The sequence below is a fragment of the Osmerus mordax genome, chromosome 11, assembly GCF_038355195.1.
Source record: "Osmerus mordax isolate fOsmMor3 chromosome 11, fOsmMor3.pri, whole genome shotgun sequence".
Classification (NCBI taxonomy): Eukaryota; Metazoa; Chordata; class Actinopteri; order Osmeriformes; family Osmeridae; genus Osmerus; species Osmerus mordax.
The window spans coordinates 17,239,964-17,297,463 of record NC_090060.1 but is presented as its reverse complement, the minus strand read 5'-3'; the positions used below and the strand labels follow the sequence as shown (position 1 = coordinate 17,297,463).

Sequence of the window (57,500 nt, the reverse complement as noted above, 5' to 3'; positions counted from 1 at the left end):
GTTGTATTTGTTGGTGGAGAGGTGGAGATATAGATAGACACTGTTGTTGTGAAGGTGTGTCCTTCTGGGAAAAAGAGAATCTGAACTAAAACCAGAACTAGAACCAGGACCAGCGTCAATCTGTAGCCCAGACCCAAATCTCTTTGGGGTGTAGGGTGTAGGGTGGAGGGTGTAGGGGCGGTCTATAAATACCCTGTTCAGCTGGGGCTGTTCAGCTTGGGCTGTCCTGCAGTCAGAAACATGAGGACACGCTTGCTGCTGCTCCTGGCCCGGAGGCTGATAGACAGAGCTTTGGGAGACTCCCTGCACAGTCACACGCCGCACGGTACACATCACACGGTACACGGTCCAGCACTGGGACTGGATTGGTCAGATATTAGGTTGACTGGGTGTTTTGACTGGGTGTTTCTTTACCTTCTGGTTATCTGTTATTCAAGCTGTGTTTGGACGCTGACGACTGGTCAGTTGGGTTCTTGGGTTCTCCTCTGGGTTGTGTGTCCAGGCGGTCTGAAGACAGGGCTGGGTTGTGTGTGAGCGTGTGTCACTTTAATGTCGACAAGTGTACCTACCGGTTCTAACACTCTCCCCTTCCTTTCCCCCTCTCCCCCCCCCTCTTCCCTGTCTCCCTCGCTCTACCCTCTACCCCCCCCCCCTCCCCTCTCCCCCGTTGTTCCCCCCTGCCACCCACAGACGGTGTGACGAGCGCAACCATGGCGAAGAATTGCCACAATGACTACAAGATGAAGTTCTCCCTGGACGAGGAGTTCCCAGACTTGTCACTCCACAACAACCACATGGCCAAGGTGGTGAACAAGGAGCTGTACGACAAACTGAGGGGCAAGTCCACGCCCAGCGGCTTCACCCTGGATGACTGCATCCAGACTGGAGTGGACAACCCTGGTAGGAGAAGGGAGGAAGGGGGAGGTGGAGGGACGAGGAGGGGGAGGTGGAGGGGGAGGTGGAGGGGGGACGAGGGGTGATTTAAAGATGTTTCCACACAAAACATCCGCCACAACATTTACATTCCAGCGGCTATTTTCCCTGAGCGAAATAATAAAATAACGAGATTCCAAGCGGTTGGTAACATGACGGCTGTAGTTGCTTACCCATGATACCTTGCGTGTCCAGGCCACCCCTTCATCATGACCGTCGGCTGTGTGGCTGGTGACGAGGAGTCCTACGAGGTCTTCAAGGATCTGTTCGACCCCATCATCTCCGACCGTCACGGCGGCTACAAGCCCACCGACAAGCACCAGACCGACCTGAACTTCGAGAACCTGAAGGTAGGACACACACACACGTATACACACTTACTCAGATACACACACACATATACACACACATATACACACACACACACACATACAGGCCCTACACACACTCACAGCACCAACCACTGCACAGCCAACATGGCCGACAGCACCGGCTGTCCCAGCGTTGACCCTCTGTGCTCCCTCAGGGAGGAGACGACCTGGACCCCGCCTACGTGCTGAGCAGCCGTGTGCGTACCGGCCGCAGCATCAAGGGCTACACCCTGCCCCCCCACAACAGCCGTGGCGAGCGCAGGATGGTGGAGAAGCTCTCCATCGAGGGTGAGTGTGACGTTACAAAGCCGTCATGACGACGTGATTAAGCGCCTCACTTGGGACGGGCTCATTTGAAAAAAGAATCGCATTCTAGCGGTGAGACGGAACGTTGACAGGAAGCGAGGGTCGGAGTGTTTTGAGGCGTCTGGGTTGAGTTTTCACTTTTCCTCCTTCCCTCCTCCCTCCGTCCTCCCCATCCTCTCCTTCTCCTCTCCTCCCCTGTCATCCTCTCTTCCTCCTCCTCCCCCTCTCCTTCTCCTCTCCTCCCCTCACCTGTCATCCTCTCTTCCTCCTCCTCCCCTTCTCCTCTCCTCCCCTCCCCTGTCATCCTCTCTTCCTCCTCCTCCCCCATCCTCTCCTTCTCCTCCCCCAGCCCTGGCCACCCTGGAGGGTGAGTTCAAGGGGAAGTACTACCCCCTGTCAGGCATGACAGATGCTGAGCAGGATCAGCTGATCAATGACCACTTCCTGTTCGACAAGCCCGTCTCCCCCCTGCTGCTGTCTGCTGGCATGGCCCGTGACTGGCCCGACGGCAGAGGCATCTGGTGAGCACACACACACGCACGAACGCACGCATGCCCTCACACACGCACACACACTCCCCTTCCTCCCACACACACTCCTCATCCTCACACACACACACACACTTAAGTATTTAACTGCAAGTACAGTTATGTCCTGTGTTATCAAGTATATCAGAGGTGTAACAGTTTTGCAGTCTGTATGTTTGTTAATATATAACTGTTTGTATTTATATATATATATCTGTTTGTACACATGCGGTACGTGTGTGTGCCCAGAGTGTTGGGTGACTGTGTAACCCTCCTGCCCTCTCCCCTCTCAGGCACAACGACCAGAAGAGCTTCCTGGTGTGGGTGAACGAGGAGGATCACCTCCGCGTCATCTCCATGGAGAAAGGCGGCAACATGAAGGAGGTCTTCAGACGATTCTGCGTGGGCCTGCAGAAGGTCAGCTGCCCCCTCGTCTGAAAACAAACGCACCCTGCACAACTCGTCTGAAAACAAATGCACCCTGCACACAGCTTTGCTTTCCAAACATGAACATTGTCGTGTATCTTATGTCTCACTTGTGGTTCCTCTCTACATAAGTGGTTAATAACCCAATCAGGGGCAAAGAGTGTGATGAAGTCTAATTTAAATGTGTTCAATTATATTTGTATGTTTCTACTACGTATGATACATGATTTTGTCTTGGGAAGAGTTTCAGAAATGCACATTTTATCTCCCCCCTTTTCTTCCTCATCTCTCCTGTCCTCATCCCTCCACCCCTCATCCCCCCTCAGATTGAGGAGGTCTTCAAGAAGCACAACCACGGCTTCATGTGGAACGAGCACCTGGGCTACGTGCTCACCTGCCCCTCCAACCTGGGAACTGGCCTGCGTGGCGGAGTCCACGTCAAGCTGCCCAAGCTCAGCACACACGCCAAGTTTAACGAGATCCTTGGCAGGCTGCGTCTGCAGAAGCGCGGAACAGGTAGGACACACACACACACACGCTTACCCACACACGCCTACCCACACCCACACACACATGAAGGACACACACACACACGAAGGACACACACACACAGATCGTGTACTGGGTGACATGTGAGCATGACTATGGAGAGACTCATCTATGCCTGTATCCTCCCTCCCTCCTTCCCCAGGTGGTGTGGACACAGCCTCCGTGGGTGGAGTGTTCGACATCTCCAACGCCGATCGTCTGGGGTCCTCCGAGGTGGCCCAGGTCCAGATGGTGGTTGATGGTGTGAAGCTGATGGTGGAGATGGAGAAGAAGCTGGAGAAGGGCGAGGCCATCGACGGCATGATCCCCGCCCAGAAGTAGAGCGGACATGACGCCGACGCCATCTTTCCTTTTTGTACGATAAAAGACGAGCAGCCTTAGACTAAAGTACCTTCTCTACGGCCTTTTCGAGGAAAAACGCAACAAAAAAAAGACACTTAACTTCTCTCAGATCTCAGCAACTCTTCTTCTCTTCTGACATCTTGAAAACGACTTTCCCATCCGATCTGTAACACCCTGGGATCAAACCTTCACGCTGTAGGCCCCGCGCCTGGACAGTGTGCATGCACCGAAACGTTCAAACACCTTTTTTTGGTTGTATCACATAACTGAGCAAATAAAAGCCTCAATGTACCAATCAACCCCTGCCGTCTGAAGTTGCTGTTCACACACACATGCACACACACACTCTTGCATGCTCACACACACACACACACACACTCTTGCATGCTTGCATGCTCACACACACACACACTCTTGCACGCTCACACACACACACTCTTGCACGCTCAGGTAGAATGAGAACAAACATCCAGAGCTGGTTGTTTCTGAAAGAGTTTGAAAGAAGAATTTATTTTTGCTTCACACATTGTTTGTTGAGACATGCAGGACTGCAGGTCATTTCAAGATACCCCCTGGTACACACACACACACAACCTTACACACACACACAACCCTACACACACACACACACAACCCTACACACACACAACCCTACACACACACACACAACCCTATACACACACAACCCTACACACACACACACACAACCTTACACACACACACACAACCTTACACATACACACACAACCTTACACATACACACAACCTTACACACACACACACACACAACCTTACACACACACACACACAACCCTACACACACACACACAACCCTACACACACACACAACCTTACACACACAACCTTACACATACACACACACCCCTACACACACATACAACAGTGTCTCCTACTCTTTGAGAATGTAGTCAGAAGTGTTCAGCTGTATCTAGGGGAGCTGATGTGGCCCTACTTCTAGACAGAACAGATGAATAAATTATCCCTAAATTTCACATTTTAAGACATCGGTGGTTGCGTAGCGTTTCGCTTGAACTGAAAAGGGGAAAGATCTGAAGATAACAGAGCTGTGGATCCTAAAGATCTGAAGATAACAGAGCTGTGGATCCTAAAGATCTGAAGATGACAGAGCTGTGGATCCTAAAGATCTGAAGATGACAGAGCTGTGGATCCTAAAGATCTGAAGATGACAGAGCTGTGGATCCTAAAGATCTGAAGATGACAGAGCTGTGGATCCTTCAGGGTCTGCTCCTCTGTCCTCCTTGGTCAAACCTTCACGTTTACTAATATTACAAGACAATCATAAGAGATGAAATAACAAACAAGCCGACACCCGTTTAGAGAGACAAGTGCTTGTTTAGACTAGTTTGTCTGTCTGTCTGCCAACAACCTGTCTGTCTCTCTGCCAGCCTGGTTTTATAACAGGCTTCGTGACCTTCGACTGGTGGTCATTTATAGAAGAGGTGATGCAGGGTCACATTCTAAAACACCCCACACCCTGTCACACACACACACACCCTGTGACACATTGTCACACACACATACCCCTGTCACACACACACACACACACCCTGTGACACACTGTCACACACAGATACCCCTCTGACACACACACACACCGTCACACACACCGCCACACACACCGCCACACACAGGAATTCTTCTGGGAGAAGTGGGAGATAATCAGATTTGGACGTTTGTTACGAGACAAACCTTTGCTTCCTGTCACAGGCAGACTCAAGGGGAGAGAAGGTGTGTGTGTAAACCTGGAACATGGCAGAAAGCTTTCCAAGGGACTGTGGAAACATCATATTTACCATCCTGAACCTGACAAGCACCTTCTAGAAAAACTATGAGCTTATACAACAAATCAAGTTTAGAAAATCTTACGGCTGGTTCACACCATCAAGTATTTTTACGGACTGTGATTAACTTTTGTTCTTTTTCAAAATGGCCGCAGGCGGGATTTTAGCGTGAAGTTGAGAAAGAAGCTCCTTGTCTGCCTGTGATCATGTGACCCGGGAGTCAGTGTACCTGCTGGAGGCCTGTGATCATGTGACCCGGGAGTCAGTGTACCTGCTGGAGGCCTGTGTGGGAGGTGGTGTTGCTATAACTAATGTGCGACCAGGTAAACAAGTACCTTCACGTCTGAAACAGACATGAGAATGTGGCTCAGAAAAGCAGTCACCATCATCTTCATCATCATCATCATCACCACCATGATCCCATTCAGACTTCAGATTTCAGGCAGTTCACTTCTTTGCAACTAGCACACACACACACACACACTCACTCACTCACTCACTCACTCACTCACTCACTCACTCACTCACTCACTCACACTAGGTAAGCATTCAACAAACAGCTGGGAATGGCAGGTACAACACGAGAGGAGGAAGTGAGGTCTAAGGATTGTGGCGTTTCATTCCAGCGTCATTCAGTTAGTGTTGCCTGCAGTTCTGCATGTCTCCCCCTACAGGCCGGAGGTCTGAACTGAAGGGGCCTCGCCCTTTCTAAATCAAGGAAGAAACAACAAAAAAACTAATAAAACACAAATTTGAAAACCTTTTTAAATAGCAGCTCTCAAAAAGGATTGAACAACAAAAAAATAATTGAGTGATCATGACAAATACAACATCTTCATTTGGAAATATCCAAAATAATAATGTTAAAAATTAATAATAAAAAAAACAACAGTCGGAGATCAGTGGGTTCAAAGGTCGCGTCCGAGGAGGCGGAGTCTAAGCAGGGGTCAGAGGTCACAGATCGTACTCGAGTCGCGGGGATTAAGGTTGCACACTAGCAGGTCTCCGTCCGTGGCTTTCTATCAGCGTCGCCCTGGCGACACAAGCGGGTGTGTGTGGGGGGGGCGAGTGAGGGGGGCAAGCGAGGTTGGTGGGGAGCTGACGGGGTGGACGTAAAATGTCAGTTCTCTCATATGGTCTGGCCTTCCTCCTTCTCTTCCTCCGGTCATCCGTCCACCCCTAGGCCCCTCCCCCCCTTAGTCCCTCCCCAAGCCCCGCCCCTCCCTAAGCCCCTCCCTCAGAGTTCCAGCTCCTTGGACACTCTGGTCGCAATGTCCCTGAAAGCAAGAGGCGCTCCCCAGAGGCGTTTGAAGCGGACCCCGCTGGAGCGCGCCGGGCCCCCTGGCAGCTGGCACACCTCCGCTTCGAAGGCCACGCGCGCCCCGGCCGCCCCGTGGGTGCAGGACAGCAGGAAGGGGCCGGCCAGGTGCACCTGGCAGCCGCAGCCCTGCGCTGCCTCCCGCAGCGCCAGCACCACCTCCGCTGGGTCCCGCGGGCTGCGGACCCTCACATCCCAGCCGCATCGGGGGGCCCGGGGCTCGGGCGCTTTCTGATGCCCAGGTAGATGGCGACTGGAGGGGAGAGAGGGTGGGAGTGAGAGAGGTGAGCGTGAGAGGGGTGAGAGAGGGGTGAGAGTGAGAGGGGTGAGCGTGAGAGAGGTGAGAGAGGGGTGAGAGTGAGAGGGGTGAGCGTGAGAGGGGTGAGAGAGGGGTGAGAGTGAGAGAGGGTGAGAGTGAGAGAGGTGAGCGTGAGAGGGGTGAGAGTGAGAGAGGTGAGAGTGAGAGAGGTGAGAGTGAGAGGGGTGAGAGTGAGAGGGGTGAGAGTGAGAGGGGTGGGTGGGAGAGGGGTTAGAGTGAGAGGGGTGGGAGTGAGAGGGGTTAGAGTGAGAGGGGTGGGAGAGGGGTGTAGTGGTGTGTGTAGGTGAAGAGTGAGAAGAAAAAAAATTAAGAAAAACAATAAATTATTATCATACAAAGTTGGTTTGCAGAGCTGCCAAATAAGCTTCTAACATCATCTAATTTCCTAATCTGACTAACTGCCATCTCTTCTTAATCTGTGGCTGACAACATCTCCACCGTGAGGAATGTGATTGTTTTAGGTCACAGGGTGCACCAGTTGGCAGCGTTTTACGTGTTTTAATCGCTTCCATTGGTTTCATTGCACAACGGAAGCCAAATGAAGTGCACCCGAACCAGGAAGTTCCAGATCCTATTGTGAGTCACAGCTTTAGAACATCAGGACACGAGAGTCAACAACAACAAGGATTACACAACAACAACAACACGTTTACCTTCCGGTACACAGCTGCTTCCCAGGGCATCCCAGGAGAAGCTCAACCATCACACAACATCTCTCTACTGACATGCTCCCCTCAATGATGTCAAATCACATTTAGATGGTTTTTCACGTTAGTTTTACACCGCTGAGGTAACCAGGTCTTACAGTTACAGGATCTACGTCCCCAGCCAGTGTTACGTCCATCTACATGTCCTCCAAACACAGCTAGCCACGCAGAGAAGCTGAGCCCAACCTACACACTTAAAGTTAGAGATATATAGATACATAGATATTTACATCTATGGTCTAGAATAGATATATAGATATTTACATCTATGATCTAGATATATATATATATATATATTCACGTCTATGGTCTAGATATATAGATATTCACGTTTATTGTCTAGATATATAGATATTCACGTTTATTGTCTAGATATATAGATATTCACGTCTATGGTCTAGATATATAGATATTCACGTCTATGGTCTAGATATATAGATATTCACGTTTATTGTCTAGATATATAGATATTCACGTCTATGGTCTAGATATATAGATATTCACGTTTATTGTCTAGATATATAGATATTCACGTTTATTGTCTAGATATATAGATATTCACGTCTATGGTCTAGATATATAGATATTCACGTTTATTGTCTAGATATATAGATATTCACGTCTATGGTCTAGATATATAGATATTCACGTTTATTGTCTAGATATATAGATATTCACGTCTATGGTCTAGATATATAGATATTCACGTTTATTGTCTAGATATATAGATATTCACGTCTATGGTCTAGATATATAGATATTCACGTCTATGGTCTAGATATATAGATATTCACGTCTATGGTCTAGATATATGGATATTGAGGTCTGGAGAGTGGCAGCCCCCCTTATGGAGCGAGCTGCTGTTACCTGCAGGTTTTCCCCAGAGCCTGTGTTAGAGCGGGCGGATCTACAGCAGAGAGAGCACAGGTCACAACCTGCTCCTGCGCTGATGCTACCAGCTTCACTACCCCCTGGGCCTCATTTGGATTTACACCCATATTTTCAAGATGTACTTTCATGTTTTAGACTGGTGTTAGATTTGGTTTAGGGTTAGGGTGTGACTAGTGTCAGGGGTTATGGTGTGACTAGTGTCAGGGGTCAGGGGTTAGGGTGTGACTAGTGTCAGGGGTTAGGGTGTGACTAGTGTCAGGGGTCAGGGGTTAGGGTGTGACTAGTGTCAGGTGGGTTAGGGTGTGACTAGTGTCAGGGGTCAGGGTGTGACTGGTGTCAGGGGTCAGGGGTCAGGGTGTGACTAGTGTCAGGGGTCAGGGTGTGACTTGTGTCAGGGTTAGGGGTCAGGGTGTGACTCACCTTGTGACCGGAGATCGGCTGGGGCCTCTCTCAGGTTCGTCTGTGACCCTCAAGAGGAAGAAGGAAGTGTGTGTTAGGAATGGATCAGCCAATCAGGGGACAGAAGACCCCCACTTAACCCCCTCCCCTTCCTGTTGTGACGCCCCAACCAGCAAGGCCACACCAACCACAGCACGGACGACATCACAGACTGACCACAGTGACATCATCAGCCGTCACTACAAACATTCCACCGGGTGATTTATAAACAACATCAACACACAGACGGGTGTCACAGCGTCACACGGTGCAGTCACACAGGATGGCTGGTGTACAGAGTGTGGGGATGTAGGCAGGAACCAGGGAAGGGGAGGGGGGAAGGGGCTGGAGGCTACGAGAGGCCTGCACCTACACCGAACAGACACAGGGGGCACTGCCACACAAGTGTACAGACTGTACACTTGCTCTCTGCGCTAAACGGGGGTTTCCTCCTCACCAATCTGGCAACCCTAAACCTTTTCCAGGAATAATGAGTGGGGGGAATCTACCTGGACAGAGATGTCCTTAGCTGCGGGAGTCTGGCAGGAATTCAGCAGGTTATTATGTTTGTGAGTGAGAGTGTGTGTGAGGGTGTGTGAGAGAATGTGAATGTCAGTGTGTGTGTGTGGTTCCAACAGGCAGTGTGAGGACTTGACACGGCTGGCTAGCTGAGACAGAGGGAGATCAGTAGGAGCTGGATAAGGACCAGGTTACATAACTAATCCTGCTTTAACCTGAGGGGGATTTTCTGCTCACTAACCCCCTCCTAACTCACAACACCCTTCTGTCTGTCTGTCTGTCTGTCTGTCTGTCTGTCTGTGTGTGTGTGTGTCTGCCTTTGTGTGTGTGTGTGGTCTGGTTTAGGTTGGTTGAGAAGCAGTTCTGTGGGCGTATGTGAAGCCGTCTGTGACACTGCTTGTACAAAGGGCTGAACAAATAAAATGTTGATTTGACTTCCTGTGTAATGTGTCTGCCAGTGCACAGGGGGCAGTCTGGTCACATCCAAACACTCTGACAGAACCTCAAACCAACAGACAACTTCTACTGTAGCAGTGTCACAGCTCTTCCAGGACCTGGGAGCCCCCCTCTGGTGAGAACATCCAACCTCGGTGAGCCATGTCACAGTGGGAGCACCAACAATGTGAACAATGTGACAGAGTGACCAGTGACTGCAGTGTCAGCTCAGCCCTCTAGGGGGCAGTCTAGTGCTGAGCCCAGCTTAGAGGCAGAGGGCACACACACACACATACACACACACACAGAGGCAGGACACACACACACACACACAAAGAGGCAGGACACACACACACACACACATACACAGAGGCAGGACACACACACAGACAGAGAGAGGCAGGACACACACACACACAGACTGAGAGAGGCAGGACACACACAGACAGAGAGAGGTAGGACACACACACAGAGAGGCAGGACACACACAGACAAAGAGAGGCAGGACACACACACACACAGAGAGGCAGGACACACACAGACAAAGAGAGGCAGGGGGACAGAGGAGGAGGATGAGGTAGGCAGGAGAGCTGGTAGTCAGTCAAGCAGCAGCAGGCAGGCAGGCAGGCAGGCACAGAGAGAAGCAGCCAGTGAGGTAACATGGGAACAAGAACACTTACTAACAGATTTGGATCCCTGTGGGAGAGTGCAGCCCGAGACAGACTTGTTTGAGCTCGGACGCTTAGAGGGGTCAAGATTGACCCTACGAAGAAAGAGAGAGATGAAGGGATTGAGAGAAGAAAGAAAAGAGAGATACACAGGCAGAGAGAGAAGAGACGAACGAGAAGAAGAAAGAAAGAGAATCACAGCAAGAGAGAAGAAGCCGAGATGGGAAGAGCAGACGTGAGGATCAGACAGCAGCATCGAGTCGCAGAAACTAAACAGAAATGAACAAACAAAGGAAGCTTTCTCAAAACAGCCACAATCGAGAGAGAGAAGGAGAGGAGGGGAGGAGAGAGGAGGGGAGAGGAGGGGAGGAGAGAGGAGGGGAGGAGAGAGGAGGGGAGAGGAGGGGAGGAGAGAGGAGGGGAGGAGAGAGGAGGGGAGAGGAGGGGAGAGGAGGGGAGAGGAGGGGAGGAGAGAGGAGGGGAGGAGAGAGGAGGGGAGAGGAGGGGAGAAGAGGAGAAAAGAGGAGAAAATAGGGAAGGAGGAGGGGATTGGAGGAGAGAGAGGAGGGGAAGAAGGGATGAAAGGAGGGAGGGGTACAGGAGCGTGTGATAAGGAGGAGAAAATAGCTGGACAGAGGAAGGTTAGTACAGGGTAACAGATGAGAGAAGATCAATCCCTCTGAAAGCACACACACACACACACACACACCCCTCCCCCACACCCCCCTCCCCCATCCACACACACACACACACACACACACACACACACACACACCCCTCCCCCACACCCCCCTCCCCCACCCATCCACACACACACACACACACCCACCCACACAGAGTGTAACAGGGTACAGCCACACGTGCGCACCAGAGATGGGAAGTAACAAAGCACAAATACTTCCTTACTGTACTTAAGTAGATGTTTCTGGTATCAGTACTTTACTTCCCAAAACATGTTTCAGACAAATGCTTACTTTCACTCATTTTTACACAAATATCAGCGAGCCTCTCTCTCTCTCTCTGCCCTCTCTCTCTCTCTCTCTCTCTCTCTCTGCCCTCTCTTTCTCTCTGTGTGCTTTCCTCTCTCTCTACCCTCTCTCTCTACCCTCTCTCCCTCTCTCTCTCCATCTCTCCATCTCTCCATCTCTCCATCTCTCCATCTCTCTGGCTCTGAAACTCATTAGCTACATGTCTGGTGAGTATTAACGATCCATATATGATGTAACTGAGTCAACATCATAGTCTGACACTGTTAAACTGTCGTTGGAGAGCAGAGAACCTCCCTGTTAGAACACACACACCACACTCTGGTGTCCAGCAGGGGGAAGGACTAAAGTCCAACTTCACCATCTCTCTAAAATAGAAACAGAATCACCCTACCTCATCTCCCCCTCCCCCCTACCCCTCTCTCCTCCCCTGTCCCCCCCCCCCCTCCCCCCCCCTCTCTCTCTCCTCCTCTTACCTGCGTGTGAGCTTGGAGGTGAGTTTGGAGAACAGGTTGGAGGATGCTCGGGTGCGTGCGTGGGGGGAGGGGGCTGGCGTCGTGCGACAGCGTGGGGGGAGGTGGGCGGGGCGTGGGAGGGGGGGCGGCGGTCTCGGATCTGGCCCCCGTGGAAGGTGCTGCGGACGCTGGCGCCCCTGGTGAGACGAGAGCGCTCTGCGCTGGACGCGCCGGACGCCCCCACCATGCTGTGGGTGGAGGGGGAGGCGGGGGGGAGGCGGTGGGACACCGAGCTGGGGGGGGGGAGGAGGAGAAGATCATTATTTGGGGGATTATTGCTGCTTTAGTAGTGCCAACAGCTGTAACCCTTACCCTGTACCATAGACCTGTTAAGATAAACAGAGAGAGAGACGAACAGAGAGAGAGACAAACAAAGAGAGAGACAAACAGAGAGAGAGACAAACACAGAGAGAGAGAGAGACAAACAGAGAGAGAGAGAGAGAAAGAGAGAGAGACAAACAGAGAGAGACAAAAAGAGAGAGAGACAAACACAGAGAGAGAGAGAGAGAGAGAGAGAGAGAGAGAGAGAGATGGCCTGGGGTCTCCTCCCTTCACGCTCTAGAAAACACACACACACACACTCTCTGGGGTCGTGCTGGGTCGGTGTACAGCCGTTTGACAGCAGAGTCAGTTAACCTCTGCTGAGGTGAGGAGGGATGGAGAGGAGCATGGAGGGTTACAGTGTGTGTGTGTGTGTGTGTGTGGGTGTGTGTGTGTGAATGTGTGTGTTCTCTTACTGCACATGTCCCATCAGCTAGTCTAGCGTGACATCACACTGACAGGCTAGACCGAGACAGTGGGTTAGACTGGCACAGTGCCTGTCCTCACTACTCCTCTTCCTCCTCCTCCTCTCCTCTCCACTACTCCTCCTCCTCTTCCCTTCCTCACTCCTCCCCCTCCTCCTCTCCCTCTCCCCCTCCCATCCTCCTCTCCCTCTCCTCCTCCCATCCCCCTCTTCCCATCCTCCTCTCCCTCTCCCTCTCCTCCTCCTCCTCTCCCTCTCCTCCTCCTCCTCCTCCCATCCCCCTCCTCCTCTCCCTCTCCTCCTCCTCTCCCTCTCCTCCTCTTCTCCCTCTCCTCCTCTTTCTTCCCCTGCTCCTCTCCTCTCTCATCCTATCACGACTTACAGTAAGTCGCACCACCACCACATTATGGCTCTCCCTCATAGAGGGGGGGGGGGGACAGATGGAGAGAGTGAGAGGGTGAGGGAGGGATGGCGAGGAGGTCATGGTGTCTGCTCTGAGACCAAAGCAGACAGCCATCTGTCACACCAGAACAGAGGATACACACACGTACACACACACACACGTACAAACACACACACACGTACACACACACACGTACACACACCCACCCACCTGTTCTCTTTGCCGTTCTGCAGCAGGGTGTGTCTGTCTGTACTGGAGCGGTCGGTGCACACGTACGTGTTCCGCCTGGTCATGGCACTGGCAGGGATGTTGTTCTGAAACCAGTCGGTCAATCAGTCTGTTTATTCATTACATCACAATGAAACTATCGATTATTCAAAACCTGACCCCTAGTTATCATATGAATCAGTCAGTCTGATCTGTGGGGAGTTAAAACACTGGAGTGGTGTCACAGTAAAACCCTTCCCCTCACCGTGACGGTGTCCACAGTAAAACCCTTCCCCTCACCGTGACGGTGTCACAGTAAAACCCTTCCCCTCACCGTGACGGTGTCACAGTAAAACTCTTCCCCTCACCGTGACGGTGTCACAGTTAAAACCCTTCCCCTCACGTGACGGTGTTGACCTCCTTGCGCCGGTCGGGGATCTCGGCCTTGTTGGGGTTGTGGGCGGAGCTAACCATGGGGCTGGAGGGGGGCTGGAGGCTGCGACTGCCGACCACACTGCAGCTGGCCTTCCTCACCGAGAGCCGCTCCTCTTTAAGCCCCGCCCCCTCCGCCACGTTACTGGGGCTCCGCTTGGGGGGGGCGGACGGGGGGGCGGGCCCACCTGGGAGAGATGGGGGAGAGAGAGGGGGGAGGGAGAGATGGGGGAGAGAGGGAGGTTTACTACATTTGCGCTGCAAGAGCTGCGTACTCCACCATGAAAACACTAGAATAGTTTTGCTACGAAGCGTTGTGATTGGAGCGTTGTGATTGGAGCATTGCGATTGGCTTACAGAAGTCGCTGTGCCGCCGCTGGCGGTGATAGGTGGAGGCGCTGCGCTGTGGTTTGCTGTGGGCGGAGGAGGGGGCGGAGCTGGGCGTGGAGGAGGAGGGGGGTGGGGTGGAGTGTTTGGCGTTGCCGTTGGTGACGGTGCTGGGTCGCACCCTGGCCAGGCTCAGACTGCTGCTCGTCCTGGACTCCCCCTCAGTCTGGGGGGGGGGGGGGGGGGAGGGGGGAGAGAGGGAGGGGAGGAGGGGGGAGAGAGAGATATATGGTCACTGTCACACATCTGCTACATTTACATTTAGTCATTTAGCAGATGCTCTTATCCAGAGCGACTTACAGTAAGTACAGGGACATTCCCCTGAGGCAAGTAGGGTGAAGTGCCTTGCCCAAGGATACAACGTCATTTGGCACAGCCAGGAATCGAACTGGCAACCTTCAGATTACTAGCCCGATCCCTAACCGCGCAGCCACCTGACTCCTGCTAACAAACACTCCCATACAAACACACAGACCAGATGAAGTTGGTGCCCACCTGGTTGTTGCGTGCGAGCAGCAGGTAGGTGGCCGTGACCTCGTTGTATTTCTTGGTGTTCAGGGCATCTCTGATCTCCTCTCTGGGGTAGCCCATGCCCACCATCACGTCTGGTACACACACAAACACACACACACAGGTAGGGAGAGGGCATACGAGGCACAGTGAGAATGAGAGAGAGACGGTGAAGAGAAGATCACAGTGATGTGTAGTGAGGCAGGGTGAGGCAGGGTAAGGCAGGGTGAGGCAGGGTAAGGCAGGGCCAGGCAGGGTAAGGCAGGGTGAGGCAGGGTGGGGCAGGGTAAGGCAGGGTGGGGCAGGGTAAGGCAGGGTGAGGCAGGGTAAGGCAGGGTGAGGCAGGGTAAGGCAGGGTGAGGCAGGGTAAGGCAGGGTGAGGCAGGGTGGGGCAGGGTAAGGCAGGGTGGGGGGAGGCAGGGCAGGATGAGTCAAGGTAAGGCAGGGCAGGGTGAGGCAGGGTGAGGCAGGGCAGACCCCAGCAGAGCACCAGTGGGAAGGGAGAGGCAGGCAGGCTTGTGGGTGTTGTAGTTCTTCTCACCGATGCGGCTGGTGTCGTTGTAGTCCTCTTCAGGCTCTATGTGCGGCTTCAGGTCGTCTCCATCGTAGCCCACGTTCATCCACTTGTCCTTCATGATTTGCTGGGAGGAGGTGAGGGGCAGCCATTACTGCAGAGGACATGACTGTGTGTGGGGGTGTGATTAGGGCTTTAAATGTAGTGTTATATCTATATATATTTGTTATTATAATAAGACTTCTCTGTGCGTCTGTATCCTACATGTGTCTGTGTGTGTGTTAATGTGTGTCTGTCTGTGTGTGCTGCAGTGCCTCTCCTCACCTCCAGGGTGCAGCGTTTGGTTGGGTTGAGCACCAGGAACCTCCTGAGGATGCCCTCACAGTCTGTAGACATGTAGAAGGGCACGCGGTACTTCCCCCGCAACACTCGCTCTCGCAGCTCCTGGAGGACACACACACACACACACATGTTAACACACACACGTTTTTAACACACACACACACGTTAACACACACGTTAACACACACCTTGAGGTTCTGTCCGTCGAAGGGCAGGGAGCCGCTGACCAGTGTGTAGAGGATGACCCCCAGACTCCAAATGTCCACCTCAGGACCATCATACTTCTTACCCTGGAGGAGAGGAGGGCAGGAGGAGAGGAGGGGGAGGAGGAGAGGTGGGGGAGGAAGAAAGGAGAGGAGAGGAGGAGGGCAGGAGGAGAGGAGGGGAGGAGGAGAGGTGGGGGAGGAGGAGAGGTGGGGGAGGAGGAGAGGAAGAAAGGAGGGGGAGGAGGAGAGGAGAGGAGGAGGGCAGGAGGAGAGGAGGGGGAGGAGGAGAGGTGGGGGAGGAAGAAAGGAGGGGGAGGAGGAGAGGAGAGGAGGAGGGGAGGAGGAGAGGAGGGGGAGGAGGAGAGGTGGGGGAGGAAGAAAGGAGGAGGAGGGGAGGAGGGCAGGAGGAGAGGAGGGGGAGGAGGAGGGCAGGAGGGGGAGGAGGAGAGGAGGGCAGGAGGAGAGGAGGGGGAGGAGGAGGGCAGGAGGGGGAGGAGGAGGAGGAGGCGGGACGGAGGGATGAAAGGGTAAAAAGATATAAGGATAGAAGGATGAAGAAAGGAAAGTGAGATGGTTGTGAGTGAAGGCTCGTCTCCGGGGAGACTGAAGGTGAGCGTGAGGGAGGAGGGAGGGGCGTGGCTACCTGGAAGAGCTCAGGGGCGGCGTAGGGCGGGGAGCCACAGAAGGTGTCCAGCTTGCTGCCCAGGGTGAACTCATTACTGAAGCCAAAGTCTGCTATCTTGATGTTGGTGTCAGCATCTAGGAGAAGGTTCTCAGCCTGGGGGGAGACAGGGAGGCAGGGAGACAGGGAGGCAGGGAGACAGGGAGGCAGGGAGACAGGGAGGCAGGGAGACAGGGAGGCAGGGAGACAGGGAGGCAGGGAGACAGGGAGGCAGGGAGACAGGGAGACAGGGAGACAGGGAGGCAGGGAGACAGGGAGACAGGGAGGCAGGGAGACAGGGAGGCAGGGAGACAGGGAGGCAGGGAGACAGGGAGGCAGGGAGACAGGGAGGCAGGGAGACAGGGAGGCAGGGAGACAGGGAGGCATGAGGAGATGTGGAGGGGGATCAGAGATGTCAGTGCTAGCTGAACAGGAAGCCCTGCGTGTAAACATGGCTGCTCTGGGCCTGACACGACCACTCAGAAAGAACTGGTACCTTCAGGTCTCTGTGGACGATGTTCTTCTGGTGACAGTAGTGGACCGCTGACACAATCTGGAGGGGGGGGGGGTGGGCAGGGAGAAGAGTGATATCACACAAGTAGAAAGACAAGTCGACAAGTAGATAGACAGGCAGATAGGTCCTCCTCTCACCTGTCTGAACTTGGCTCTGGCCTCCTTCTCCTTCATCCTCCCATGAGACACGAGGTAGTCAAACACCTCACCTGGAGGAGAGAGAGAGAGAGACAGAGAGAGAGAGAGAGAGAGAGAGAGAGAGGGACAGAGAGAGAGAGAGAGAGACAGAGACAGAGAGACAGAGAGAGAGAGAGACAGAGAGAGAGAGAGACAGAGAGAGAGAGAAGGGGGACATCAGTGCACTCTGCCTAACAAGCTACTAGAACATGGAGGAGAGAAGAGGAGAGGAGGGTCTGACCTCCACTGGCGTACTCCATGATCAGGTAGAGGGTCTTCTCTGTCTCGATCACCTCAAACAGTTGGACTGGAGCACACACACACACACACACACGCACACACAGGGCTTAGTTAGTACAGAGCTACAAAACAAACTTGTTCACTTATACACAAACACACACACACACACATTCTTTCTCTTCACTGTGTCTCTCTTTCCACACACACTCTTCACATACACACTCTCTCTCTCTCCACACACTCTCTCTCTCTCCACACACACTCTCTCTCTCCACACACACTCTCTCTCTCCACACACACTCTCTCTCTCCACACACACACTCTCTCTCTCCACACACACTCTCTCTCTCTCCACACACACTCTCTCTCTCCACACACTCTCTCTCTCTTCACACACACACCCCCAGCTTGAGTAGTGTCACTCACCGATGTTGGGGTGGTTGAGACCCTTCATGATGCGTACCTCTCTGAAAAGCTGAGGGGGGGAGGAGGAGGAGGGGGAGGAGAACATGGTCAGATCCACCCTCTCTTATTCAAGGTGTTTATTCAGCGTTTGTGAGTTAGTCTGAGTGTGGCTGTAGGGAGGAACCAGGCTGTACACAGCATCAGGATGGGACGTCTCAGAGACACTGTAGTACAGGGTACTAGGACTGGACCAGGTGGAAGTCTCAGAGACACTGTAGTACAGGGTACTAGGACTGGACCAGGTGGAAGTCTCAGAGACACTGTAGTACAGGGTACTAGGACTGGACCAGGTGGAAGTCTCAGAGACACTGTAGTACAGGGTACTAGGACTGGACCAGGTGGAAGTCTCAGAGACACTGTAGTACAGGGTACTAGGACTGGACCAGGTGGAAGTCTCAGAGACACTGTAGTACAGGGTACTAGGACTGGACCAGGTGGAAGTCTCAGAGACACTGTAGTACAGGGTACTAGGACTGGACCAGGTGGAAGTCTCAGAGACACTGTAGTACAGGGTACTAGAACTGGAGCTACCACATCTACTCTCTCTCTCCTTCTCTACCTCTTTCTCTCCCTCATTCATAATCAGGATCAGCTGCTAGTCTTGCAAATGGATGCCCCTCCTTCTCCCCTCCCCTCCCCTCGCCTCCTTTCTCCGCCTCTCTCAATCCTCCCTGCTAATTATGGACTCAGCCACCCCAGGGAGCCTCCGACTAGACACAGCCCAACAGAGGGCCTCTCTTCCTGGGTAAAACATCCCCCCTGGTCCTCATCCGTCATGGAGCTTGACAGAGTTAGTGATTCTGCTACGCTGTGGTTCTGAGGTGACTCATGGGGATAAATATACCCGTTTATACAAGTTAACGTACACACACTTTTCATATGTGGGAATGGCACACTGGCACACACACACACGTTCACAAGTTTCTTTTCCTGGTGCTGACGTGTAACTGGGGAGACAAGTTGTGGACGGCAGAGCACAATGCATTCTGGGTAAACGACAGAGCCTGAGGCGTTCTCTGTATGAACCTGCGTGTGTGTGTGTGTGAGGACATGGCCACATAAAAAAGAAGCACTCCTGTGTCACATGGGTAAGGCTGGTCTAGAGACAGGAAGGAGACGTCAATAGAGACAAAAATAGATAGAGCAAAGGAGAGAGAGAGGAGGGAGAGAGGAAAGGAGAGAGATAGGAGAGAGAGAAAAGAAAGCAGAAGCAAAGAAAACAGGGAGAGAGAAGAAGAGTGAATGAGAAAGACAGAAAGACAGGCAGACAGGCAGGCTCTCTCTCTCCCCCTCTAACCCGGTCATCAAGGTGATGTGATCACCTTGATGACCGGATAAATACATGACTTATCCAACCGATATATGGATGTCCCCGCACACACACACACACACACACACACACAGTTATGTGGAGAGGACTACAACACACTAGTCACTGCTGTGTCCCATCATCACCACCACCCTCCTGCCCCCCCCCCTCCCCCTCCCAGAGGAACATGATGACTGTCTGAGAGGACAGAGAAGAGGAAAGACCAGTCTACAGGGTTGTTGATGATCTGCATGCAGCAGGACACTGATATTGATCAGCTGTCTGTCTGCATGGCTGAAGCTATCACACACACACCCCCCACCACACCCACACACACACCCCCCACCACCCCCCCCCCACCACACCCACCCCCACCCCCCCACGGTGTCTGTCGAACAGGTCAAGACACTCAGCTGCAGCTGAAGCCAGTGGAGTCCTGAGGAGTATAAATATCCCTCCAATCTGCTTGAACCAGATGACCAGGTGTGTGTGTGTGTGTGTGTCTGTAATCCAAACATGGGAGCAGAGCATGGATTAGGGCGTACAGTTCAGCCACGCTGCTATTCTGAGAAGCACAGCTCTCTGGGAAACTCTTCTTAGTTTTAACACACGTCTCTGTTTCCACATGAAAACTTCACAGAACAGCTGCTGCAGGCCCAACTTACTGTTAACACACACACACACACACACACACACACACACACACACACACACACACACACACACACACACACACACACACACACACACACACACACACACACACACACACACACACACACACACACACACACACACACACACACACACACACACACACACACACAAACACACACACACAGTAGCAGACAGGTTATGTATAATCCCTCTTATGTTGACTGAGTACACACACACACACACACACGTTGACTGAGTACACACACACACACACACACACACGTTGACTGAGTACACACAGAAGCACGCACACTCAACAAACACAAACACTCAGTTCACACACTCAGACAGTACACACACACTCACTCAGTACACACACACACACACACACACACTCAGTATACTGATGAGACCAGACAGTTATATTGTATGACAGGCCTCCACTTACAAAACACACACAGACAAACATTACTGTATCTAATAGCCTTTAGAGAGAGAGCAAGAGAGAGAAAGGGAGAGAGAGCAAGAGAGAAAGGGGGAGAGAGGAGAGGGAGCGAGGGTGTCAGCTGAGCTCTGAGCATCATAATCAGATCACCATGGTGACGGCCTCTCTTTCTGCTCTCGGTTTTATCGTCCCCCATCTTTCTGTCTCTCCTCCTCTCTCTCTTTCTCTCCCCCTCTCTTTCTTTCTCCCTGTCCACTTCCTTCTCTCTCTTCCTGGTTTATTCCCATGGCGATGGCCCCACGTCACGGTTGCCATGTCAACCCAGGTAGTAACCCCGCCTCTCTCCCGCCCCACTTCCCTGGCCACACTCACTTAGGGGCATTACGGGCTGACTCCATAGGCTCCACCCCCTCCAGAGAGAGAGACACAGAGAGAGACAAAGAGAGAGAGAGACCCCCACACAAAGGGTCAGAAAAGAGCCCCCTACTCCCTGCCCCCCTCCTCCCCCTGCCCCCCTCCTTGCACCCTTCTGCTAGCTAATAATCCACATTACACACTCACACAATAACACCATACACGGTAGCAAGCTGTGTCTTCATGTCACACTGGGTACACACACACTGTGACCCAGGGCCCCTGAAGGACCTGGCTGCTCCTATTGTTCGCCTGTCTGGAATGCTGCTACTGCGAGAGGGGGTCCCAGGGAAGACTCTCTCTCTCTCTCACACACACACACACACACACACACACACACACACACACACATAGGGGGGATCCCTGTATGATCCTAACAGGATCAGACAGTGAAGGAGAAGGGGGGGTGGGGAAACAAGAAGCAGCACTTTCGTCCAATCCGATTAATACTCTGGCTTCTGCCAAATTACCCAGGATGCACTGCACTGCAGCACTGCAGAAAGGGGTGGGGCCTTGTCTGGTAAATCACCTGCTGCAGCTGAGCCGTGGGAACGAGTGTGTGTGTGTGCGACACAGTCACCTGGATGCAACGGGCTGTGTGTCCTGTCCTGAATGGCACAAGATTCTGCTGACAGGACAGGGAAGGCAGCCCACCGCAATCCTGCTGCAGTATGCCTACACACACCACACACACACACACCACACACACACACACACACCTCTGCAGAGATGCCAATTCCCTCAGGCCCCTCCCTGACGCTGACCCACAAAACTACTGTATATCGTAAACACACACACACACACACACACGATGATACACTCCTCTCTTGTGGAGTAAGACCAGTATGTCTGGCATGACACAGAACACCCAGACAGATACTGGTCTCTCCCAACACATAATTGTCTCTGGAAACACATGCTGGTCTCCCCACAGCACAGGAAGTCTTAGCCATCATACACCCTGTGATCCAGCTGTGTGTTTCGCTGAGCTGAGCTGGTCTATATGGGGGTCAGATAGAGCTGAGCTGGTCTATATGGGGGTAAGATAGAACTGCAGTCGATGGGCAGACTGGCTGGCTGATGGACTGGCTGGCTGGTTTGTTGACAGGCTGGCTGGCCTTTGGACAGGCTGACTGGCCTATGGACAGGCTGACTGGCCTATGGACAGGCTGACTGGCCTATGGACAGGCTGGCTGGCCTATGGACAGGCTGACTGGCCTATGGACAGGCTGACTGGCCTATGGACAGGCTGGCTGGCCTATGGACAGGCTGACTGGCCATAGGCCAGCCACTGTCAGCCCTATTGACAGGCTGGCAGGCTGGCTGGCCTATTGACTGACCCAAAAGACCTAGACAGTGTTCAGCAGCCAGTTTAGGCTCCAGTCTGTGTGTGTGTGTGTCTGCGTGTATCTGTGTGTGTGTGTGTCTGCGTGTGAGAACTTAGTTTTCACCCTACTCTGCTATCTGCATTTTCTTCCCTCAAGTTTATATCGACCTTCAGAGCTGGATCTGGAGAGAAGCCTAGTCCAATTAAACCTGTGTGCAGCTACGTAAACACAGCCCTCTCAAACTGCAGAATCCGGACACACTGGCGTGCGTGTGTGCGTGTGTGCGTGTGATCACCTCCACATGACTGCAGGAGTGGTGGTAACCAGCACAACTACACTTCTCACCTCTAAGAATGTGTGTTTACTGACTGGCCGCCAGCCCTCCACAGCCTGCTATATAACACTGTGTGAGCATGATCTCAGAAGCTGATTGGCCGGTTGACATGTATGGTAAACAAACAGTGACGTCGCAGTTGTCCCTTGGCCTGGTTAAACTGTAGAGGTTCCTTATCTCCAGCAGGGCTCTCACGGGAACACACACACACACAAATGAGTACACACACACACACACACGCACGCACACCAATCCCACAACGTGAGCGTTTCTTTCGCATGCTCCTCACCTTCTGCAGACTGGTAGGGTTGAGCTGGCTCTTGTCTATGATCTTGATGGCAACCTAAGAGACAACAAAACCACATGACAATACTGCTTCATAACAATGATGTTCCAGTACTCTATAACATCAGGACGCTGATCACAATGGCCTGAACTATTGAACTATTCCAAAAGAGTGTCAAAAATAAATCCTACGATCCACTGCACCCAAGCAGAAGTAGTAGATGATAACCGGTTATGATCCGATGATTCCCAGTCCTCCCTGATGTTATAGGGCTTCCCTGTGTGCCTCACTCAGAGTTCCTATTATTTATAATAACGGATTGATTCCTGCTTTTATCTCAAGGAGCCCAGAGTGCACGTTGTGGTGGTGGTGGGGGATTTGAACATGCAACCTCTTGATCTGCAGTGCTCTAACCACCGAGCTACACCCTCCCCTCTGTTACCGTCAGTATAGAAAGGACAGAGGTCAGTAATGGGAGCATGTCAAGGAGCACTGTTATGGACCTGGCCTGGAACAGGCCTGGGCTGGGCTGGGCTGGGCTGGCCTGGGCTGGGCTGGCCTGGGCTGGGCTGGCCTGGGCTGGCCTGTTAAGAGGATTACAGGTCTGTCCACAGTATGAGGCCAGCAGCCTCTGTTAATGTATACAGCACTGGGCTGGAGCACTGTCACATGACTGCACTGTCACATGACTGCGGTGCATGTCCCTGAGTTTAGGGTTCCACCAATCCCTGGGAATGATCTACTTAGAGATGTGGGTCATGACTGTGTGATCAAACAGGTCACATTGTGTGCCCACAGCAGCCTTGAATCTCACTGTGGGCCTAATGTTAAAAACATGTGTGACGGATGCACACACACACACACACACACACACACACACACACAGTCAGGCTGTAAGGTCTGAAAGTGGCCTCCAGAGAAAACTGTGACTAGTATGTGATCATCTCTTTGCTCTGAGCTTCCAGCCAATGTTCAGACCAGGGGGGACACAGGTCAAAGTTCAACCAGCACAGTACCGGACAGGACATGAAGAGGTCAGACCAGGGGGGACACACAGGTCAAAGTTCAACCAGCACAGTACCGGACAGGACATGAAGAGGTCAGAGCAGGGAAGCTCTGATGCTGAATATGATTCTGTATATGATTCATCAGATTCTTTCTCTATTATTGTTATCAAAACAATCCAAAAGTAGGATTCTGGTTCTATATGATCTGATTCTACCTGCTCCCGAATGGTTCTGATTCTACCTGCTCCAGAATTGTACTGATTCAATCTGCTCCAGATCAGTCAACCTCTCACCTCACGGCCGGTCAGGATGTGGCGGGCCAGCTTGACCTTGGCGAAGTTGCCCTTCCCGATGGTCTTCAGAAGCCGGTAGTTACCGATGTGAGGCAGCTCGTCGGAACACGAGGCGATGGAGTTCCGACACCGCGCCCCCAGCGACCGGCTCGACCAACCAGTGCCCTTCTCGGAGCGGCTGGCTGAGAGAGAGGTATGCTGGGAAACCGAGGAGTAGAGAGAGAAAAAAAGAGAGATGGAAGCAACCATTAAAAACATGTCAACAACTGACCAAACCCTAACTTTATTACGTTACTATTTTCATCCAAAAGATAGCAGACTTCAGATCACACAGTCGCACAAGCTCTCTCCTACAGAACCTCTAGAAGGTTCTTTGTTATGACCATAACTACCGTCCTGTTGTGCTGGCGCCCTCCCTCTACCTCTGTTTCTACTCAAGCGAAAGATGCGACAGACATAATTTGCGTGTTTGCATTGACTTTACATCTTGCCGCACGAAAAATTCAATTTGCGTTGGGTGTGAACACAGCATGGAGCATGATCATGGGCCAGTGTATATTTCCGATCGAGGGAGTGGGATTTGAACCCGGGTAGCTCTCAGTGTCGTCACAGTGACTCAATACAGACATGCTAAGTCAGAGTGTGGAGGAGCTGACTCAGCTGGAAGGACAGCAGCTGGCTGAGATACTGCCCTTAGGCCATAGGGGCGTTGTCATCCAACCACCCCCACCACACAACCCTCTCCTCAGTGGGATGACCACAATACAGGTGGATTTTGTAGCTGGTGTAAAGTTATACTCTCACGGCCTTGTGAGTCTGTCAGAAGAAGAGATGGAGGACGGGAGAGAAAATCTGTGACTTTGTCCTCCTCATGACTCTTTCTCACCATCCTTTTCTCTCTCTCCTCCTTCTCTCCCTCTCCTTCTCTCTCCCTCGCTCCTCTCTTCCTCTCTCTCCTCCTTCTCTCCCTCTCCTTCTCTCTCTCCTCCTCTCCCACACTTCTGTGGCCTCTGACTGTAAGATGGAGTCAGATGGCTGAGCGGTTAGGGAATCGGGCTAGTAATCAGAAGGTTGCTGGTTCGATTCCTGGCTGTGCTAATCAAATGACGTTGTGTCCTTGGGCAAGGCACTTCACCCTACTTGCTACGGGGGAATGTCCCTATACTTACTGTACTGTAAGTCGCTCTGGATAAGAGCGTCTGCTAAAAGACTATATGTAAATGTAAGATAAGGAGGTAGTCTTTATAGATCATCCAGCACACACTGATCACAAGGTCTGACCTTCCATAAAACATGTACACACACACACACACACACACACGAGTCATGACCCTGGCTCATCCTATCAGGTGTAGCAGAGCGTGTGGTGTGGGATCAGACATTTCTTGGCAGATGTCTCCTCTCTCCTTCTCTCCTTCCCCCACTCCCTCTCTATTTCTCCTTCTACCTCTCCTTCTCAGTCCTCTCTCTTCCCCCCTATTCTCAACTTCTTTTTATCTCCTTATCTTTTAAATTTCTCTCTCCTTTAGACTCTCTCTCCTTCTCTATCCCTTTATCCGTTCCTACCCCCTGCGGTGCCACAGCCTGGCTCAAGGCCTCTGTCCTCCACCTGTTCTCTTCTCCTCCTGATTCCCTCGCTCCCTGAGGAAGGAGACTGGGCGGGGGCTTCCCAAGAGGGACATGCCCTTCGTCAACCCCCCCCACTGATATCTGTCTCTCTCTCCCTCTCTCCATCTACCCCCCACCCTTATTCACCCCTCCTCTCCACCCACCACCCCCACAAATCAATTTGTCTCCCAGCTTTCCTCTCCCTTCCTCTCCTCTCCTCTCTTTCCCTCCCCCTCACTTCCCCCTCATAATTTTCCCCTTTCAAGGAGAACGGTCTATCGAGCCCCCCCTCCATGCTTACCAAGCAAGTGTATTCAGTAGGGGCTGGGGAGTGGTGGGTGCAGGATCTGTGTGTGTGTGTGTGTGTGTGTGGTGTTGGGATGGTGGGGGGCTGTTAAATTCACCAGCAGGCTGGAGAAGTAGCGAGCTGGGACGGTGTGTGTGTGTGTGTGTGGGGGGGGGCGTAAGTGAGACTTTTGAAAGAGTGTTGAAAAGACGTGACTCGGCCGAGACAATCGTCCCAGACCCAGACCCAGGCTGCAGGCTGTTCCCTGAACGGGACAACAACAGATAGAAAACAGATTAGGCATGTGACTATGAGACTGGGCTGGTTGGAAAGGTATGCGTGTGTGTGTGTGTGTGTGTGTGTACGTGGCCTCAAGGGATGAGGAAACAGAGGTATCCACTGTGAGAAAGCAATGCCTCAACCCAGAACTATCTCTCTCTCTTTACCTAGCATCAACCCAGAACTATCTCTCTCTCTTTACCTAGCATCAACCCAGAACTATCTCTCTCTCTTTACCTAGCATCAACCCAGAACTATCTCTCTCTCTACACAACTCTACGGCCCAGTTTTCCAAACATTGATTAAGCCTAGTCCTTGACTAAACTTTTCAATAGAGATGTTTTCTCTTACTTCAGGACTTGGCTTAATCCATGTCTGGGACACTAGGCCTATATCTCTCTAACTCTACATCTCCAACAAACATGCTCTTCAGCCGCCCAAGGCTCAAACTCCAACACAAGTCATCACTTGGACCGATTCAAACCGATAGTTTGGTTTACTTTATTGGCCAAATGAAACGTTGAAGATAGGAGAGATAACCAGGGAAATCGCTGACAGAATAAAGAGCAACGCAAGGGAGAAGAGACAGAAAAGAGACAGTAAAGTGCAGAGTCATCGCTTACCTACAAACACAACAACAGCAGGAAGCTAACTGGAAGACAAACAACCAGCCAGTCAGTAAGCTAGCCAGTCAGCCAGCCAGCCAACCATTCAGCCAACCAGCCAGTCAGTCGGCTAGCCAGCCAGCCAGTCAACTATCCAGCTAGCAAGCCAGTCAGCCAGCCAGCCAACCATTCAGCCAGCTAGCCAGTCAACCAGCCAGCCAGCCAACCAATTGTTTTGCACTCTTTAACAGTCATAGAGTATCATTCACTTCACACCTCCAGAAGTCCTAATTCATGCCTAGAGAGAAGGCAGAAGCACATATGGTAACATGACAGTGTACTGCAGTAATCCTATAGTGATACAGTGCAACACTCCCATGTTAATTAAGAGGGGCAGACTGAGGTTTACTGCTCCAGGAAGTGGATATACAGTCAAATACGGTGTTTCTGGTCACATGTCCACACACACACTCACATCAGGAACAATGGGAACCGCCCTCGGAATGGCATCTTGGTTCAGCCAGGGCTGCACATGTTTGTTTGTAGGAGTGTGTGTCTGTAGGAGTGTGTGTGTAGGTATGTGTGTGTAGGTATGTGTGTGTAGGAATGTGTTTGTAGGTGTGTGTCTGTAGGAGTGTGTTTGTAGGAGTGTGTGTGTGTAGGTATGTGTGTGTAGGTGTGTGGGAGTCAGGTGGTTGAGCGGTGAGGAAGTCGGGCTAGTAATCTGAAGGTTGCCAGTTTGATTCCCGGCCGTGCCAAATGACGTTGTGTCCTTGGGCAAGGCACTTCACCCTACTTGCCTCGGGGGGAATGTCCCTGTACTTACTGTAAGTCGCTCTGGATAAGAGCGTCTGCTAAATGACTAAATGGAATGTGTTTGTAGGTGTGTGTGTCTGTAGGAGTGTGTTTGTAGGTGTGTGTGTGTGTTATGGGAGAAGGCTGAGGATGGGTCAGGGTTGCACACATCCTGCCTTTCCCCAACACCCCCCATCCTCCCCCTCACATACACACAAGCCCCACCCCCTGGCCTCTCAACCTCACTTCCTCTTCCTGTGATGAACCGTGTGGACACGTACAGGGACAGCTGGGGACACCATGGGTTCGTAGTAGTTCTGTAATCTACCTCTCTGAGGTCCTCTTAGAAGACTCGTTCCACACATGCTCAGGAGATCGCATAGCGTATCTTCTAGCGAGCGAATATCCTAAATCTGAGGTCCAGGGATGTCCTGAGTCTACAGCCGTGGCCAAAAGTATTGGGAGCGACATATATTTTGCATTTGCAAAGCATGCTGGGCCTTGGCATAAAATGACTGCTAACATAATTTCAGTAAGTCATATCATCAGCACAGGGGAAAGTGTGAACTAGTTATAGCCAGGTGAAATCCCTCTATCATTCTGATTGGATTTTAAGAGCAGATTGACTGCTGTAAAAGAGGGGACTATTTGCATATATTGGAAATGTTCGCCCCCAAAAAGCTTAAAAAAATATGAAATGTGCCTTATTGTATTACAGTATTCTATAGAAACATGTGAAAACATTTTCCTCAAATACCGAACCAGCAAACTTTGCCAAACACAACATTTGTCATTGCCAAAACTTATGGCCACGACTGTACACGTTCACCCTCGAGGATGACGCGCTAGTCACACTGACCCGACACCGGCTGGACTCAGCCTCTGGTTAAAACCCTTGTGCTGCCTTCGTCTCCTTGTGACCCACCCTTTGCACCACAGCGGTGGGTCACAATGAGCTGAAGGCAGCACAAAGGGGCTTCCATACAACAATATGTAAGCCAGTCAAGTCAATCCACAAACCAAACACAGCAACAAGGTGTCAGAGACCACAGGAAGCTGTGGCCAGAACCAACCGCATCATTTCCTGTCCTGGGGACACAACTCATGTGTCACGTGTGTCATGTGATTCAGAGTTTTTTTTCTTCCTGGTTTGGCTGAGAGAGGGTCCAGAGAGAAAACAACAGAATCAGACTAAACTAAATACCAGCAACGCATCTATTACAAAAAATGAAGAAACGAACGTACATACGAACGTACACACACACAATGCAAATTGAAACAGGATACTCTGCTTACAACTATCCAGTCTGGACCATCATGTGTCTACAGCTCTGTACTGTTCCAGATCCCTCCTTCCCTCCCTCCCTCCCTTTCTCTATCTGAATCTGTTTCTCCTCCTCTCTCTCTCACTCTCTCTGTATCTCTCTCTGTTCTCCCCCTCTTCTCCCTCCCTCTCCCTCCCTCTCCGTGTGTTAGTACATCCTTCCCTTTCTCTGTCTCTGCGACTAGACGGAAAGTTTGCATAATCTGTCAGTGCAGTTCTTCCTCATGTAAGAGAATCTTCCTACAGCTCAGGCTTTGTTTGTTCTGCTATCACTCTCTCTGCCTGCCTGCCGGCCTGCCTCTCTCCCTCTCCCTCCCTCTCCCTCTCTCTCCCTCCCTCTCCCTCCCTTCTACTCTCTTCCTCTTTTCCACTCACTCTCTCCATCCTCTCGCTCGCGACTCTTCACAGGTACCCCTCCGGCGTGGGCGGTGACACCCCTCGCCCCCGGCAACGGGCGCTCTGCGTCACAACGTGCTCAGGTCACAGCAGGACAGGCAGGGAACAGAGGCCAGACACCGGAAACCGTCACCCGTTAACGGATAATGTAGTGTTCACATCGAAAGGTGGCAGAGACAGGAAGTAAAGACGAAACTGTTGCCGTGTCACAATAGGCTGAATGGTTGGATGCTAGAGGTTAACTCCGCCCACACAGGGAGATAAACAGACACCACTTCTCGAACAGTGGTGTATCTGGCTGTGGAGCTGCAGATGTCAGGTTTCATGGGGCTGGAAAGCGTTTAGAAAGCCCTCTGTGAGTTGAACCCCCTCCACAGGAAGTGTCACAGAGCTGACAGACACATCCACTCTGTCCCTCTCTCTCTCTCTCTCTCTGTCCCTCTGTCTTTCTCTATGTGGTCCTCTTTCTTTCTGTCTCTCGTCTTTCTCTCTCTCTCTCTCTCTTCAGCTTTTACTCTCTTTCTGCCCCCCCCCTCTCTCTGTCCCCCCCCCCCCCCCCTCTCTGTCTCTCAGACCAGCTGGTGAGGCAGACAGGGTATGCGCACTAGGTTACCTTGACAACTCAGGCCTTCAGACACTCAGGTAAACAGACACAGCAGAGGTCCTAACGGTTACGCAACTCGCCGAAGGCCGCCTCTTTCAAACCCTCAGTGCTGGCGGTATGGAGGGTCACGTTATAACACCGGCTGTTCCAGTCACCAGGCCTGCCTAGCATCTGCCAACAGTCCATCTATCGCCTTTCAGATCGCTTGACAGCAACACAAAAAGGCTTACTACCTGGAAGTTTTTGCTCCAACCACACGTAATGAACCTGATTTAATACTAGCTACCTGGCCAACCAGCTCATTATCAGGTGTGCTAAATTTGTGTTGACGCAAAAAAACTGCAGGCAGGTATCTCTCCAGGAGCAGGGTTACAGACCCTGGTCTCCAGGCAGGTATCTCTTCAGGAGCAGGGTTAGAGACCCTGGTCTCCAGGCAGGTATCTCTTCAGGAGCAGGGTTACAGACCCTGGTCTCCAGGCAGGTATCTCTCCAGGAGCAGGGTTACAGACCCTGGTCTCCAGGCAGATATCAGCTGTGTGTGTGTGCGTGTGTCCACATGTGTGTTATAGTGCATTTGTTTTAGTGTGTGAGTGTTATAGTGTGGGTTAGTATCTTTGTGAGTGTGTTCTAATGTTCTAATGTGTGTGTGTGCTGGCTAGCTGGCTGGCAGAGGCAAGAACTGCAGATCAGACCAGCAGTCTGGCTGGCTACTGAAGGCTGCCATGTGTGCTGTGAGGCTGTGAAGAGGCTGGTTATTCCTGAGGGGGCTGTAAAGAGGCTGGTTATTCCTGAGGGGGCTGCGAAGAGGCTGGTTATTCCTGAGGGGGCTGTGAAGAGGCTGGTTATTCCTGAGGGGGCTGTAGAGAGGCTGGTTATTCGTGAGGGGGCTGTGAAGAGGCTGGTTATTCCTGAGGGGGCTGTAAAGAGGCTGGTTATTCCTGAGGGGGCTGTAAAGAGGCTGGTTATTCGTGAGGGGGCTGGGAAGAGGCTGGTTATTCCTGAGGGGGCTGTAAAGAGGCTGGTTATTCGTGAGGGGGCTGTGAAGAGGCTGGTTATTCCTGAGGGGGCTGTGAAGAGGCTGGTTATTCCTGAGGGGGCTGTAAAGAGGCTGGTTATTCCTGAGGGGGCTGTGAAGAGGCTGGTTATTCCTGAGGGGGCTGGGAAGAGGCTGGGGGCTGAAGACACCAAAGAACAAACACACACCACACCACTTATGTAAGATCAGTTGTCTGGACAAGGTGCTAAGTGGTGAATATTAAACTGTCTCTTCACGGCTCTAATAACACACCTTCAGCTGGGTTTCTGTAGCACGTTGTGATGTATCGGGGATCTCAACCGGCTCTGTTTGAGAAGAGTGGGACTGTGTTAACCTGCAGAGCTTAAGCTTGCAGGGAACAAGCTCTTGTGGGTCTGAATGCAAGTCTTCAGGTTTCTGAAACTTCTCTGCGCACACACACACAGACAACTTACACACACACACCCTCTCTGCAGGTCTCTCTCACCAGGTATTCCCAGGTGGTGAGACAAGGGGCACCAAGGAACACGATCCAATCTCCAATCACTACAGCCATCAACAAGACCTGCCCGGACACAGGCTCGGAGCAACGTGATAGGCTGGAGGCTGGGGGCTGGGTGTCAGCTTTCTCCAGTCCAAGCCCACTCCTCTCCCCCCTTCCTCTCCTCTCCCCCCTTCCTCTCCTCTCCCCCCTTCCTCTCCTCTCCCCCCTTCCTCTCCTCTCCTCCCCTCCCCTCCCCTCCCCTCCACTCCACTCCACTCCTCTCCTCTCCTCTCCTCTCCTCTCCCCCTCTCAGGGTTTTAAGGAGCGAGAGGCCCCCCTCTTCTGGTTTCCATGGCGAGGTTGCTAACGACAGCGGCTTGTGACAGAACGAGGGGTTCGTTCCTGGGCTCCTGTCTCTGTCTCGACATCAAATGCCAACATGGACGCTGGGCCGGCGGCCATGATCCTGGGCGGTCTGTCTTTCTGCGTCGCTACTGAGCTAGTGTCACTGTCAGAGAACATCTGTTACACAAGAGTAGGGAAGTAGGTTTGTTTTCAAATATGGGTGCGACAGATTGTTGTAATAACTGAGGATGCAGCCGTTACATATGATTTTCTTAATTTTAAAAAGTGTGAGGGGACATGTATTGGCCACGTTTAATGAAACCTGTATGAGAGAGCTAGGATAGTCAAGTTATAATAGTTGTGTTAAATTAGCGCATTGATGTTGGTTAGATAGAACAGGATCAAGAGATGAATCCTTAAAATAGTTGGTTCGTCTGGGTGTGGTCCTGTCAAATCCTTAACAGAACTGCTCGCATCCAATCAGGATGCGGATCTTCACTATGACGGGGTCTGAGCGTGCGGATCGATGGCGGTAAACAGATAACTATCTCGCATAACTGTTAGTTAAACCGATATGGAGGCAGGCTGAAACGGGCGGACTCGCCCTTTACGCTGTGTCATTGCTGTGCAATAACAAGTGTCATGCGAGCGAATCAAAGATTTGCAGGGAAACGTCTGTAGTGACCGCGGCCAAAACATCCGCGCGCTGACGGATGAAACGAAGGGAGGAGCTTCTGCTGCAATGCATGACATCAGGCGCAGCTCGAGCACTAATTGTCCTCCAGTCATTATTCCCCAAAAGTCTAGCTAATCAATGACAGTTGGAACAAAACTATACTTCACTCGCACAGACACACTCACACATTAGGTTTCGAGTTTAACGGACACGCTGTATTATCAGCGGGATGTGATTGAATAGCACGTATCCGTTATTGATTTGGGGGTGACGGTGTGTTTCTAGGGACATCCGTGTGCGTGCGCAGAAGGGCCGGTGAGGTGGTGGTCACACCTTCCTGTCTATTCGTCCGCTAACCGGAACAAATGTGCGACGTGAAAATGATGTAGCAATATTATTGTGCCCCGCAGTGGGCATCCACGTCTGGAGGGCATCAGCCGAACTGATTATTCCCTACAGTGGGCCGTAACACCCTGGCTTTACAGCAGAGATTACTGGGTGGCCCTACCTGGTTGCATCTATAGCCTACAGTTCGTTTGACAAGACAGCTTGATCTCAAGGCCACGGGGCATTTTAAAAGGGCAGAATTACAGCCTGCTTGTAAAAGACAGTAAAATAATGCTTACATGGTCGGAGTTCCGCTCGTTCCCTGGCACCGCTGAGCGTGAAGACATTGTCCCTGAGTTCTCCGTTCAATCCTGGCGAATCTTGATTTATCGTGTTTAGCTTTCTCAATTTATTAAATTCTTGACAAGATAACGGTCGACATTGGCCGTCAGCAATGGTGCTCCGGCCAGTGTTCCAAGGCAATCGATGCCCGTTTTTATCCAACCGGCCAAACCGGGGTTGAGAGTAGACAGACTTGGATTCTCAGACAATTCTCATGTTCACAGTCAAAAGGCAGTGCTGGTCACGGAGAAGGTAAACTGCAAAGATTGTAGGCTATGTGTGGAAGTCGGTTACAACCCTCCGCGCTACATTCTGTTCATGTTAAACTGTTGTCGACAGGAGGCACCGATTGAACCAAATTTTGGGGGGATTAAACAACTAAATCGACAACCCCATTCTTCCCCAGTCTTCTCGCTATCGCACCATTTCAGTGGACATTCAATTGAATGTTTGAAACAATCCCTCCCAACCCTTCCCAACACCGTTCATGGGTGTATCTTCAGAGGGAAAAGGGGCGCTGTTCCATAATCAGCTCGAGCGATGTCACAACCGCGAGGAAAACAATTGGGGAAACAAAAAAAACGTCAGGTAGGCTAGCTTGTGCGCACCCCGACCGTGGACGTGTCGATGATAAAGATTTCTGATTCCGGTTAGCAAACGTTGGTGATGCTCATAAAGGCAACCACTTCCACCAAAACCAAGTGGAGTTCCGGACCAAGTCTTCTACCCACGAATATTTGTCTAGACAGTTTATAAGACAGTCTTGGCCCACGAAATTAATCGAAAGAGCACCCGAATCGCGGATAAAGCATCGACGGATGTTCAACCACCGTTTTCCTCGGTTTCCCCTCTCCTGATGTTGTCAAAGGCAGTTCCTTCAAAGTCTCCGCTAGGCAGTGATCAGCGGACGAAAAACAAACGATTTCCTCTTCAGCTGATTCATTACAACAGTTTGGGCTGAAACGGCATCCCCCAAAAATGTATGACAGGAGAACCAGAGGAAAGGACGTCAAGAGAATAGGGAGGGTTGCTGTAGCCTGTGTCGGAGACACACACACACACATACACCCTTCCCCCATGCTCTTAAAGAGACAATCCCTCCATTCATTCACACGTAGCCGCAGATACCCCTGCTAGCCACCAGGCTGTATTCTGGTTCTCGGTCTCATTTAAAGAGTAAATACTGTATTAACGTCTCTAGACTAGCCTACACGGGGTATGAAACGCTCAGTTGTTTGCTTCCAAGAGGAATATCTTTCCGTTTGATCAATGTGGCTTAGCGTATAGGCTGCATGTTTAGGGTTGAGGTTATATTGATTGTAATATGATGCCTAGACTGGGTAAAATATTATCAGTGCACACGTCATAACAACATTAATGTTTAAATAAAGTTGGATGCTAGAAAAAATAATAATATATATATTGGATGCTAGAGACACTTCTACTACTCAACATATTTTTATTTTGGCATCCATTTTGCCTCCAGCCCTTACCTGTACCAGGCGGAGCAATGTCTCATCTGCTACCTGAGAGGTGGTACCTGTAGCTTAGCAGACAGCTCACCTGGACCAGCATGGCACGGGTGGATTTGACCCAGGAACACCTCATCCTGCTTTCGCTTCCCTGGTACTTGGTCATGGAGACGCCTGCAAACGACAGAGGTTTTGAGGCTAGCTCTGCATCCTCTCCTGGTTCCTGGACTGAAGAGGATAGAGGAATGAGTGGAAATTGGAGATGGAAAGACACAGAGAGAGAGAGACAGAGAGAGCGAGCCAGAGAGAGAGAATAACAGGAACAGCTCAGACAGTGATTATAACCAGTGCAGTGACTCATTATTGGAGAACAACCTGGACCTATACTTTAGCATTGCCAGCGAGCCAGTCATTTGTAAGTAAAGCATTTAGTCCAATCACTTGATGTGGAATTGTCAATAGTCCTAATGGAGTGTGTGAGGGAGGGGAGTGGAGAAGAGAGAAGGGGTGAGGGGAGGAGAGAGGGGAGGGGAGGGGTGAGGGGAGGAGAGGAGAGAGGGGTGAGGGGAGGAGAGGGGTGAGGTGAGGAGAGGAGAGAGGAGAGGGGTGAGGGGAGGAGAGGGGTGAGGAGAGGGAAAAGAGAGCTGTACACTTCAATTGCTCCTGTTTCTTGCACTCTAGACCACAGAGTGAGGTTGAGTGGGCGTGTTACTGAGAGAGTGTGTGTGAAGTATCCAGGTCCACACAGGGAGCTGATTGCTAATGCAGTGTGTGCTCTGAACAGGTCAGCGGGGAGATTGATCCCCACTCCCAGGTCCTGGCTGAGCCAGAGGCTCTGAACATCCTGCCTGCCCTGCAGGCTGCACACTCTGGACTCCTACGCACGCACACTGCCTGCCTGGAAACAACTAGCTCCAGAGGCTAGAGTACATTTACATTTAGTCATTTAGCAGACGCTTTTATCCAGAGCGACTTACAGTAAGTACAGGGACATTCCCCCGAGGCAAGTAGGGTGAAGTGCCTTGCCCAAGGACACAACGTCATTTGGTTGGCATAGCCGGGAATCGAACTAGAAACCTTCTGATTACTAGCCCGATTCCCTAACCACTCAGCCACCTGACTCCCCTAGACACACAGTTTCATCTAAAGTAGCCTCCAGTCTATCCGTCTGTCTGTCCTGTTAGAGCACCAATACATCACGGCCCAGAGAAGTTCGGCCTTGGAACTTTGAATGAAGGCCATGTGAGGTCCTGCCTCTGCTGGGCGGAGTTACTTCCCTCTGCCGTCAGAAGACAGCTGTTTGAAGGCTGTAGTGCAGCCAGCATCCCACACTGCTTTAATCTGTAATCTGGATGGGATTATGAGGTCTGGAGGGCCCTCATGGTCAGCATCCATCCACCCCTCCACAGATCCACCCATCCACCTTCAACTAAACTGTACTTTCCAGCAATTACAAGGTTAACAGCATTGCGTTTGTGAAACTTGCAGTGTCATTATGCTATTCCTTTGGCCAGGTTGGTCTCGTCGGCAATGCATGTTTTACCGCCATCTAGCGGTGTCATGATTTCGTCTCAGGCGAAATACAAAACACTTTACTGGCAGTGGCTCTCAGTGGATCTCGGGAACTAAAATTATGCACAAAAAGAACCTGGAAGATAATACAATGTAAGCAACAATGTACACAGATTAACAACGGGAAGCTTCGTTGCATTCGTCGAAAGAGACCATTTCAATCGATTCAAAACAGCTACACTTACGTGCCGCTTGTTAGATCAGGAAAAAAAATCCCTTTGATCCCAGGCATATTATAGTGCAGTCCTTGTATTCATCTCTGAATTTTTTGTATTTCTTGTACATTTGTATTTTTTGTAATATTTGTATTTTTTTATTTTTATATTGTAATTACGGCAACTTATATTTATCCCACTTAGTACTGCTAGTTTATGTACCCTTAGTATACTTAGTCCACATATTTAAATTTTAGGTATATGTTTATTGTATGCACCTTGCTGCCAAAGCAAATTCCTTGTCTGTGCAAACTTTCATGGCGAATAAATCCCATTCTGATTCTGATTCTTCTGAATCCCAAAATGCCATGTTAGCTGACACAACACAACAGACTCTAAACACAGATTTAGACTTCCTTCCGGGAAAGCAGATCACGAGCTAGTCATGGTGAGAAAGTGATCAGAAACATAAATCAGAAACATACAGTACTCTGCTCTGGGCTTCTCTGCTCTCTACCCCTTTCCTCCTCTCTCCTCTCCTTTCACTTTACGTGCGGGGAAAACAAAGTTGTGCTACATTCCTACTCAATTTGTATTGCTTTTGTAGTTCTGTACTTGTCACAATCTCATGTAAATTGTTGGACATGAATAAAAAATAATAATACAAAATAAAACGGAACAAAATCAAGGAACAAGTCGGGTGCCAAAGCTAAAACATAAATATAAAACATTGAACTTCTGACCACAATATGCGAAGTGTCGACCCCACGATGGAGGCAGGTCCAACCCAGAGAGGTTTGATTACTGTAGACGTGTCCTGAGCTCTGAGGGCTTTAACTCAGGGACACACAGCTGGGATGTTGAGGTTGGAGACAGTACATACTGGTACCTGGGAGTGTTAGCAGAGTCCGTCCTGAGGAAGGGGGTTGTGGAGGATGGACGCTGGGGAATCTTCTTGTACAGAGGTGCATACAGAGCAGGAGACACTGCTCTCACAGTGAGACAGAACCCCCAGAGGATCAGAGTGCAGCTGGACTGGGACAGAGGAAAGCTGTCATATTCTGACCCTGATACACACTTTCTTACAATCTTACCAATCAAAAGCGTACTTTATTTTACTTACTTAAGTCTGAAAACTTTAACATTTAACATCAAGCTTGTAGAGCTAGTAGCTAACAGTGGCAGTCCACAGACCACACACAAACAGCCCCAGAACAGGAGTCACTGCTCAACACAGTGAGAACTAGTTAGATTTACCATGTTCACTCAACAAGGTGAGAACTAGTTATATAGTGTGAACGATTCATATGTGAATGTGGAAGTGTGTTTCATTCGTTTGTGAACGGACAGTCTGAATTATTTCCTAAACGGCCCCTCATGTAGTCTGTCACTATCATGTCTCTTAGGCCTATTGTAGAAATTAGATAATTAAACCAAGCCACTGATAACGTAGCCTTTCACTGAACAGTTAGTAAAAGGGCTTAACATAGCAAAATTTGACTGACAGTAGGCCTAAATCTATCTATTCTATTTTTTGTGCAATCGTAAGTTTCACCTTATGAAAACAAGACTCGCTTTCTAGGTATCAAACCAAGGAATCGATACCGTTGCACCCAAGCAACGCTCGACTGAGGAATGCAGAGACGAAGGCCTAGCTGTGGTTTCCCACCTCGCGAATCTCCGAGGTCTGAATAGCCTAAATGACGCAGATTCTGCACAATGTTTCTCGTGACCCATCCACACATCCTTTGTTGTTTTCACATTCTGAGAAAGCTGCGTTAGATTCACGAGACCACATCCACCTCCAGCGCAAGGCCAGATCTAGGCTATAAGATGCAGCAACAGGGTCTAAACGTGTCACTTAACTCTGCAACACATACAGCCCAGATCTCTCTTCACACTCCTTCATGGTAAGCTGAAATCAAAGTCTCATCGAAATAGGTTGCGATTAAAAAAAAACTTGTTTAAATTAAGGTTTATCAATTTGTATGTTATGAAAATTTTTATCTAGATCTCAACGACCTATGCTAAACCAAATATACGTTGTTGTTTTTTTTACTGTTCATGGGAATGTTTTGCAAGCAACACATATAAACTATCTACTCGTAGATTATCTTTGCACTCTTTCATTGAGAATTTGAAATTATCAACAGATTACGTGATCATAATTAAAAGATGAAAACACATGAGAATCAATATAAATCATTAGAAATCAAGAGAACCAATATAATCATCAATTGAGTCAAGAGTAAAATTCCACTTGGAATTTGTAATATAAATAGTATGTTTTTCTTTTTTAAATATTTTTTTTGTTATCTTTGTTATCTTTGCTATTCATGTAATTATTTGACACTCCATTTCTACCCTACCTCCTGTTGCATAACCTCCAGATCCGAATGATGTTGAGGCTGGTTACCATGGTAACCTCAGCCCTCCTGGTGTCCACCACCTCTCACCCCCCCTTCTCCTCTCACCCCCCCTCCTCCTCTCCCTCCCCCTCCTCCTCTCACCCCCTCTCCTCTCACCCCCTCTCCTCCTCTCCCTCCCCCTCCTCCTCTCACCCCCTCTCCTCTCACCCCCTCTCCTCTCACCCCCCCTTCTCCTCTCACCCCCCCTCCTCCTCTCCCTCCCCCTCCTCCTCTCACCCCCTCTCCTCTCACCCCCCCTCCTCCTCTCCCTCCCCCTCCTCCTCTCACCCCTTCTCCTCTCACCCCCCCTCCTCCTCTCCCTCCCCCTCCTCCTCTCACCCCCTCTCCTCTCACCCCCCCTTCTCCTCTCACCCCCCCTCCTCCTCTCCCTCCCCCTCCTCCTCTCACCCCCTCTCCTCTCACCCCCCCTCCTCCTCTCCCTCGTCTTCATCCAACTCCTCTTCCTCCTCCCCCTCTTTGAGCTGCCCCTGGCCCTGTAAGTGTTTGTCCAACACAACGGTCGCATGCGAGGACCAGAAGCTGGAGTCCATCCCTGACCTCCCCCAGGGCGTACAGCAGCTCTACATCTCTCACAACCTCATCCAAGCTCTCCCTTCCTCCGGCCTGGCCGACCTACAGGTCCTCGACCTCACCAAGAACCGCCTCCACACCTTCCTGTCTCCCACTTACACCTGGCCCAACATGAGCCGCCTGGAAAAGCTGTACCTCACAGGGAACCTTCTGGGTTCGCTGGCTCCTGGGCAGCTACAGGGCCTCTCTGCCCTGATCCTGCTGGACCTGAGCGAGAACAACATGGACGCCCTCCCCGCCGGTGCCCTCCGAGGTTTGGGCCTCTTGAAGATGTTGTTCCTCAGCATCAACCAGATCTCCAGGCTTCAGCGAGGGGCTCTGCACGAGGCCTCCGCCCTCAGGGAGCTCCACCTGAGCAGCAATGCCATAACCGACCTGGAGGCCGGCGCGTTCCAGAACAGCGGATCCCTGGACAAGCTGGTTGTGTCTCGTAACCGTCTGACGGAGGTCCGGGCGGGCGGCCTTGCCGGGGCTGCAAACCTCACGCACCTGGACCTGAACGGGAATGCGCTGGCGGCCGTTCCTGTCGACGCGTTGAGGGACGTGCCGCTGCTCTGCTACCTCTACCTCCAGAAGAACAGAATCGCTTCTCTTCCGGAAGGTTCCTTCTCCCGGCTACAACAGCTGAGGAGTCTGGACCTCAGCAGCAACTGGCTCCAGAACGTATCTGAGGGCTCTTTAAGCGGTAGGACACTCATTCATCGTAATATTTGCATTTACGTACCTGTAGTTCTTCAGGGCACTTTGGTTTCTGTTTCTTGTGAACTGTACAAAACTGTTGAGGAACAAAGAGTATGTAGTTATTAGACATTTTTTGCGTGATGCTTTGAATTTAAAAATGCATTTTAAAATCGACTGCAGAATCAGTCACTCTATCTTTCTATCAACGTGTCCAGGTCTGACGCAGCTCAGCTCTCTGGACCTGAGTTTCAACCTCCTCCAGTCACTCCCCTCCGGCCTGTTTGAGAACCTGACTAGTCTAGAGACATTAGATCTTTATCACAACGCCCTGACATCACTTCCTGTCGGACTGTTCCAGAACCTAACAGCATTGATCGAGCTGCAACTAGACAGCAACAATCTCTCCATCGTAGCTTTGGGGGTTTTCGAGGGTCTGTCTAACCTCAGGGAGCTCCAGCTAGCTAACAACCACCTCACCGACCTCGACCACGCGTCCTTCTCCACCCTCAGGTCGCTACGGAAACTCTACCTCGACCACAACGCCCTACACAGGCTTCCCAGAGGCCTCTTCCACAGGAACAGGAAACTGAGAGAGCTGCAGCTGGACAACAACAAGCTCAGGTCCCTCCCCTTGCCTCTCCTCCGCCACCTGTCCAGCCTCACCATCTTGAAACTCTCCCACAACCTCCTCTCCTCCCTCCACTCGGATCAGTTCTCGGGTCTCACCCGTCTGAAGGAACTTTTTCTCAACGACAACCAGTTGGAAGTGGTTCCCAAAGGACTGTTCGTCAGCCTTAACAGCCTGAAGCTCCTTGACCTGGACAACAACCGTCTCTCGGCTCTGAGCCCGGAGGTCTTCGAGGACCTGTCCGCCCTGAAGGAGCTCCATCTCAGCTTCAACCATCTACACGAGCTCCCCCCTCACGCCTTCCGCTCCCTGGGTCGCCTCCGCATGCTCCTGCTCCAGAACAACCGTCTCTGGGACCTGGACGCTCTGGTTCTCGAGCCGCTGCAGAGCCTAATGGAGTTGGATCTGGACAACAACCAGCTCGAGCGTCTCCCCCGCCAGGTGTTCCGGGGGCTCGCCCACCTGCAGGACGTCCACCTCCGCTCCAACCGCCTGGAGACGCTGGAGGTGGGAACCCTGGCGCACCTGGGGAACGTGACCATCATCCACCTGGAGGGGAACCCGTGGAACCCGTGCTCCTTTCCTCCTGGGCTGCTGGAGGAACTCTCTCCCCACCTGCGAGGACTCAGACCCTGTTCTGCTCTCAGCTCCGTCTGCTGTCTGACACCGGCACTTCCTCTGAAGATCCTGCTGGTTTCCGTGTTAACAATCCGCAGCTTAGGGTGACATACATTTGTGGTTTTGCATGTTCAATTTTTTTTTTCTTGCTCCTTTTATGTGACACTTTCAGACCTTGTCTTTGTTTGCACAGTGGCACCTGCCTTTGTGCAGTTCTTGGTGTATAACTGTAAATGCAGCGCTAAGCTGAGATCTGTTTCGATTAAAATCATGCATGTCTTATAATATTTCTACGTTTGATTATGCTCAAAGGATTCATTTGGTTGTAAATAGCAGCTCATTGAAAAGTTGATATGCCAGGTCCTTGTTTATTCATTGCTGACACACCCACACCGCAATTTGGAAACGACTTTCAACAGGGTCAAAGGTCACGATTAACTCTAAACAGAGATTTGGGACGGAAACTCATGGAACGCAGGGGTCAGGCAGTTTGGGGTTCGGCCAGGGTAACCCCAACTCTGGTTCCCTGACCTCCCGCACTGCATTGTGGGATGCTGCGGTTAACTGGGAGACCAGGAAGTGGTCTTGTCACAGTGTGAAATGTCTCTTACTCCAACCTTGACGGCTGTCCTGTCCTGTTTCCCCCTGTGTATGCATCATGAGGTTTGGAAAATAAAAAGGATTTGGATTCTCAGGGTTTCTTGGAGATTAGATTGTAAACACTGCATGACAATCTGGCTTGCCAACTGAACTCCTTGAACAGGAACAGTCTAGCACGCACCTGATAAGGAAGGCATCACTGATAACAAATCACTCAATGAAAGTCGATAGAAACGAACGTAACCCTATGAGGTTGCCACGTGAACACAAGACTACTTGACCTCACACACCCTCTGTTATCTCTCTGTATTTCCAAACACAAAGTGAATAATTATTTCCTGGTCACATGTTACAGTGCACTTCCTGTTGTACCGGCGCATGGGACATGAAGGTAAATAAATGTCTTATATCGCTGCCTATCACCCCAAGTTCCTCCTCACCCCAACCAAGTTTATTCATATTCTGTTTCCCAGGCTGTTGTGCTGGAACCAGGAGGTTGGCTTCCATCTCAGGATCTCGGGGAGGGACAGGTAGCATGTATGGGGCACAGGAAGGGATGTCACAGGAAGTGATGTCGCTGATCGATTTCCCAATGGGTGAGGTCGCAGAGGGGCAGTGCAGCGATCGGTTCAGCACCAGAAGCATTCTGACTGTAGGAAAAGAAAAATCACCGGAACTTGTTGGTTAACCATGTGAGAGGCTGTTTGTTATACAGTAGAAACCTGTCACCTACCTGATCTTTCTAATGATGCACACGCTATGGTCCCATCCTACAGGAACCAATCAGCATGCAGGCTCCAAATTTCATTATAAAAAAGAGACACAAACCACTTTTGGTTTCACTGGTTTTATCGTCAATAGCAACCTTTCACAAGCACGCAGTACATAGACAACACTGGTTAGAGTAACCTTTGTAACCTTCAATCAATAAGTTAGGCTCTGCTCACCGTAACAGTATATATCTACCAGCACCAATGTCCTTCTACTCTACAAAAGGCAACATGTTGAAAATCTTTGATTTCAAGGACAGTGTTTTTTTTTTTACCCTTCAAAAATAATTTGGGATGTAGATCCTCACAGTAGCTGCTGTAGGTGTGTGTGTAACAGGTGCATGTCTGAAGGCTTGTCATGAAAACATCTTGATGACCAAACCCGTGTACACCTCAGCTTCTGCCAGTTAGTAGACCCGCTCCCGCCGCAACAAAAAACAAACCCCTCAAAAGATCAAGACACCAAATGGTCCTCATCCTCCCTACAAACATGACATCTACAGACACAACTCAGATAAACGCCTGCGTCCACTCCAGACAAACAAGCCAAACTTAACATCTCCCCCCCCCCGCTTCAGTTATCTTTTCAGACATAAAGACACTTGTGATCCTTCAGGTTCCTCAGGTAGGAGAAACTCTTGCCGCACTTGTCGCACATGAACAGCTTCTCCCCGGTGTGGATCTGGAGGTGAGCCTTCAGGCTGTTCCCCTGGTTAAAGCTCCGGCCACACTGCTCACAGCTGAAGGGCTTCTCTCCCGTGTGGATGCGCTGGTGTCGGTTCAGGTTCCCTGTGTTGCTGAAACGCTTCCCGCACGTGTCGCAGCTGAAGGGCTTCTCCCCGGTGTGGACGGCCTGGTGCGTCTTCAGGCTGCTCTGCTGCGTGAACATGCGGCCGCAGGTCTCGCAGGTGAAGGGCCGCTCGCCCGTGTGAGTCTTCAGGTGAGTCTTCAGGTAGCTGGAGGACTTGAAGGCCTTCCCGCAGAGGCTGCAGGTGTGAGGCTTCTCCACGGTGTGCTGCTCCTGGTGGGAGCGCAGGTGGGACAGCGAGGCCAGCGTCCCGCCGCACACCGAGCATGTGCAGGGCATCTCCGCCGCGTGAGACTGGAGGTGAGTCCGGAGGGAGTTCACGCAGGCGAGGCCGGCACTGCATGCCACGCAGGTGAAAGGCTTCTCGCCCGAGTGCGAGCGCTGATGCATCTTCAGGGCGCTGCGCTGGATGAAGCTCTTCCCGCAGGTCTGGCAGCCGAAGGGTCGTTCCCCCGTGTGGATGCGCTGGTGGGCTTTCAGCGTGTCCGCCTGGTTGAAGCTCTTCCCGCACGTGGCGCAGCCGAAAGGCTTCTCGCCGGTGTGTATGCGCTGGTGCCGGTGCAGGTTACCGGGGATGCTGAAACGCTTGCCGCAGATCTCGCAGTCGTAAGCGCGCTCGCCCGTGTGCACGATCTGGTGCATCTTCAGGCCGTGGGCGCGGTTGAAGCTCTTGCCGCACTGGTCGCAGCGGAAGGGCCGCAGCCCGGCGTGGAGCCTCTGATGGTTCCTCAGGAGCTGCTTGAGGGTGAAGCCCTTCCCACACACGTCACAGGTGTGCGGGCGTTCGCCCGTGTGCAGCAGCAGGTGAGAGTCCAGGCTGCGCTTAAAGGAGAAGCCCCTCCCACACTGCGGACACAGGAAGGGCTTCTCCGAGGCGGCGTGGAGTGCCTGGTGGGCCTTGAGCTGTAGGAGCTTGCTGAAGGGTTTCCTGCAGTGTTTGCAGCTCAGCTGGGGCTGGTTCTCCTTCTTGGGGCGGCCTCGCCGGGCGACGCCGGCCCGTGGTCGGGAGAACCTCCTGGGCCTGGCTGAGGCCTCCAGGCCCCCTGGCTCCCCCACCTGGTAGTCTGGGTCACTGTCGTCCTGGTCCCGGGGTTCGGGGAACAGGCTGTCGTCGGGGGTGGCGTGGTCGAGGTAGGCCTCCAGGCCTTCCTCTGTGATGATGACCCGCTGGATCTTGTCCTCACCAGAGGAGCGCTGGGAGGGAGAGATGGAGAGGGATGGAGAGAGAGGAAGGGAGGGCATTACAGCTGTACTGTGCAGATGATCTGTAAAGACCATGGTTTATCTTCTATCATAGATGGATGATACTGCTCTCTGGAGTGTAACTTCTCATAAAGCAGTCTAACAGGAAGCTTATATTTACTATAACAGGTACCTCATATTTAACAGGAAGCTCATATTTAACAGGTACCTCATATTTAACAGGAAGCTCATATTTAACAGGAAGCTCATATTTAACAGGTACCTCATATTTAACAGGTACCTCCTATTTAACAGGTACCTCATACGCTCGTCCCTTCCACAGGTGGATGATGGGGGATCGTTTCACTTCCGAATCATCTGCGATACGGACTAAAAGAAAAAAAAGACCACAGCAATCGATATCCAGACCAAAATCTATGGCTTATTAACTTCTCCAATCACTCAACACAAACACAAACCTAACTTGATCTGAGTTAGTGGCTGTAAGGATGAGATATCTCAGCAGGCAGGCCGGAAAGAGTCACGACAATTATAAAAAGGGTTGACTTGGTTTTATTAGCTCGACGTCGGATCATGCCACCAATCCACAACAGAGTGGCTAGCATGAGTGAAGACTCTCTCTTACAAGAGTGCTTAAATACAGTATCTGGACATTTTCAGACATAGAATGCACAAAATCGCTTCCTTAACGGGTCTTCAGTGGTCAGTACACTGATACACTAGAACGTTCAGCAGGTGAAGTGGTCGTTAATCACATAAGCCCTATTTGTACATGATTTTCCTTACTGTCTCCCCATTGTCTGGACTGCATGCCATATTTTGCTCAGAGGGGGCCTCGCTGCATGACCTCTTGACCTTATAGAGACTCAAGCTTCTACCCAGAAACTCTGCCTTACAGTGGCTAAAGGAAAGATACCCACATCTTGACAGTGGTCTGCAACCCTGCTCCTGGAGAGCTACCGTTCTGCGGGGGTTTCGCTCCAAGACTAATCTAGCACACCTGCTTCTAATAACTGAATAACTAATAACTAACTTGTTACAACTTGGGGTTGGAGCAAAGACCTTCTGGAAAGCAGCCCCCAGGACCAGGGTGGTCGACCCCCAAAACCAACAGCCCTCACCTGTTTGTGTCCTGTGACTGATCTTGGCTTCGTCGCCACGGTGACCGTTCTCCGAAGTGCCCTCCCTCCCGCCGCTGCCTTCCAGAAGGGTCCGTAGCTCCGTCTCCATGGCGTCCAGCCGAGCCCTCAGATCCTCCTTCTCCATCTCACTCTGGGAGGCTTCCAGGCGCAGCACGGCCGAGCACTCCTCGAAGAGCTGGCAGATCTTCTCCATCACCTCCTGGGCCAGCTGCTCCATGAAGGAGGCGAGCTGGGTGACCTGGAGGAGGAGGAGCAGGAAGGAGACAAGGAGAAAGGAGACAAGGAGGTAGTGTATGGGTTGACAGACATATCTTAGTGGCTAGTACATATTATTGAATAAAATGCGTCATGCACTATTCACTTTAATTAGCTGATGAATATAAAACGGTGCCGGGGTATACTTTATGAACTTTTGGTAGCTTTAACCAATCGCTAGCGTAGTTTGAATGTTCCCTAGACACACAACAGATAGATACTCCAAAATGGCGCCCCATTAATTTATTGCCATTTATGTCCTGGATTCAGAACACGCATCTACAATTGTTCAATTAAATGAACAGAAAAACTAGCACATGCACAGAAGAATGTATCAAATGACAAACATTTGATTCAAAAACCGGAAGCTAGCGTTGAATTGCTCCTTCGCTAGTTGTTCTATTTCTATGTTGTTGATATCAGCTGGTCGTCTAGACAGGTTGGGGAGGGATCAAATAATGTCAATATTTTTCTTTACTGTAACATGCATCGTAACAACGTTATTCCCGCCGTTTATACCTTTTCGTTTGGGCTATTTGTGTTGTCGTCTGCTGTTTCCACTTCAGACCTAGATGCAACACAGCCGTCCACAATTGTGCTCATTTCTGCAATACTGGCTTTGACCATTGACTCCAGAATAGAGCCAATCTGGTCCTGTAAAATTGACATATTTGCCAATGGTTACATCCAGTCTTCCTGGTGGACTCAGGACAATTAATATCAACACTACTACAACGTAGTATTCGCTATGCCAGCTACTTTGCTAGCTTAGCAACAATGCAATGCTATCGACTGTCGCGAAATGACTCGAAACGTGACCCAACATGCCCTGCTTACTGTTCCGGATCATGTGTACTTCAAAATAAAAGTTCGCGTGTAAACTCGCTCGTGAAGGGCACACCTGCAACATAGAGACATCATTCGGTTTTTATGTATTTACATTAACTGTGAACCGAAATACATGTGCTGCATGCCGACTAAAACAAGGTATTAAAGGTGAAAATGTTATGACATTTTTATTTTATTGCTGACAACTCGCAACCTGTGTCACAGTTCCGACAACAAAACACTTCAGAGTAAAATCGCGTGCTTAAACCATGACCTAAAAAATTTGTATTGGGTAAAGAAAATCGTCTATGGCATCCAAATCTAGTTGAACAGAGTTTTTATTGGCAGCTTGTGTCATCTTTGCACACACTTGTGCTCTTTGAAGTTCCTTGCGTAGGCAAAGCTCTTTCCGCACTTGTCACAGAAGTAAGGCCTCTCCCCAGTGTGCACCTGCATGTGGGCCTTCACGTTGTGAGCCTGGCTGAACTGTTTCCCGCACACGTCACAGCTGAACGGCCTCTCTCCCGTGTGCACCAGCATGTGCCTCTTCAGGTTCCCGCTGATGGTGAACGTCATGCCGCACATGTCGCACGCGTACGGTCGCTCGCCCGTGTGCGTGCGCGCGTGAAGCCTCAGGGTGTTGGGTAGACTGAAAGCCCGGCCGCACACACCGCAGGTGTGGAACCTCTCCCCCGTGTGGGTCTTCTGGTGAGTGACGCAGGTGGCCTTCTGGGAGAAGGTCCTCCCGCACGTGGAGCACTCGAAGGGTTTGGCGCCCGTGTGCACCAGCTGATGCACCTTCAGGTTCCCTACGGAGCTGAAGGTTTTCCCGCAGCTGTCGCAGCCGTGCCGCCGTCCGGGGGCGGCGCGGCTCTTCCCGTCCTCGGCGTGGACTCGCTGGTGTTTCCTCAGCGCACAGTTGTAGACGAACGTCTTTCCGCAGACGTCGCACATGAACGGCTGCGAGCCGCCGTGCACCTGCATGTGTCCCTTGAGGATGCTGCGCTGGTGGAAGCGCTTCCCGCACACGGCGCACGCGTGCGGCTTGGCGCCCGAGTGGAGGAGGCGGTGCCTCCGCAGGTTGGTGAGGTGGCCGAAGCGGGCTCCGCAGTCGTCGCATTTAAAGGCCCTCAGGCCGGTGTGGACGATCTGGTGGGACTTCAGAGCCCGTTCTGTGACGAAGCCCTTGTGGCACTGGTCGCACGTGAACGGCTTGTCCTCGGCGTGGATCCGTCGGTGGACTGAGAGGTAGCCGGCTTGGGAGAAGCTCTTCCCGCACGTGGGGCAGGTGTACGGCTTCTCCCCGGAGTGAACCCTCTGGTGCACCGCCAGGCTGTTCCGTGTGGTGAATCCCTGGCCGCAGGTCTGGCAGACGAAGGGCTTGACGTCGGCGTGTACAAACCCGTGAGACCGCAGCGCCCCCTCGCCGCGGAACGATTTCCCGCAGACCTGGCAGGCGAAAGGCCGGTCTTCGGAGTGCCACCGGACGTGCCTGCTCAGGGACGCCTTGTAGACGAAGGTCTTGTGGCAGCGGGGGCAGCTGTGAGGCTTGTCCCCCGTGTGGACCCTCCGGTGGTGCTCCAGCACGCTGCTCAGACTGAAGCTCCGCCCACAGACGTCGCACGCAAACGAGCGTCTCGCTCGCAGGTTTATGCGGAAGACCTGTTTCTCCGGGGTCCCTGGTGTCTCTGCGTCCGGGTGCCTCTCCTCGAGGGGGCTCGGAGCGTGTTTGGGGCTCACGGGACCCCGTGAGGGATGGTCACCGGCTGGTTGGTTGTTCTCGGTTAGCGAAGGTGGCGTGGTGGAGATTCGGGAGGGTCGGGTCGTCTCTTGGGATGGGCTTTCTCCAGGCGCACTGACGACATCACAGGGATCTGGAGAAGAAAAACAATGTTTGGGTGAATAAAAACACTTGGGACAACATCCTCACACTCGTTGTCGTGGTTACACAAAATCCCTTCACCTTCCTTGCTGGCTGGTTCTGTGTCTTCTGAGTTCGCCTCGATTTTATCTGGCGGATCTACGTTGGCCCCATCCTGAAAAACACAATTAAATAAATGAAAAAGAAAGCATGATAAATGGTTGATGTCCTTACAACACGAGCGACGTCCACTCACCTGGTTGAGGTGCGCAGGTGAGGCTGGTATTCCGTTCAGCTCGAGACGTTTCCTCAGGGTCTCGTTTTCCTGTTGTAGGACGGAGGAGCACTCCGAGAACAGCCTGCATAGTTTACGAACCACCTCTGTAGTCAACAGCTGGACAAAGGACGGCAAGTGCGCCTGGTAAGGCGAAGCGAGAAAAAACAGGGAAATCAGTGAGTTTATTACTTGTAGTTCAACCACACTGACCTTTTGAGGTAAATACAGAGTAGACCCGTGTGTTGCCTTGAGTTTAATGACAGCTATTCTGGATGGACACTTTCAATGAACAAGTCGTTCTACAGCGTATAGGCAATGTGACCTGCTTAGCAGTCTCTCTCTGACAAAAAGGCGCCGTACCTGTTTCTGGGGGCGATCCTTCACATTAGCGATGTCTTCTCGAATACAAGGTATTTCATTGCACGATTCCCCACTCGGCTGATTCCCTGTTCGGCTTATTTCAGCTAGTGCACCCTCGACGAAAATAGACAATATTGAAATTGTTTCCGTTCGAAATGTGTCACTGACAGACATTTTTTGTATATTTAGCATTCATTAATATGATCATTCTTGAACCAAAGATGTATTCCGATATGAGAAGCGCAACATAGACCAAAGTAGGTTATCTCGTTTGAAGCATTTCTATTAGCTTCTACCAGTTATATTCAACTTCCGGTTACTCTGATATTTCAAAATAAAAGCCAGCGAGATTTATGATTCAAGTACAAACTGACAAAACCTTCCACATTTTTGAACAGGGGTTTATTAACTAATGAATAACTTTGTACAAGACAATACAAAGTAATAGTATCGTCAGAATCAGTCCCAAGAACAATGCTTACAGACTTTACATTTTGTAAACAGACTGTTACAGTCAAGGCAAAATTAGCAGTAAGAAACCACAAGTGCAAAACCTGCAATCATATAAATATCTACTTTGGCTTTAGTATAAAAACAAAAAATAATAATTAAAGAAAAAAAGATTAAAGACAGATCTGTCAGACATACTATTTATTTTTTACTTTCTGAGTTCCAGAGCTGGCTAAAGATTTCTGAATCACATCCTCACAACTGTGTCTTCTGAAATGTCTCACATCAGAAAAACCTTTTCCACACTTCTCACAGGAATGTTGTCGCACCCCCGTGTGAGTCTGCATGTGGGACTTGAGGTTGTTGGTCTGGCTAAACTTCCTCCCACACACCTCACAGCTGTACCGTTTCTCTCCCGTGTGCACCCTGACGTGTCTCTGCAGGTTCCCGCCGACCCGGAACGCCATCCCGCAGGTCGCACACTTGAAGGGCTTCTCCCCGGTGTGCACGCGTTTGTGTGACTCCACGTCGGACTTCAGCACAAACTTCTTTCCACAGATGTCGCAGGCGAAGGGCTCGGCGCCCGTGTGCCGTTTCAGATGGTACTCGTAGGAGAACTTCAAGAGGAAGCGTTTCTCACACGCCGCACACTCGTAAGGCAGCTCCGCCGCGTGGAAAGTCTGATAATGGCGGCTCAGGACGTATTTGGTGGCGAAGGCTTTCCCGCAGAAGCTGCAGGCGTGCTCTCGGGGTCCCGGGCTGTGGTTGTCTTCGTGTCTCCTCAGGTTAGCCAGGGAACTCAAACTCCTCAGGCACACTTTGCAGCTGAAGGTTTTTTTTTGCTCGCTGTGAACCGTACGCTTGTGTCTCAGCAACTGGAAATTGAAGGAGAACTTCTTCCCACACGCGTCACACATGAAGTCTCTGGAATTGCTGTGAACCGACACCAGGTGCTCTCTGAGGGCAGTGGACTGAGTGTAGACCTTCCCGCACTGATCACAGCCGTACGGCTTCTCTCCGGTGTGGATCACCATGTGTCTGGCCAGGTTTCCAGAGTAGGAAAAACAGAGTCCACAGGCCTGGCACTGATGTGGCTTCTCTCCTGTGTGGACCAGCCTGTGCTTGGAAAGGCCCGGCTTGGTTCTGAAAGCCTTGCTGCAGTCCGGGCACTGAAACGGCCGTTCGTCGCTGTGTATCCGTTCGTGGCACTTCAGGTGGAAGGAATTCCGGAAGCTCTTCCCACAGGTGCTGCAGACGTAAGGCCTCTCACCCGTGTGAATGGTCAGGTGATCTTCCAGGTAGTGTTTCTGGGCGAAACCCTTTCCACAGGTGGGACAGGTGAACGGTTTCCCTGACGTGTGCGTGAGCTCGTGGGATTTCAACCGTTGTAGCGTGGCAAGCGTCTTCCCACACACCCTGCAGCCAGGGCGTTCCGCATGCTGCCCGCGCATGTGGTTACCGAGGGAACCGGAAAACTTGAACGTTTTTCCGCACTGCCCACAGACGTACGGCTGCTCCTCCGAGTGAAAGCGGCGTGCGTGTTTCTTTAATTCTGCGTAGTAACGGAACTTCCTGTCGCATACATCACATTTCACATGTTTTTCCTCTGCGGCGAAACGAGCGCCTTTCTCGTCTGGGTTTCCGGTGTTCTCTGAGGACACCGGGACACGTGTGGGGAAGCTGTGCTCTCGGGCAGAACCAGGCGTTGGGTTCTCAGGGAGGGGTTCTGCCTGGTGCCCAGGGCCCAGGACGGCCTCTCTGGAGGGGCTGGCCTCCCTGACAGGGCTGGGCTCTGCAGCTTCCAGGGACTCTGAACAGTCATCCTCCATGGAGGCTGATTCCACCAGAGGTCCACCGTGTACGGCTGCAAGACAAGAGAGGAAGAAGATTATGAAAAAACACAAGACTAAGAGACGAATCGTTTGACAAGATTGATTTGATAATTTCCAGGCCTACATGTGTTGACACAAAAAAAAAAAAAATATATATATATAGAGAGAATAACTACTAGGCCAGTGTGATGCATTAGTAGAAAACTGTAGAATTGAAAATAGGATATCATACCATTTCCAGGACTTGAGATATCAAGCTCTGGGTTCAGCTCACTTGCATGGGTCTGTGTCTGCAGATTTAAGGTAAGCGCTGTGCTTGACTTCAAATTCCTTTTCTGCTTCACAAGGTGTTTTGTGGCTGTGTGCAATTCCATCTTCATTTCCCCACGTCCATTGCGTTGAGTCGAACTACTTTGGTTTGTTTGACATACCTCTCCTGCTGATATGGAGTCTTGCACTGCAAGCAAAAGTCAAGCCGACATTAAAGTATTACAATGCTAATAACTCAACGCTATTTAGATAATTATATAGCCTATATATATGGGTAGGCGCTTTAGCTAGCCGTCTGACCTTTATTCCTCGCAACGTTCAACCGCATAGTTTCCTCTTCGCTGTCCACCTGTGCCACCTTGTTTTTCCTAATGCCCAGCTCTTTTTCCATGTCGGAGCACCTGGCGTTCAGAATGTTTCCGGAGTGTACGATGAGCTCCAAAAACACACGGCATAATGTGCGGATAGCTTCTTCCACCATCAAATTCATGATAGTGGAAAACTGCCCCTGTAGAGTAATTCAGACAAAAGATGCAACAGCCGGTTTAACTTAAATTGTACGATACCGCGTTATTTACGTAACAAACAACAAAACGTACAACTTGATAATTGCTACAGGTTGCTATATATAATTGCTATAGCTGTACATACTTTAAGGTGCCGTTGTGTTCTCATTCTTACCTGCCAGTTTGGATTGTGTGCGACGACGTTCAATTCCACCACAATTGCTTTAGTTACTACCGCCATAATCGACGTTGCCTGGGACTTGAAAGTATCGAGAAGAAACGTTTTCATTTCTTTTGACATCTTTATAATAGCTGCAAGTTTTACACTGGTGTGTATAGTACTTATTTACAACTGTCATGGGTTAAACTCTGAACTCCTGCTTATTCTGTCAGCTGCAGCAGTTCCGATTTAAACAGCGGAAGTAGTTTTCTCACACCGGAAGTAGTGGGATGTTGACAACATGGAGGGCTGTGTCCGTGACTGCCCCCAGCGGCCGTAAGCAAACATTTCAATGGACAATATATCCTTGTGTCTGGAAATGGGGCTTTCCTCGGCAGTTGTAGACTACAAGTGCAGGCAAAAAGTTTAAAGTATTGTCATAGTGACAAAGTATTTAGGTGATGTAGGCTGCAGAATATCACGTACAGAGGCAATTTTTAAAATGTATTATTTAGGCCTATTTTAAATGTCAATTGCCATGGTTTGTTTACAATTCAATAACATAAATACACAATGTTCTCTAGATCTGTGTCTTCTTCACTGGCATTCATAGAGACCTGAAACAATCCAATTACGCCTCTGGTTTAATCTATTCTAATTAGATGATTGCACACTCCATGATTCAGAGACCACAAATGTGACACAGGGTTTGTAAATCTGGTTAATTTTATGTCCTAAAACTCTGTTCATCAAACACAATTTTTAATACAAGATTCGCTCTAACAATCAAAAGTGCAGTATTCATCTAAATTCAATCGAATCAAACCATTAGAGAATTTCAATTAATCACAAATGATAAATACCCCAAATAATGAGAGAATATCACAATAAATGATCAATAATCCTTTGAGGGTTCAGCAACAATAAAGTAAAGATGACACTCATTTGAAATGATGAATCCTGTGTATATTATACATTCATAACAGTTGGTTTGAGAGTTCACTCTCCACTACAATAAATATGTTTATTGGTTGATAGATAAATAGATGGTTATGATTTCACCCACTCATATCCATCCAAACCACCATCTGGGGTTTTTAGTTGCTCATGCCTCACACAATGTAAATAAAAACTATTATGTTTTCTCACATCAATATCTTAAATATAATTAAGGACGAATCAACGTAGAGATGACAGAAAATCAAAACTGAATTAAAGTACCATCGATTTAGCTTTTTTTTATCATGTGCAACTACAACAATTTAGAATACAGTTTCACTCATTGTGTATAACATTGTCCGCACATGTGATTAGACAATAGACATGGTCATGTGATTAGACAACAGACATGGTCATGTGATCGGTAATCGGTTCCAAGCAGGTAAGGTCTGTGGATGTGTTGTCACTCCTTGGAAAGGGGTTCGAAGATCAGGCCAAGTCAGTCTGGGTTTCCTGTTTCTCTCATCAGAAGTCAGTGACGGCCCAACATCATGATGTAGGACAGGTCTCCCAGCCCTGGGACAGCCCAACATCATGATGTAGGACAGGTCTCCCAGCACTGGGACTGCCCAACATCATGATGTAGGAGAGGTCTCCCAGCCCTGGGACAGCCCAACATCATGATGTAGGACAGGTCTAGCCTCTCACAGCCTTGGGTTTGTTCTTACTGCACACTGTATCCGCCGGTCTCTTCAGCGCCTGCTCTTCCTGTGCACGCAGCCAGAGGGTATCAGTCACAATGGAAACTCGTCTGTCATAACATTCTTATTAGAAAGCTGACTCGGGGAGGTGACGGGTGAAAGGTGAAAGGTCAAAGCGGCATTTTTTCCATGTGTCGTTCCACTTCCTGATCCTGACGTGTCGGCTTCCGGTGATTCGGACGCGGGCCGTGCTCTGTTGTGATTGGCTGCTCGGCTGTTTCCAGTGAATCATCAAAAACGCTCCCTCGGGAGTCAAAACCAAGCCCTTCTCCTCTCCATGTCTAGCCACAGCTCCTCCCGCTCCCGCCCAACTCGAACACACCCGCCCCAGCCTCTACCGGAACTGGATTGGCGCTCGTCCTGTCAATGAGCTTCTAGTAGCTATCACGCTAGTCCTGGGCTGAAACGACAACGCAAAGAGCCAAAGAACAGTGCCGTCCGGGAGAGGAGGAGGAAGAGGAGGAGGAAGAGGAGGAGGAAGAGGTGGAGGTGAATGCTCCGGGTTAGAGAACGTCATCCGGCGCCTCGGTGACGGGGGCGTGTCTCTTGCGGCGTGGGCGGAGACTGGAGAAGCAGGAGGAGGTGGAGAGCGCCAAGCGGCTGAGGCCCAGGTTGAGGCAGTGCACCTCGGAGGTGACGGGGACCTCGGAGAACAGGGCGCGGTCGCGGGACAGTCGCAACAGCGTCTCGCTGTTCTCGATGTCCTTGACGATGTTCAGGATCTCCTGACGCTCCACCTGCCGGGTCATGCCCCGGATGTTCAGCACGGCCGAGATGTGCTTCTTCCTGCGGAGACAGGAAGCGGAAACGGAGAGTTGGTGTTTTCTTCTTCTACATTATGATTAAGTCGGATGGCTGCATTTCCCTCGAGATCAATAAAGTATCATCTGCCTGCCTGCCTGTCTGTGTACATTGATGTAAACAAACAGGATTCCTTCTTATGTTTCAACTCCACTGCTAGTCACACAAAGGAACTGAAAACAAATGCAACAAAGGATTCTTTATTTAGCTTTTCGCTAGAGTTATGAATCAGCGTCCGCCCACATATTCACGTGCACAAACTTTCCAGAACTCTGTGTGCCCGCCTATTACCGTATATGACCCCGGTGTATACGCGAGCGCATTAGACTACTGTAAATGACAGGAACCGTCGTAGTAGTGTTCCTGATTGGGACCAGGTTCCCCATAGCCCTGGCCTCTAAAGCCTGAGTGTGTTCTCTCCTGTGGAAAGTACAGGTCAGCGCCCAGCCTTCCCCAGGTCTGGACTATAAACAGCTAACAATACACACCGTGGAGATGACAGTACATGTGGAGGTTTCCAGGACAGCACTGTGGGACTCCAGTGTTCTAAAAGCTGTTCTAATTTTGGGTTGTGTTCCTAAGAACACTCTGTTAGAGGTCGAGTTCTCCCCCCCCCCCCCCCCCCAGACCGCTTTCTGCTTTCCCCCAGGCCAGCCTGTTTACCTGGGGGGGTCATCAGGCCCCCTGGCCCCCCGGGCCCCCCGGCCCCCTGGCACATTAACCCCACTGCCAGCATGTCCCGCCTGAACAGGAAGTGTTGTGCTTCTTCTTCTGCGGAGCTGGAGACCGTCTGTGTTTAACCCCTGACCCCTGCATCTTCATCATCCTTTCCCAGGAGCCACACACACACACACACTCACACACACACACACACACACACTCGCACACACACACACACACTCACACACACACACATACACTCACAGGCACACGGTGCCTTTGATGTGTGCCTGGCAGTGACGGACAAAACTTCCCATCAAAACAAGGAAATGGGTCTTTACTACTTTCCCCAGTCCTCCATCCTTCATCTTTGTTTTTCCACGCAGGTTTGGGTCAGTTAAGGGATCCTATTTAGGGGTTGTTCCAAAGGAACCCCGTTTCACATGTGTAAATGTTTATGAGTGTGTTTGTGTGTGTGTGTATTGTAGTGAGGTCCGCAAGACCACACGGAGCCAACATCTTGCCACACCTGAAGAGTGATTCAATCACATCAGACAAACATAATCAGCCCTTGTGACACCCTCAGTATGCTGATTACCCACCAAACGCCGATGCAAAGGAACCATAGAATTGGGGGGGGGACCTCCCCAATCTACCTAATCAGCCCTCCTGCTAGCTTGCAAGCTTCAAAGGGCCTGATTTAGACAACACGTCTCCAACGACCATTTGCTATCCGTTTCGGCGGCGATTTGAACAAAGAACATACCTTGATCAGAACTTTTGAGGAAAGTTCTTGAGACTTCACCTTTACCACAAGAGTACAAGGTGGAGAATTATGAGAGGGATATTTGTGTTATGTTTGTTACTTTGTTTTAATGTTGTGTTCACTGAAATCTTGATTCTAGTAACAACTCTTTCTTCCTGAAAGATAACCACGTCATTCTTGGTATCTACACGAAGCTATCATAATAAAACAATCATTCAACTATATTTTGTAACTGTACCAAGATGTCCAGAACAATATTTGAACCATCGAATGAACCAGCCAGAGATCAGATCACACCTTTGGTAGGTGTGAAGGAAGGAGGGGGGAGTTGAGAACCCAGCTTCCCCCAATCCACATCTGACCCCAGACGGGTCCTCTCTCGAACTGTATAAAGCCCTAAGATGACCATCAATCTCTGACTCCAGCGAAACCGACCATGGCATGAACGCCATCAGGATTGGCGTTCCAAAGGACGTCGCCAAGCTTCTCCTGAGATTCAACTTCATAGTGAACGCGTCACTATCTGGACGTTTCAACAGAAGAACCAAAAACGCAATTCCAAATGCGACTTCACTGAGATCCCGCAGACTCAGTCACATGACCCAGCGCAGCCGCGCTTTGACTTCAGATTCTTCAAATGGACCTTTGGCGCAAACCGCCCTCAACATCATTGATCAACCCCTGATCAAACGTAACTATGGCTAACGCTCTTTCCTCCTCGACATGGCATTGGCGTGAGCTCTGTTTATGATTTGTAAGGATGTAATCATTGACTGTACAATTTCTGTCTTTCTTTAAGTTAGACCATTTCATTCTGTTCATTGAAACCAATCTCTCATATCAAACCCATAATCCAACTTGTTCATAAGATCTGTTTACCTTACTTGAATAAATTCATTGTAAAGATATTTTGACGTGCGTGTTCACTGATGTTACGATTGGCTCTACACTTAGAACGAATTCATTCCTAAAGATGAGACTGATTATTACATATTAAACATAGGATTCCCTAATGTCCTAAACCAATATTAGGGTGGTGCCCCAAACTTGATGATAAATTAAGTATTTCTATCTTTAAACGAGCAAACCCCG

General features: G+C 50.7%; 6 protein-coding genes across 7 annotated transcripts in view; 2 read left to right on the top strand and 4 right to left on the bottom strand.

The window, feature by feature from the left end:
- ckmb (creatine kinase, muscle b) overlaps positions 1-3,753 on the top strand; it is a 4,468-nt gene extending 715 nt beyond the window's left edge. The window contains exons 2-8 of the mRNA XM_067245625.1: positions 691-900; positions 1,129-1,283; positions 1,460-1,592; positions 1,960-2,131; positions 2,431-2,554; positions 2,890-3,079; positions 3,255-3,753. Coding sequence (XP_067101726.1) covers positions 711-900; positions 1,129-1,283; positions 1,460-1,592; positions 1,960-2,131; positions 2,431-2,554; positions 2,890-3,079; positions 3,255-3,433 — 1,143 coding nt within the window. The 5' untranslated portion in view covers positions 691-710 and the 3' untranslated portion in view covers positions 3,434-3,753. The remainder of the gene's footprint in view (positions 1-690; positions 901-1,128; positions 1,284-1,459; positions 1,593-1,959; positions 2,132-2,430; positions 2,555-2,889; positions 3,080-3,254) is intronic.
- A 2,761-nt stretch (positions 3,754-6,514) lies between these two features.
- mark4b (MAP/microtubule affinity-regulating kinase 4b) lies at positions 6,515-33,995 on the bottom strand. The gene is given in 20 exon segments (XM_067245748.1): positions 6,515-6,848; positions 8,933-8,980; positions 12,035-12,093; positions 12,095-12,130; positions 12,132-12,306; positions 13,432-13,536; positions 13,832-14,048; positions 14,218-14,413; positions 14,743-14,852; positions 15,299-15,398; positions 15,596-15,715; positions 15,802-15,903; positions 16,463-16,597; positions 16,977-17,033; positions 17,132-17,202; positions 17,412-17,477; positions 17,837-17,885; positions 22,652-22,705; positions 23,949-24,146; positions 32,992-33,995. Coding segments are annotated over 20 exon segments (2,280 nt in total). The 5' UTR covers positions 33,040-33,995.
- Positions 33,996-39,151: 5,156 nt separating this feature from the next.
- si:dkey-182i3.11 (insulin-like growth factor-binding protein complex acid labile subunit) lies at positions 39,152-41,510 on the top strand. Its single transcript, XM_067246823.1, has 2 exons — positions 39,152-39,917; positions 40,129-41,510. The coding sequence occupies exons 1-2, from the start codon at positions 39,344-39,346 to the stop codon at positions 41,265-41,267; spliced, it is 1,713 nt and encodes a 570-aa protein (XP_067102924.1). The 5' UTR covers positions 39,152-39,343; the 3' UTR covers positions 41,268-41,510.
- A 1,592-nt stretch (positions 41,511-43,102) lies between these two features.
- LOC136951342 (zinc finger protein 721-like) lies at positions 43,103-49,437 on the bottom strand. Its single transcript, XM_067245695.1, has 8 exons — positions 49,264-49,437; positions 48,883-49,044; positions 48,729-48,801; positions 47,129-48,639; positions 46,457-46,597; positions 45,662-45,920; positions 44,839-44,909; positions 43,103-44,531 (listed from the first exon to the last, which is right to left on the bottom strand). The coding sequence occupies exons 1-8, from the start codon at positions 49,435-49,437 to the stop codon at positions 43,116-43,118; spliced, it is 3,807 nt and encodes a 1,268-aa protein (XP_067101796.1). The 3' UTR covers positions 43,103-43,115.
- A 229-nt stretch (positions 49,438-49,666) lies between these two features.
- On the bottom strand, positions 49,667-52,692 carry LOC136951833 (zinc finger protein 665-like). Its single transcript, XM_067246448.1, has 4 exons — positions 52,497-52,692; positions 52,116-52,323; positions 51,778-52,002; positions 49,667-51,577 (listed from the first exon to the last, which is right to left on the bottom strand). Exons 1-4 carry the CDS (start codon positions 52,620-52,622, stop codon positions 49,911-49,913), a joined length of 2,226 nt encoding a protein of 741 aa, XP_067102549.1. The 5' UTR covers positions 52,623-52,692; the 3' UTR covers positions 49,667-49,910.
- A 1,334-nt stretch (positions 52,693-54,026) lies between these two features.
- Positions 54,027-57,500, bottom strand: part of exoc3l2b (exocyst complex component 3-like 2b) — a 32,504-nt gene continuing 29,030 nt past the window's right edge. For both annotated transcript variants that reach the window (XM_067246947.1, XM_067246946.1), the window contains exon 14: positions 54,027-54,967. In XM_067246947.1, the coding sequence (XP_067103048.1) occupies positions 54,685-54,967 (283 nt within the window). In that variant the 3' untranslated portion in view covers positions 54,027-54,684. The remainder of the gene's footprint in view (positions 54,968-57,500) is intronic.

Excerpts from the sequence above, each read along its gene's own strand:
- si:dkey-182i3.11 (XM_067246823.1), top strand. The coding sequence starts at position 39,344 with ATGAGCCGCCTGGAAAAGCTGTACCTCACAGGGAACCTTCTGGGTTCG. Across the intron at positions 39,918-40,128 it reads ATCTGAGGGCTCTTTAAGCG|GTCTGACGCAGCTCAGCTCT; the intron begins GTAGGACACTCA and ends CAACGTGTCCAG.
- LOC136951342 (XM_067245695.1), bottom strand. The coding sequence starts at position 49,437 with ATGTCTGTCAGTGACACATTTCGAACGGAAACAATTTCAATATTGTCT. Across the intron at positions 49,045-49,263 it reads AGGATCGCCCCCAGAAACAG|GCGCACTTGCCGTCCTTTGT; the intron begins GTACGGCGCCTT and ends TCGCCTTACCAG. Across the intron at positions 48,640-48,728 it reads AGAACCAGCCAGCAAGGAAG|ATCCCTGTGATGTCGTCAGT; the intron begins GTGAAGGGATTT and ends TTTCTTCTCCAG.
- LOC136951833 (XM_067246448.1), bottom strand. The coding sequence starts at position 52,622 with ATGTCAAAAGAAATGAAAACGTTTCTTCTCGATACTTTCAAGTCCCAG. Across the intron at positions 52,324-52,496 it reads CACACAATCCAAACTGGCAG|GGGCAGTTTTCCACTATCAT; the intron begins GTAAGAATGAGA and ends ATTACTCTACAG. Across the intron at positions 52,003-52,115 it reads GAACGTTGCGAGGAATAAAG|TGCAAGACTCCATATCAGCA; the intron begins GTCAGACGGCTA and ends TTTTGCTTGCAG.